Source organism: Sebastes umbrosus, chromosome 10, assembly GCF_015220745.1.
Source record: "Sebastes umbrosus isolate fSebUmb1 chromosome 10, fSebUmb1.pri, whole genome shotgun sequence".
Lineage (NCBI taxonomy): Eukaryota > Metazoa > Chordata > Actinopteri > Perciformes > Sebastidae > Sebastes > Sebastes umbrosus.
Genome location: NC_051278.1, coordinates 8786886 through 8858974, shown reverse-complemented (window position 1 = coordinate 8858974; position 72089 = coordinate 8786886). Strand labels below are relative to the sequence as shown.

At 40.3% G+C, this 72089-nt stretch overlaps 1 long non-coding RNA gene across 1 annotated transcript; it reads left to right on the top strand.

Moving 5' to 3' along the window:
• The first annotated feature begins 38312 nt into the window (after window positions 1–38312).
• On the top strand, window positions 38313–63245 carry LOC119495161. Its single transcript, XR_005208372.1, has 3 exons — window positions 38313–38324; window positions 42295–42302; window positions 61768–63245. It is a non-coding gene; the product is annotated as an uncharacterized LOC119495161 (long non-coding RNA).
• Window positions 63246–72089: the final 8844 nt, after the last annotated feature.

Here is a 72089-nt window from a genome sequence, read left to right as displayed (position 1 = left end):
GTTGAAAGGCTCGAGAGACAGATCTATTAGTTCACCTAGAAATCACTGTATTTCACTGAAATGACACTTTGTTTTTTCTGCAGATCCGGGCAGCTATAGGCTCTGACACTGAGCTATGCAAGGTAGAATTATGAGTGTCACTCTTGAAAAAAGGAAAGTCATAATGAATAAGAATATGTAATGAAAGAGAAAGCAGAGGACAGGTATGTAATAGCATTGAAGCTAAATGCTTCAAAGTAAATGTAATGGAAATGGAAAAAGAAAGCAAACATTAAACATATTTAATGAAAATGCATTGACTTCTATAAAGTGAAATTACTCCTCAATTACCACTAAATACCCATACAGTGAGACTTTATATCTATGTGTAGCCTTTTTAAGTCACGGAATACATGACAGGTTTTTGTCATTCAGTCATATTATAGGTGTCCGTTACGACTTTATTAAGACATGACAGGATGGTTTCAGACACAATAACAATGCTTGATAGAGAATTCTGCTTCTACATGTTCCATAGTGCCTAAGCGAAGACATTAAAGGTACCCTGTGCAGTGTTTGACCACTAGTAGCGCTATGGAGCAGTGCTTGTAAAAGTGGGTCCTTGTTTTGTTGGTACCAGGGACCTACATGCAATACACATTCCTGCCGATAGTTTCTCATTGTTCCACTGAGAGTAACATCCCAAGAAATGTGACAGACATACTGTAACTGTTTGTTTCCAACAAAATTCCATGGGGCAAAAAAAATGGAGAGAGGTCATCAGGAATGTGTTTCATTTGGGCAAGTTTTTGCTGTTTCCATATAGCTTTTTCTAATGTGATACTTTAAAATGCACATAACACTATGTGATGGGAAACATGGCATGTTTTATGGTTTATAGTGCTCGAGAAGGCGTTTACAGAATTGAAAGTTTTACTACACAACACATTCTCACTCAAATACCGACAATTCCCCTCATTACATGCATGCATTGTCTTTACAAAACAAACTTTCAATGTATATTCTTTAGGTTTACTTGGTTAGGTTTAGGCAACAAAAGTACTTGGTTAGGCTTAGGAAAAGACCGTGGTTTGGGATAAAATAAGTATGTAAGTTACGCAATAAAAGTAAGGTTTGTTTGACCCAACCATCCAACTCGACCTCCTCCTTAAGCGGACTTTCTCGGTCTTTATACTACGACAGTTGCTCCGACCGTCTAAGAATGACATGAATGGGATTACAATGTAATTAGTTGAAAGCCTGGTGTGTCTCATACAGATGCTAAAGGGTGCCTCGATGCGACAGTAACAGATGCCGAGGATCACAGACCAAGCGTTGCTACTTGATGATTCGTGAGTGAGAACAGGTTGGACGATGAAATGCCTAGGTTCGACCTGGTAAGATTGCAGACATGAGACCAGCATGCAAAGTTGCCATCACATTTACCTAAAATGAATGTCTGAAAGATGCTAATGCTTACCTCTTAACTGCATACAGTATCTATCTGTTTAACATTGTATATGTTTTGCATCACTTGTCTGAGTTTGCTGAATCATATAGTACATTTAATTGTGGTTGCCATGTGTGTGTTACTAGTTGACTAGGTTATGCGCTTTGCAGCATAACAGTTCTGAAGTGAAACGTCCAAAGAAGCCTGTTTTTTTTAGGAGTGCTTATCTACTTTATCTATTGTTATTGTTGCATATTATCCCAGAGCTCCTGTAGGCCCAGACTCAGCACACTGCGGGGCCTCATGGGATTTTATGCTTTTTTGTTTTTCATTTTCCACCAATTATGTCCTGGACACAAAGCTAGACGCAGACAGAAAGACATACAAGAACACACAAACACTCATTTGTCTTCGTCGGGTGTAAAAAAAAATTATTAACACCTTCTAGTTTTTCTGTTTGAATGATTTCACTGATTGCACAATTAGTCAAAGGGTTCCGAGTAGAAACTGGGAATTGTTCCAACTACCCGTGTATTAATGATTTTCTTTTTTTTTAAGTTTACAGTAAATCAACTGGCGTTCTTAAATCACCTAAAAAGTTCATCATCATTTACATTTTCATGTGTTTTAGGAGACCTTGTCATGTCAGGCTGTACAATCCATGGTTTCCCCCTGACATTAGCAGCTGATCAATACCATTGATCGGCCAAGTGGGAAGACATCAGGAGTTCATTTACTTGCATACATTTCTGGATTTGACTTGGCAACATACTGTCCATACTTGATGAGGTTTTTGGCATGACAAGGCCATATCCTAATCATTTCCTTATTCAAAATTAAATATTAAATAGTAATTAGCAACAGGCTTCAATTTCCTTTCATCATTTATATTTTCAAGAGACTTAAAATGCTTTAACCGCTAGGTTAGATTAAACAGTCACAATACATGGAAGAGCTCAATGTCCGGATTTTATTCATGTGGTTTATTTTAGTTGGAGCCCTCTGTTTAAGGTCAGCTCTTATTGTAAAAGAATGTCATGCTTGTGCACTTTTAAATCATAGTTTTCCTCCCTGATAATCAGATTTTCTGAATAGCTCGCCCATGCAGTGTGAGACAGCTGCATCACATATTGTGCTCCGGCCAAGCTGTGGCCAAGGAGGCTTTTATAATAATAATTACTTTAGTTTTATAGCACTTTTCTTAACAATGTTACAAAGTGCTTCACAAAATAAAATAAAACCAAACAAGGCTTCAGGGCCCAGGTCTGGAGGCCTCTTCAGGTAGCCAAATAGCTCAATTTAAGGTAAATAAGCCTTTAGGGATTAGGGAAAAGTTAATTGTGTCTGGTTGACAGTATAGCTACCAAGTTGTTGCTCTTGATTACAGCCAGGTCAACAGAAAAATAGTAATTTTTCACAGGACGTCCTTGCTTTTAATTTGTTCAACATACACTTATCACACATACCAGGCTGGTCTCATATATTGTCCGTAGCTATAATTATGAAAAGTAATGCACTGTAATTCATGTATATCCCACAAAATCAATTCGTAGGAAATCCACGCAATTGTCAACCAGGAAATATAAAGAGCGGCGAACGCCACATAGGGAGGAGGTCAGGTAGGATGGGTGGGTTAAAAAATACCAGACTTTCACCCAGAAGACTGGCGTTCTTGTCCCATATGAAACCAGAAGTCAACGTTGATGTATCTGTCACGTAACTTACGTACTTAAATTATGCCACTTCCGTTGTTATTTTAAGCCAAACCACAATCTAGTCCTGAATTTAACTAAGTAGTTATGTTGCCTAATCCTAACCAAGTTGATCTTTTCCTAAGCCTAATTGAGAAGTTTTCTTGCCTAAACCTAAGAAAGTTGTTTCCTATGAAGAAGTTTATTTTGAAAAGACTGTATGTATGTTATGAGCGAACACGTTTCTAGACACGTGTTGCTAGAAAAACGATCAAAAGATATCATATGAAATGTTGTATGAGAATACGATGGACATACACACCACTGACATGGTGTGTGTGATGTACCACATGTGTGCAACTTTGTATTGTGTCCTGTTTGTCTAGTTTGTTTAGTGCTGTTCTGTCACTGTGCATATGTTTTAATTATAACAGCAAGCTAAGTAAACCAGTGGACTGAGAATTGTTTAAGATTGTTTTAATTGTTATAAAAAGTTTCTGAAACAACACAACTTTTCCGTCGTTACTGTTATTGTGTCCCATTGGGAAATTAATGTTCAGGATAATCAGTACAAAAGTATGTATGATGATTTGGCAAAGCCATGAAGCTTTGGCTTTTGAAGCCCATGTTCCTGTCATAAATACAGGATTGAAGAAGAAAGAGCTAACAAGCTCCTGGGTCAGCATACCAATTAATATAACAGTGGAATAACCCCCAGCAACAGTCTTTGACTTCAACACCAATGATGTATAAACCTATTATATAATAGGTATGTCTATTCAGTATGACAACATGAAAGATGAACTCTGCAGAAGTCCACTGTGAAAGGCTAAAGGTGCTCACTCATTATACAGACATCATGTCAGGGTATCTGTTAATGCTGTTCAAGTTAATTCATCACATACATATCAAATATGCCCAAAATAATGAAAATAAGCTTTTCATCTGCTGGCAGCATGTTGTTGGTGTCAGGGATGCTGGCTGTGATCCAGGGGCACGGCAGGCTTCTCAGGTCCACAGACGGCCTCCCAGAAGAGGACCAATAAATCACCGGCTCTGACCTTTGATGGCATCAGGGACCTTAGTGCCTCCAAATGCTAGAGACGAGAGCAAGATTGAGACTTGGAGAAGAAGTGATGGACTGCAGATGGCTACACTCCACACACACACACACACACACACCACCTGGGTCACTCACCTCTGCATCTAGCTATCTGTCTCTTTCTGGGTCTTGTGTTGTGTTGGTTTGCTGAGAGATTGTTAAAGAGGACAAATTTGAGGGTTATATTATGGCCGTATAAGGGAAACTGTAGTGTAAAAAATCTGATTGTTTGATGTTTTGATGGTTAAATAGACAGACAGATTAACAGACGATAATTTGTTATTTTGATCATGACTTTTTATGATTTTGTTTTTCAAAGAGATCAATAATTCTCTGGTAGGAAAGCTGACATTTTTCAAGCATTCCTTTAACAGAGTTCAACGTCAACACCTGTTTTTTTGCTCTTCTTATCTTGGCATTTTTTTAATTATTTTGAGTTCTTTCTTAAAAATGTTTGTCATTCATAAAAATATGCCAATGCCTCAAATTAAAAGAAATATGTATTGTGCCAAGGTAGTCAATTTTTTCATTTTAAGTCTTGTCATTTGACACATTGGGTAAGAGATCTTATGGGTCGGGCCCACCTGGTACATGGGACACATGCATAGACAATGTATAGGATTGCCCCAAAGTATGCTCCTTTAGCATAACGACTAATAGAAGTTTTCTGATTGATCCGGTCCTTCATCTCCTTACTGACTCCTCAGAGTTGTTACTTCTGAAAAGGCCCATTATGGCACATTTCCGCCAAGCAGTCCAGTTCAGTTCAGTTCATTACACATTAGAACGGTTATTATTGCATGTCCATTAGCAAAAGTTGTGGATGGTACCAATAGAACTGCTCCATTCTTGGTACCAACTTGGTTGAGGTTCCAAGCCAAGCGAGCTGAGCCAACACTAGAAGGTGGAGTTAAAACACTGCACACCACTAATTGGTGACATAGAGTAGTCATTAGACATCGATAGCCATGCTATCGCCAACAGCAGATGCAATTTTTAATTCACTCAACCCAGATTTTTAACAAATGGCAGCTCACCAAACTACGTACAATACACCGGACACATTAAGGACACTATGCCGTACAGATGACGAAGTGGAGATCCTCTGTTTGGTTGCTGTTGAAGTGATTCAGCGGGTGTCACTTTGAAGATCACGCGTTGAAACCAAAAAGTGAATTGCTGAATGTTTGATAACTCCAAAAGGCTCAACTGTATACTGTACATTATTTTTCATGAACAGCTTACTACTGTTGGTTCATGGCAAGACGGTTCCCGTGACAGACGTATGTCTTACTGTAATTAACCAATTTTCTACTCTTTGATCCATCAATGAATGACATAAGCTTTTCCTGTTTTACTATTATTGTGATTAATGTACATTTCTTGTTTTGTTAATTGGCTGCTTGATTGACTTATATATAATAAAACGACTAAAAGAGAAACTATTTAAATAGGTCAGAAATCCAATAGACCACTATATTTGACAAAAAGGCTGATAAGTACTGTATTCAAATGACCTTTTTAACATGACATTACCTTTTTTCATCATATGTAAAATACATGTAAGTACGTTGACCCCTTAGATTTTCTAATCTTGTTTCATTCATGATGATCATATGATCTTTGAGCCGATGGCCATTAGCCAAACTTTAATCACAGGCCTTTTCCTTACAGTGTGCAGCCACCTCTCTTCGGTCTGCAAGGAAAGCTGTGGTGCAAAGATTCTCCTCCAACAAATTGTTTTCTAGCTGGAGGTTTCCATGTGAGTGCATTGTTTTCACACATCCTACTGTATCTATGTATTGTACATGAACAAAATGTGTTCTTTGGTCCATCCATCCTTTCACTCATCTTGCAGCTTTATGGCTCTCCGTGAGCTATGATTGGTTTCCAATGAATGCTATCTCACATACAGACATATCGTATATTTTTGGCCCATTTCTGACACTCTGAAGTATGAAATGTATTTGTTTTTACAGTATGTAAAATATCTAACCCCGCTGACGTCCTCCCCGCTCCCTCTCCGGCACTGGTGGAAGGTCTCCATATGCAAGCCGTCGTGGCCTGGCGGATGCATACTGTCAAGCGGGCGTGTCACGCCCAGCATGGAGCCTGGCTGGGCAAGATGGAAGGTGGGCCAGTGAGCCACGCCACGCGGCTGGTGGCCATATTAACCCCTCGTATGTCTGTGGGTGTGTGTGAGGAGGGAGAGTGGTTGTTGCTCTGGTGCTCCTACATACGTTAGCTGTCTAAACACTCCCTCCCTTCCTCCAGCACACACACGCATTAGACCCCCTGTGGTGCTGCAGAGTGTAGATATTCATTCTGCCAGTAAAGGAGGGGGAACAACAAAGGGGCCCAGGCAATCGGTGAAGGCTGGAGAACAGAAAGTGGACTGGCAGGAATATAGAGGCCATTTAAATACACTCTGTATTGTTTGCATGTAAAGTGCTTTCCATATATTTTCCAAAGTAAGAGCATGTAAATATGCCTCACAGTGCTGTGAGCATTTACAGTGTCATCTTTTTCCTTCCTTTTATATCTTGTGTAAGATGGAAAAAAAATATAAGAGAAGAAAAAACATACCAGGATGTTGGTGAGCTCATTATTTGGCAATGTGGAGACCCTCTAGCTTCCTTCTTGCCTGCTGTGATGTCCATACTAATGGTGAATGATACTCACAGACTGTGGTTTTAAATGCACTGATACATCAGGCATGTTAAAATAGAGACAAAACTAATACTTGGTGATTTGCAACAGGAGCTGCCTTTCTCAATTTGGAATTTTTTATCTATCTCTATCTATCTATATTCTCATAGATCCATATAACATCATCAGTCACAGCCCAACAACGCCCAAGTCTGTATTTAAGCCTGGTCTCACTCCAGGGCATCAAATACCGACGCTCGGCGTCTTGATACCGTCGCACAAGGCTCCCTTTAGCCGGGGTAAGTCTCATGTTCCCTCAGCCCTACTGTACGTTGGATGAGTTGGTTAGGTTAAGGCATGAGAAGTGAGATTGGTTAGGGTTAGGGTAAGAATATCAGGGTAAGCCAATCAAAGGCAGAGTGGGCGGGTCATGGGGTTTTGCAATAATGGGCCATCTGAATAATGGCATGGCACAGGCGGAGGTGCTGATCTGAGGGAACATAGATGTGATCTTTAGCGTCTGTATGAGACACACCAGGCTTGTAAACCCATCCGCGTCATTATTAGACGCTCAGAACAACGGACGTAGTATTAAGGGCGAGAAAGTCCCTTAATTCGGGGAGGGAGGGGTGGTGGATGGGTCAAATAAAGACTTTCGTGTCCCATTGGAAAGAAAAATTGCAATTGATTTTATGTCGTCAGTATATCACGTGACACCACGTCACTGAGTCACATGACGTTACGTCCATAGCTTAAGTTACATAACAAATATACTTATTTTAACTCAAACCATGATCTTTTTTCTAACCCTAACCAAGTAGTTTTGTTGACTAAACCTAACCACGACTGTTTTACAATGTTAGTTACGTGCAAACCTTCTGCATTAAGAATCTATGCAAAAAAAGGCTGCCCAAGCAGAAAAATATGACAAGTAGGGATGAGATCACGTTGAGTATTATTAGGCAAGAAATTAACAGTTTAAGTTTATATAGAAAATGAGGTTGGTTTATAAAATGATATCTACAGCACACTTGAAAACACGCTCTGATATTTTCAGAGATATACAGTAAGGGCCCATTAGTGGGGTTGTGGTGGCCACCTTTACCTAACCAGCCGGTCAACATCAGTCAACATCCATGATCATCCCCGATGAGAACAGTATTACCTCAGTTAAACTCTGGTAATGTATCGGTGGCATGTCATAGGTCTTGCCACACGTTAATCATATGCCTGGGAGCTAATACAGGCAATAAACTGTAAGTTTCCCAGGAAGGAAGATATAATTGTCACTCCCTGCTGTGCTGTGCTGTGCTAGTTTGTTTGCTCTATAATTCTGTTTTATTTTTATTTTTTCTTGTCTTATTTACCATGATGTTTCACTCCGTGTATAGTGTTTTTTTATACTTTCACATATTTTTATTCATAGATGCCACACTCATCATATCAGAAGTGGAAGAGCAGGATGACAAGATGACATCGCTACAACCGGTATAATTATCATAATATGAACTAAACTTAACAACACCAGATATCACTTGTTTTTTTTTTCCTTATGTCGAGTTTCAGGCTATTAAAGTGATGATTGTAATTTCCCTCTCCTATCATCATTAGCCATGTTTGCTTTGTGTGTCACACGTTTCGTTCATAATTTCAAGTTTAAGACATTGTAGGCTATAAAAAAAAGCCCATGTCGTGCTGGTAATTACCCCTAGCAGAGTGACGTGAATGGTTTCACCCAGATGACAGCTTGTATTTACAGGAAATTCGATACGACGTGAACACGGCATCACTGTTGGCAGAACTGTCTATCCACTGTTCATTAGCCGTAACCTCCATTCCTAATCAATGCATACATGTAGGCTGTGATGGTTGAATAAATAGGGTGAAACCCACCATCAGCTATTTTAGAGTCGAGTCCAAGTTTCATTAAGCATATTATAAAACCGGATTTCCTTTCACTCCATGTGTCATTTTTCAGAATTTCAAGTTACTGGAAACCAATGTGATGCTATTAACCCAACTTTTTCCCTTTAATTAATTTTATTTTCACTATATTATGCACCAGAAAAGTAAAAAAAAAACTTGTGTTAACCATAAGAGCTGACCTTTTCTTCACATCCAGCACAGGGCGAATCTGTCAAGATGGCATCTGAAAAAAAAAAAAAAAGACAGAGAGAGAGAGAGAAAGAAATCAGAAAATGATGTTAATGCCACATGGAGGATTTGGAGCAGTGACTCATGAGTGCCTCCCCAACGACGATATCAACCAGCTGTCGCCATGGTGCCGACCTTTACCGTGGCCCAGGGTGACCGGCGCTTTAGCGTCAACGTAAACTTGACCCCTGACATTTCCACGGCTCAGTGCCACTGCAGGCTCTATGGGGGGAATAAAAAGAGGGGTGGGGAGGGTGGTAGCAATCAAGAGCAATAGATGTGACATGGTGTATATGTATGTGTGTGTGTTTGTGTGGGGAGAGAGTTCGGGCGTATGACAAGACAACTATGGAAGTGATTCCTGACATGTATCAATATTAGAACCCTGATGATAATAATGATTCTGATGATGATTGTAATGATAATCATGTACATACATATTGCACATACAAACCCTATTAATGGTTGTAATATTGGCGACGATGTTTTAGATCACAATGACTGACGCTATTTTATCTAAATGGTAATGAGTGAAATTTTGATTATGTTGACACTAATTGTTATGAAGCCTGTAATGATGGCAGTTGATTAGATGATTAAAATGACATCAGAGGGCTGGTGTTGTCTATGATGACTGTGATGATGAGAATGATGTTAAGATAGAAGATGATTTCAATTATTCTGATGATGATGATGAGGATGAGGAGGGTTTAAATCATTTCATTGATAAGAATAATAACTAGAAGGACACTCGGAGCCATGCGCTATCTCGCGATGTTAACGAAAGTTAAAACTAATGTGTATCCGTCCCGTGATTTGGACCCACTCCAAAATTGCATGGATTCATCCTCGGCCCATGCTACACCCTTCCACCAAGTTTCATAACAATCGGACCAGTAGTTTTTCCATAATCCTGCTGACAAACCAAAAACATACATTAACCTTCTTGGCGGAGATAATGAAAATGAGAGTGAAGATGCTTTCAATGAAATTGATCGTGAAGAGAAGAATTAAGATACTTTCAGTGATTATTATAATGATGACGAGGAGAATTTGAATGTCTTCAATGATTCTGACGGTGACAATGATTTTAACGATGACGCTGACTTATCTTGACACTTTCAACAATTTTGATGATGGTGAGATTAGGGATGCTTTCAATGATTCTGATGATGATATGAATTTAGATGATTTCAATGATTCTCATGGTGATAATGATTGTGATGTTTATGGTGAAGGTAATATTTGAGTGATGATTATGATGGTGGTAACGCTGATGAATTATCTATAATGGTGATCATGAAGATTTTAATGACAATGATAAAAATGATGATGACTTTTTTGTACTGTTATTTTTGTCATGAATACTTTCACACAGAAAGCGAATGTTACTTGGCGAAAAAGCAACGTCATTTGTTTTCGGAACAAGGCCGATTTTCTGAGCTTTCGCACCGCTAAGGCATCAACCAATCACATTGTGCGAAACGAGTTGAGTTGTGCCTATATTTATGAAACAACAACAAGGAGGCTCCGCAGTCCGAACCAGGACGGCAAACTTTATTAGTCTTTTCAACCTTGACAAAGGCAGCGCAGACCAGATTCACAACTTCCGTTCTTACCTTTCACAATAAAAGCCCCAGACATAATATTTGCAGGCAAGTATTTCACATTTTCCTGTTGTTTATTTGTCATGCCCCCTTTGTGTCAAGGCCTTAATGCTGTTAAGATAGTGATGACAGATGTGATGATGGTGATGATGGATGTATCAAAATCCGGGTTGACGAAATATACGCCAGACGGCATTGAAATGAATGATAATAGAAAGACTTTCTCACATAGAACATGGCAATTGCTATGACAGACAGTGACAAATAGAGGGGACAAACATGTCATGAGTCCTCCTCCGATGAAGAGCTAAAGGGTAGAGGTGAGAAGCCATGGGTGGCGGAGAGATAAAGCGGCCATACAAGCAGGGAACAGTGAGGGGGCGAAGTCAGAAAGGACGGAGAGAGAAAGAACATGAGGTAAGACAGTCGGAGAGGGAGAAAATGGAAGCGATAGCGGGCCCAGGAATGGAGATAAAAGCTGTATTACAAGAAATTAATGGTGGTCTTCACAAGGAGTACATGAATCACAGTCTTCCCCTATAGTGAGAGGGAGAGAGGCAGACAGAGGAGAACAGAGCTGCCAGCTCACTAACTACAACTTCAAAGGTCTCTCCATTTAACCAAACTGCATAACACCTCTGACAAAGTGACAGAAGAAGAAGAGGGAGAGAGAAATGGAAGGTTAGAGACGTCATAGCAATGCACAGAAGAGGAGAGAAAGTAGATGATTAAATTATGTGCCGTATATATTTCATTGAAATGAAATTGTTGTGATTAGTGGATATTCTTGAGTCTGTGAAGAAAGTCAACACGCAAAATAGTGCTCAACTGTGGTATCTGCTGTATGTAAATGTGGTTGTTATCTGTTATTACCAGTTTCTGACTTTGAATTGAATACACAATATGATCTCATTCCGATTCATCATATTTTGCCGTTTTGGCAAAAGTTCCCGATGTCAAGAAACCTTTTGGGTAGTATCTTGACGCAGGACTTTCGCGCGTGGTTACCGTTAACACAAGGTTAACATTATGAAACGTTGTAAAATGACAATGGGTTGGGTTAAGATAACTACAGAAGTAATGTCATGTGACTCAGTGACGTAGTATCAACATAACGTCATCAGTAAAAATAACTTAACTTTTGCTTTCACACGGGACACGAACACAGGTCCCTTGGGTGAAAGGTCTGTGTTTGACCATCCACCACCCCTCCCTTCCACTCTCAAGTGGACTTTCTCGCTCTTTATACTATACACCCGTTGCTAAGAGTGTCTAATATTGATCCTGATGGGTTTACATTGGGGTAAGTTGAAAGCCCAGTGTTTTCATACAAACACTAAAGGTAGCCATGCACATCGGTATCAAGACACAGAGGGCCACTGTTCAATCGGTATTTGGCACCCTGGGAGTGAGACCCGGCTGAAATACACTTCACATAGTTCACATCAACATTTAAGTTATGATTATGACAGGAGAACGCTCCAATCTGTCCAACTTGGCACTAAATAACTTGCCTATAAAAGCAAAAAAAAACATGGATGGCTCTTGTTGATGAAATTAAAGGCCAATTAATATATATCTTACCAAATTAACAACGTAAGCACTGGCGATTATTAATGTAGTTTCCCATCACTACTTTCCATCCCACATGACAAGAATGCAGCATTAATTTGGCGAGCAACTCAGAGAGTGCCAAATGAAAGAAAAGAGTTTTATGGAATTCTGTTCTCTCAGAATAAAAAAACTCAGTTTGAGGTCACTCATACAGGAGTACAGGAAGTACAATAAACGCAGTGTTATGCATTATAATTGGTCCACAAACTGTAGTACAGAGGTAGGTCTACTCTGCATCTTTGCTTTTTTGCTTTGAGCCTATGTTTTAGCTATGTTGTACTTTTTTCTTGCTAACCAGGTCTAATCTGTGATTGCTCTTTGTAAGTTTGTATCATTTAAAATCTGTGCAAATACAATTTATTAAGAGAGGAAATCATATCAGAACTGTTAAGCTACTTGGGGGCTAGCCGTCAAGCCTCATTAAGGTCTGCTCATAATCAGAAGTGGGGAAGTTAGACGTGCATTTGCCAAACCAACCGGTCTTTTCTCTTGTAAAAACTAAAAATACAGCTTCAAAATACTTCTAATAAATCATAAATCCTTCCTTTATGACTCTCCATAAAGTCTGTTTTCATATGTGGAATGGACTCACCGTTGCCCCTTGTGGCTGTTGAGGGAAAAACAGCCAGTAGAACTGTCAAGTACCAGTGCCCTCTGGCCTCAGGGGGCAGTAGTGAGCCCATTATACGGCTTGGCGCACCACAATAAGTCGAAGAAGTTGCTGCACTAGAAAACTTGGTCAAGCGACACAAAGGTGAGATCTCTATAGATCGCTATGGCAACATATTTCTCAATCAACTTAACAGGAAATACTTAATCGCACTTTAGGGTTTTGACACAGTTAAGTGACTAAAACTGGTTTACATCACATACACTACACACACACACACACACACACGATGAATGCTTGCTGCTTAAGGGGAGTCCCACTTGACATTATATTTATGTGCATACAGCACAGTGGAAACATACATTGCTGCACATGCAATTCCACATAACAACAACACTTACTCTCCAAATCCCCTCACACCGCTGTGCCGGGTCTTAAAGTGTTTTTTTTTTTTCTTCTCCTCCTTTTCTTCCTTGTTCTCTCGACTGTGTTCAGGCCTGTTCTTCTGTGAATAAATCTCTGTAATTTGAAAGTGACAAGGAGGAGATTTATGAAAGTATAAGTGCCCGTTTCTGGTGGAATTTATAGTGCAGAGCAAGGGATATGCAGATGAGAGTGCAAAGGGTGTTGCAGGTACAGGCAGATGTGTTTGCATGCATGTGTGTGTGTGTGTGTGTGGTATGACAAAGAGGCCTACAAGACTTCTTAATCTTTCAAGTATTATTATACATGGCCTAGTAGCGGCCGAGCTGCAGTGTAGATGTTAGAGAAAAGGGCTTGTGGGATCTGGTTTGAAACCTTTGTGCGGTCCAAGACAATCAGGCTACAGAGACTGAATGACGAATGGTGTCTGTTTCTGCAACACCAGCGAGGCGACCTCCAGCAAGGAACTGCTATGATCATAAAGCCAACAACAAATCAAAACCCTGTTGTATTTGAAATAAAACAGACCTGTCTTCATATTACTGAAAACCCTTAGACTGGTGGAGGTACACCTCGGAAATTACAACAATTTGTATTGGCATGCATGACCACAGTCCATTCCCAGCACCAGAATGACAACGTGGGAATTTATCCTACAAAAATAAACTGTGAATTATTATTTTAAACCTATTGATTTGTCTGTCAGTTGTGTTTTTACTCAGTTGGCAAACAGATGGGCAGTGCATTTTAGGAAATGGAGAACAAGGCACGGCCTGTTGGATTGAAATCAAACAGATGATTACAGATTGAATATTTAGTTTTTTCCCATGTTGTTACCATTTAAAATAAAAAGTGACAGCAATAACCCACATGTAACAAGTCCTAAAATTAATATTTGACAACAAAATGTAATTTTTCCACCTGTGTGACATGATCAGTAATACTTGTGTCATCAATAAACATTAATACATTGATTTTGATTACTGTACATAAGCCATTATTGACACAGGCTACAGCAGAGAATAAGCCACAACATTATACATGCATTCCATGTGTCATGAGTACGCATTTTAGCCTTTTTGTGCGTCATCTGTACTGCACACAAATAAACTACGGTAATATCCGCAGTTAGGTTTAGGCAAAAAAACATTCAGTTAGGTTAAGAAACATATGGAAACAAAGTAACATAAGCACAGAAAAAAAAAATTAACTTACACCAAACAAAACACTTGTCGACAAAATCACCTTTCAGTCTCAAACATAAAACCAACCATCGCAGCAAAGTTTAAAGTAGAGCATATAGTAGACCTACAGATTTTTTAAAAGGATTCCATTCATGTAGAATAGCAGGTAGAATTTGTACAATTCAAGGCACTGTTGGGTTCGAAAGCCAAGATTAATTTAGACATTAGACAAAAGACTGAATGAAAGGAAACATGCCCCATTATCCAAATGTGTTATAGCAACATGCTGCATTACAAATGAGGGCATGGCCCATAAAAATAAAACTTTTCCCCTCAAAGAAAATGCTGCAGATTCCATTGAACTCTCAGACGACTTTATGATCCATGCCTTATCTGTCCTGGTGCTAGTAAAATTTATTTCATCACGGGGTTGACCACTGATCATACATCAACAAATCTGCTTAAAATATTTTCCCCAGAAGGCCTCCGGAAAGCATCTCTCTCTGTTTTCCAAAGTCTGTTCCGCCTTGTGACTGTCATTGATCCAAACACATGACTAATTTAATGCTGTGGCTCATAGTTCATAGATGGTTGTGCCTTAATGTCACTGATTAGGTTATAAAACTTGATATTAAGGAATTTGAGAATGAGCTCAAAATACTTTGGGACAAAAAAATACATTTTGTCATGCACCAGCCAAAGGTTAACAGGAAATTTGGAAATATTTATTCTCCCACAGCACAAAATGACCATTATATAGGCTATCCATTGGTGTTGAGAGGGTTGTTGACCAGTGCCAATGACTTAAAAATCTTGGCTTGTTACTGTGATTCCTGGCTTAAAATACTTTTGGATAAAAAACTCCAAACTAAATGCAATTTCAGGAATATTTTTTTTCTCATTTTTTAAATCTACTTTAAAGCTGCTATAATCTGTGTTTTTCTATATGCCTATAGCGTCTTTGAGCTCATTGTTTTGGTATAGAGAGCCGAAGTGAAACCGCAACATCCAGGTTGTGTTCCAGAAGTAGGAAAACCTCCTTCAAAACCATAGACTTTATATAAGAGGTGGACGTAGTCACCGTGACGTCACCCATTGGCTTGTGGACTGTCATTTTGAAGTCTCAACTTTGGCATTTTGTCCGTCGCCATCTTGGTTATTTGCCAACACAAGTGACACGCTAAGTTAAACCCACAACGTGGTAGCAACCTGTCAATCACAAGGTCGCCACGCCCTAAAGCATCCCCTGCTTTATGGTCTATTTGACTCTAAATTAGACCATAATTTACTAAATGAACTTCATGCTGTATTGAAGAAGACTTGAAACTAGCGATTGAGACCATAAACTCATGTTTACAATGTTTACTGAGGTAATAAATCAAGTGAGAAGTAGGCTCATTTTCTCATAGACTTCTATACTATCAGACGTCTTTTTGCAACCAGAGGAGTCGCCCCCTGCTGGCTGTTAGAAAGAATGCAAGTTTAAGCCACTTCAGCATTCTTCATTTTTCAGACCTCAGAGTTGCGATCTGATCAAAACCCCCTGACATTTGTAAAAAATGTGAATAACTAGAAATCTGGCCTTGGAACATGACAACACATTCCTACTTGTAACTTAATAAGCTTCATAATATGCTATCTCTGTTGGATCTTCGGGTTAGGTAGCTTCGCTAGAAGTATTACACCATACAAGTGTGGTCTCAATGGGAAATTAAAAACTAATACTATATTTTGGTTCATGTGTTGGTAACCTAAAGGCAGGAAAGTCACCTTTCAATCAAAGCAAATATAATTGCATGCTGTTGAATAGCTTAGTGACCAAACAGCCTCAAACAGCCAGCTTCCCTGCCTCTGTGGTGGAAACTGTGGCACTGATTTGTGCTCAGTAGGAGAAGATTGGGTGAGAACAAGGCCACACAAAAGTCAATGCTATTGCCTGTAAATTAAGGTAACCAAACTATTAGCACTTTTACAAGCATACAAATTAATATAATATGCACGACTAGGAAGGATAGCTTCACATTTGACGAGCTGGATCTACAAAAAAATAAAAAAAACTTGAATTAATGAGTAAATCGTGAACCCAGATGTGTTTTGTGGCCTCGAGGCATGCTGGTGTTGATGTACAGAACACCACTGCATAAGCCAGGCATTACAGTCAATCATCTGACAATCTGCACATTAAAATAAACTCAGTAGTGGTGGTGGAGTGTCACACACACACACAGTACACAGAGCGGCACTCACAGACGTCGTATCAAGGCCTATCTTTAAACATAATAACCGCGCCTTTTATTTGAGTCATTGAACACACAAACTTCCAATGTCATTTAAAACTGGCTCTAATCACATTCATCTGTTTAAACAGAGGCGTGTAGAGACAGAGTGAGAGGGGATGAAAGACACGCGGAGTGAAAGAGAGACTGTGGTGAGAGGGCTAATGAAAGAGTTGGCAGTGTTTACTCAAGCTGTGGAAAGTAGGCACGAGCACAGAGAAACAATGATGGAAGGACTGGGGAGGATGGAGAGCAGCAAATAGCTGCTACCTACATGTGTACCGTATATTCTCAAATAGAGGACCTGGGGGACGCGGTCATTTTCTTCATTTATCACCATAGGCCACAAGTTTTTTTATTTATCCAACGGTTTAACTGAAGAAAACCATAATTACTTAAGTAAAAAATTTTAAGGAAACCTTAAGAAAAAGACTAGGGTGTTTTGTGCAACTGGCTCCTGGCTTTTATTTACTTCACCTGCGCTGGCAGCCAGGACTTTATATGAAACAGGCTCATATTAGTAACCGCCTTTTCGGTTTTATATATTTACAAATATATTCATTGTGTTTTAATTTGATGTTTTCTGTAAATTCAACATGTCTTTCAGGTTTATGTAGAGTATACATGTTTTAATAAATACAGGATAATATACATTTCTGCTGTGTTAAATCCACATCTACACTTTAATATCAGTTGACTCCACATGGAGAGTGCTACTTATTCTGTGATTTATATAGCTGTCCAATATCTAAGGAAAACTGCAAAAACTAACTGTCGTCATGGGAGTTTGAGAGATGTGGGTACGGAAGGTACAAGTAACAATTGTGTTGCATAATGGGAAATGTAGTATTGAGTGTTTTGGGGACAAAACATTAGGATATCTTGGGCTCTACTATTTCAATTTTGACCATTCTTGTTTTAATCTGTCTTCTTGTGAGTATCCAAAACTTTTTGGAAGTGCACTAAAGTAACCCCCACAAATTTATTTGTTTATTTATTTTTTTATTTTATTCACTAAGTAATTCCAGCGCTTTGCTGTTTTTGCTTTGTTTTTTTTTTTACCTTTATTTACTGTATATTTTTTTCATTTTTGAGGTTTGGACCAGTGTTGAGCCACTGTCAATTAAACTCATTTTCTGCAAAGATAAAATGTTTGTTACATAAAATAAGTGTGCTTGTTACGTAACTTGTGCATGTGGCTTAAGTTAAGTACGTAACTTATGTAACAAAAGTATGGTAAAATAAGCCAAAATTGACTTGGTTTCACACGGGACACGAACAGTGGTGAAAGTCAAGTGTTTGTTTTACCCGTCCATCCATGCCGACCCTCCACTCTGCGTGATCTTTGTCGCTCTTTATACTATGAGTAGCCCCAAAACGTTCCCATCCAAACTCATCACATACTCCCCCTTGGTGCCACCCCCCTTGGTTTAGGAAAGAACTACATGGTTGGGCTGAAAAACTATTACGTTTGTACAGTGAAAATGACACTGAACGTTGTGAACACGAGACATGAACGAACAACTGATCGTAACGTGACACACGGGACACGAACAGCGGTCTCCTGGATGAAAGCCTTGTGTTTGTTTGAGGCATTTTAATACATGTCATTTCGCTCCTCCTCACAGTTTTTACTTGGCCTTTATTAGGCCTGCCTATTATTTCCCCCGTAAACTTTGTCAGTTTACATTCCAAATAACAAACTGAGTAAGTTGCCAGGTGCTGATGTAAAGCACATACAGTATTTTCTACCGCACTAAAAGTTAATTGCGTTTTGCATTGTGCAAACATTTAGGACTTACCACTAAATTAAATTAGTTTATGCTTTGCTGTGCAACCTTTCAGTGTGTTTGCATTAGTGCATCATGGTCCTTGTGCACATGCAGGATTGCAGGAGTTATTTCTTCACAAGGAAGTAAGAGAGAGAGAGAGAGAGAGCAGGTTGGGGCATATTGTAATTACTCGCTGCATTAAAATCGCTGTGTGTTATGGATCACAGGGGGAATGGTGACGTTTGAAACGGCCGACGGTCGTCTCCTTCAGTGGTCATTACTCCATGTGACAGCAAACATACAGAATACAGCTCAGGCAGAGGGCAGCGTGAAGGGGAATGGAAAGAGTTTGTATGATTATTGGACACAAATTCAATATCTCAAATACATCCAAGACCCGGCGATGAAAAGACTCTCTTGAGAACAGCAAAAGAAATAGTTTCCAACAATCTAATTTACAAAAAAAAAATTAAATTCCAAATTAAACCTAAACTTGGGTTTTAATCTAAACTAGCCCCCAATGGAACAGTGACCGATATTTATATTATCGCCAAGACATTTGGTTCTCATAATGGCACAATTAGAGGACCACACACACAAAATAATACCTTGAATTGCAGCGTTACTGGAGCCAAGGGGAATGGAGTATCAGTTAACTGGAGCTGAAAATAGAGGTGTTTGTTTGTTTGTGTCCTTTCTTTCTGTATATCTTCTTTTTTTTTCCCCTGCCAGCGCTCCTCTTTGTCTCGAGCTGGCCATTTGAGGGGAGCTTTTCCCCTGACCTTCTGCTGCGGAGAGTGATGACAAGGACGGCACACGCTGACCTTGACATTCAGCATGCTAAATGGCTTCTTCCACAGCCAGTCAGCAAACACAGAGACAGGCAGGCAGGGAGACAGTCATCACTGGAGCTGGACGGTAGCTCTGTGTGTGTGTATGTGTGTGTGTGTGTGTGTGTGTGTGTGTGGAGGATGGACAGTGACAGAGATGCTATAAAGGAGAGGAGGGATGACTCTAGCAGGAGGTTTTAATACTGCCATGGGGGGAGTTTTAATAGGATCTTTTAGTTTATTGGTATGCAGAGGTTATGCACACAGTCATTCCAGTTTTGGGACGTTTTGTGTGCGCAGTGCAGTGTCAAGTCCCCAGGACAATGCGGTGCAATGTGTCCTGCATGAGTTTTGAAGTGAAGTAATGAAGTTTTCCAAAGTGTTTCTCTCCTGTATACAGGTAGATGCTACTTTAGAGGTGCATACCTGGACTCGGTAATAAAACACACGGCATCATCTTAACTCAGGTGGTCAGTTGAATTGACTATGAGAGCAGTGCAGAGCGGCGTCCAGGAGCTAGCCAGTGGGGCACGCTCACATGCACAAACATGCACTGAAAGTTATAGAAATTCAGTGTAAGATATTATTAAATGGCAATATAAAACTAAAATAATAACAAAATATGATGAAAAACTATGTAAAAAGTGTTCATTTATACTTGTATAGTCAGGTGGGTTCTTGCGGCCATGTGCACCTTAACCATAAAGGCTGTTCTCTTACACGTAGCTATAGTTATGAAAAGTAAATGCAGTGTAATTTGTGTATATCCAACAAAATCTATTTGTATGTAATTCACGTAAATGTGAAAGCGGAAGTATAAAGAGCGATAAACGCTGCGTAGGGAGGAGGTCGGCGTGGATAGTGGGTAAAAAAACACCGGACTTTCAACCAGGAGACCGGTGTTCGTGTCCCATGTGAAACCAGAAGTCAGTGTTGATTTATTTGTCACATAACTTCCGTACTAAAGTTATGCCACTTCCGGTGTTATTTGAACTCAAATCACATTATTTTGCTTAACTTAACTAAGTCGCTTTTGTCATGTAAATTCCGTACTTGAATTATGCCACTTCCGGTGTGGCGTTACTCAACTACATTCTTTCCTAAACCTAAAATTGTTTTCTTGCCTAAACCTAATGAAGTTGTTTCCTGTGAAGAAAGAAGTTTACTTTGAAAGGACTGGAGCGGAAATTGACGTTGGACATTAGTAGGAAAATGCACAAAAATGGGTGATAACATTTCGTAAGATATCATACGAACCGTTGTATGAGAATACGTTGAACCATAAGGCTAGCGGGGCTCCCCTGAATCGTTCATGATTTGTAATAAATGCACTACAACACTAGTGGAAAACCACTGGTATGGTCCTTTAATATTCAGTTTTGTGATCACACATAAGTACAAAATATTTCAGAAGTATTTTTGTAAATTAAACCTCAGTTTAGCGCAACTCGAGTTGACTCTTCACTTAAACCAGCTTCTACCTAACTCCTCTTCTACTGCTTAACACATTTCCGGACCCTGCAGGGATCATGACAGAAGTTGCCTCTCAAAACAACAAAGTGTGGCGTTGTTGGTGCTCCTGGCTCGCCGTCCCTTGTCCCTAATGAGAGAAGACGGCGTCGGGTGAGAACAGCGCTAACCTTTCTGCTTGTTTACACTCTCCGCTGACAGGACCTGAGGATGGGCCGGAACAAGGGATGAGAGGAGGCGGGAGATGGAAACAAGGAGGTGACCTCTCCAAAGTTTACCCAGCAGCCCTACCGCCCCCCCTACTTCCCCTGGAGAGTCGGCGCCTGGGCCTTAATGAGGGACCCGGTGGAATTGTTGGGACGTCGCCTCAAAGAGCGCTGGGATGTTGAGACTGGCCAGGCGAGGCGAGGCGAGGGGGAAGAAGAGTGTGTGTGTGTGTGTGTGTGTGTGTGTAGGTTTGTGTCTGGCTTTTGTCTCCGTTACTGGAGCAGCTTTTGGAAGGTAAAGCACCCTGGGAGAGGAGCCATGGAGGATGTTTGTGAGAGTTATCTTTTCTTAGATGTTTGTAGAGGCTTGTTTTGTTTTATCTCAAGGCCGCCTCTTTCATACTTTACGTTTGCAACATTCAGTGAGAAATATCTTTTATAAGTCATACTTTCCCTCAGTACATCCCTTTAGAGCTCAGATTCTTAACTTTTAGTAACATATAATGGTGGTTCAGCACACCTACACTCAACATTACTACCTTTTAATTGCAGAATACAGTTAGCCACAAAGTTAAAATGATGACACCTCTGGCCCCCGGAGGTCAATGCAAAGGAGTTTAGTAAAGCTGCTGTCTGCCGGACTGTAAATCTCTACTTGCCTCTCTGTTCCTATCAGGGCGGTGAAGGCAGATACAAGGAGCTCCTGTCTCTTCGTCCAATGAAGTTTAATGTCTCTAACAGACAACATGCTAGAAGAATGTCTGAAAGCTTTAAAGGTCCCAGTCGGGGATTTGTCCAGCTATTTTGTAACATTCCTGACCCTTCTGAACTAAACATAAACCCATCCATGTTGCTTCACTGACTCTGGCTTTTGTAATGTCTCCGACCTTTTTTCCAGACTGATATATGTGCATGCCTCACTGACATAGATGTGTCAAGCCTTGATTTTATTATTATAAATAAAGGTTTATGAAAATTATGTTTTTGAAAATTTGCAATAATTTTTGACAAACTAATCTTAACTCAGTTACACTTTCTAGTTTTTTTTCTCCAAAAAGCTAGTAAAACTGAACAAACTATCTGCTACGGAAGACTGTGAGATTGAAAGCTCTGGAAAAAAAAATTTTTCTTACTTTGTCTGATTTTCTTTGAGGTCCACTTTTGATGAATTGTGTATTTTTTGTTTGAAATTGTAATTTTATTTTGTAATAATTATTCATTGTAAGTCTGAATTGTGGTCTATTTTTGAAGTTCCTGGATATCATTGCCTGGAAATCTGACACCTTGAAAATTACAGTGAGACTGAAATTCCTGGGACCATCACAGTATTGCTGCCAACCAGAGACGTACTGGGACTGGAATTCAGCACGGGACTTTTATGCAAGCACCTGCAATATTTTGGCAGTAATTTTAACACTTATACAGTTTTTGTGTTATAAAGAGAATCTGATGATGCTGAAGACCTTCAAGACACTTCAGGATGTCTTGCTGACTGACATGTGCTCCCTCAGTTTGTATCAGCATGTCACCACTGCACTGAAGCAAAACAAGACCAGCCAGGGAAGCCTAGGTGAGCTGGAAAAATAGTCACGGTTTGGCACGTTCAAGATGAAAATGATTGAGCAATTCAGATTTCCACAAAAACAATGATCTGTCCAAATTGGGATGGGCCCCCTCAATGTTGAACATATTAGATTGACCCAGTGTGACAGGCAGCGTTCCGCTCTGTGCTGTCTGCGGCCGAGGATCATACAGTAACTACTGACATCAGAAATTGAAAAATAAAAACTCTATGACCTACGGCCAGTCCGCCCCTGTTGCTAACCCTGTAATATTCTTATAATATTCCTGTATTTGTAACATTGCTGTCTGTGATTACCACAGACACTCACAGAGTTTCCGCACTAATTTGAAGTTAAATTAATTGTATTTAATAACCATGTATATACTTTCATTTACTCCATTAAATCCAGTGATTGTCTAGCTTGAACGTTGATCACAGTTATTCCTAAATTCTCATTTCTAATCATCATCATCATCTATAAAACAAAGCCAAAAAAATTGGTAACTTAACATTGTGTGTAATACTGTGTGTGCAGGTTTCTGTGTGTTTGTTTGCATGATTGCATTAAAAGATCTTGAACTGGGGCCACTACCTTCGTTCATTTTTCACTTGAGAAAAACTAAGTTCAAAATTCCATCACCGATCATAACAACCATGATGTAGGAATCAGCTCATAAAGATTCATGTCAGCATAAAATGATGGTAAACTGCAAATAAAAAGATGAGTATTTTCAGTGGATGTTAAAATATTTATGTCTTTATTTGTAACAATGATATCTTCCTGTTGTAAACTGTCCTGGGACGCTCCGACTGTCTGCTGAGTCAATGACTGGAGCAACTGGAAAAACGTTTAGCCCAAATGGCCTAAAGTGAAGACCATCGAGCGAATATCTCAATTTGTCCTTCTGCTCAGAGAGACGATCCTCCACAATAAGCATGTTCATACTCTCAAGGAAAGGAAGAAAAAAGAAAGAGGAAGTCTTTCAGGAGATGCCTTGGGTTTAAAGTGTCCATCCAGTTTGTTTTGCAAGGTTTTTGTAGCAATAAGTCAGAGAAATGTGAAAGTTTCCCTCTCAAGTTAGTTAACATTTTTCAAAAGAATGTGTCTCCTTGTGTATGTGATGATTGATGGCACAAAATTAAAAAGGAACCAGAGATGACAGCAGGTAGTGACAGTTATTCAGAGACAAAATTCAAACACTTTCACACACCAGATTCTGGCTTTTCAGCAAATTTGATGTGCTCTGAATAGTATTTTTTCTTTTAAAAAAAGAAAGACAAAGGCTTTTTCTAAAACTGAACTCCTCGTTTGTCCTTCAGATGGTTCAGAATGAATTACCACTGACCTCGGCAGGTTTTTGCACAGTGAAGCAGTAAGTGAGAAAAGTAAACCAAAAGAATAAAGAAATTTCTCTTGGAACAGGATTTTTACACAGTTAAAAGTGCTGCACTATTAAACGCGAGATGTAGAGGTGATCCCCTCGGTGTGTCGGGAAGGGTTAAACAATCGCTGTAATGCCAGGGTGTAAGTGTGTGTGTGTGTGTGTGTGTGTGTGTGAAGAGCCTTGAGCAGCTAAATATGACTCATGGTTTTATGAGGCTTTCTGTATGCCTCTGACGGGCATCTGAAACTGTGAACCCGTCTGAACTGTACATTTCCTTAATTGCACCAATCCTTGTAACAGGGTAATTGCAGAGTTCTCTCTTTTAACTTTAGCCTGCATGTATCTGGAGGGTCGCTCTCTCTCCACTTCAGACCTCAGTGAAGCAGGCGGAAGGACAGAGCGGAGAGAGGGAGGGGGTAAATTATTGAGAAGAGATGGAGGGAGGAGTGAAATGAGGGCAGTGTTTTATCTAAATGGATGTTGGATGATGGTCGTGGCGGGTTTGGGGTTTGAGCTTATTAAAAGTGGAGACGGGTGAGAATTTTATGGACACTTTGCAGTTTCACGGTAAAGATCTAGTTGAGTAACGTATCCTCATACAACGGTTTGTGTGGTTTGTTACGAAAAGTTATTTGTTATCTTCCGTGCGTTCTTCTATTGGATGTCCAGAAACATGAATCATCCAGCCCATTCTCGGTATGACAAGGCGTCAGTATATGACAAATTGGGATGACTTATGTACGCGGCTTTAGTTAAATACGTAAATTACGTAACAAAAGTAAGGTAGAATAAGTCAATGACTTTTGCAGCAGCATCTCCTGGGTGAAAATCCTGTTTGTGTGACACGTTCATCCAACCCCGACCTCCTCCCAACGCAGACTTTGTTGCTGTTTATAGGCTTCTATTGTAAGTCACATGACTTTCTTTGAGACAGCCAAGCACGTCATGGCTGACGATTACGTGGGTTATATACAAATTATAGTTTTAAATTACTTTTAGTAGGTGTAAATATAAGAACAGCCTGAGTTGAGAGACAAAACAAAGCATGGAATTATACACAGTGGACAACAGAAGAACTACAAAAACAGTGGTACACAAATTCCAGGATTTGGGAGGTCAGTTTTGGGATCATGGTTTGATTTGTTTTTGGAACAGTTGGCAAGACAAAAGACAAATTTTATTTTTTAGTCCGTCAAGTGTTTGGGCCATACTTGATCATTTGTATAAAGAAAGAACTTGTTTGTAATTCAGGTCAATAGGTCCTTATTAGCAAATGTATGCTCCTTGCGCATTCATTGTTGTATTCTGAGGATTACTAAACTAAATGTTGTACATCCTGTCGGAGTAGCTTCCATTAGCCTGATTAGCTTCAGTTTGCCAGAACACACTACCTGGCATCTGAGACCAGTTTATGAGTATTCGCACCATTGATGCTACAAAACTCTACATCTTATACATTTTAATTTTTCCCATTACTGAAAAAGTCTGGATATCTGGGGTCATGCCTAGAGGTCATGATGGTATCATGACCTTGAGATGAAACTGCTGCTGCATGTGCATGTATGTGTTTATGTGTGTGTGTATGCTCATGCGCGCCATCAATGGCAGCATCTGCGTCTTAGTGTGTGACTCTCCAGCGTTGAGACTGAGGCCCATCAGGCTGTGCTCACATGCAATTCAGATGAGCTCCGCAAATCCAGCATGAAATTAAATTTACGACTTGGACCACAACACACACACACACACACACACACATACACACACTCCCGTCTGATGGCTGCCCTGATAACACATGGCCCTGCTTGTACTGTGTATGTGTGTGTTTGCGTGAGCATGTGTGTGTGTGTGTGTGTGTGTGTGTGTGTTTATGCTCCAAACTCTAACACATTCATTAAGTGGCTTTGCAGGGATGCGTCAGTATTTCTGCTATGATTCATATTTGCTTTAACAGTGTGACGTGTGGCCCGATGGTGGATTCAGGATTCAGCTCAATGACAAGTCGGATATTACACAGATATGTTATGGTATGTATTGACTGTGTGTGTGTGTGTGTGTGTGTGTGTGTGTGTGCAGTTCATGTCATCCGCCTCCATATTTCTGCATGTTATGTATATTGCCCCGCCCTGCCCTTCTGAATAATAGAACATTTCCAACAATAACAATAATACTAATGGCTACCAGCATTACACCACAATCATGGCCACATCCATAACAACTGCTACACACACACACACACACACACGCACACACACAACAGACACTTCAATCAACACCAAGTCTGGCCCAATCATGTCAGCCCTAGCTCTCCCTATTTGCATAAAACAATTACCCTGGGCGGACTCAGGGTTCAATGTCGTCTAGACGACATGTTTCACCGCGGTGTCATCAAGCCTCGTGTATATCTGTGTGTGTGTGTGTGTGTGTGTGTGTGTGGGAGTGGGGGGACACACTAGGTTGGTTGTAAATTAGCTAGGGTATGGTTGCTCGGGCACTGGCCGCATCACATCACCCTGAGGCGCACGGGGCTTGGAAGGATTTATTCGCATAGATAACACACACACACACACAAACACGCATATGCAAATGAGGCCGCCTGGACACACACACACACACACACACACACACACACACACATAACGGTGACATGGAGGAGTTAGGGGAGAACCAATATTCATATGAGGGCACAGGGCAGAGACGAGGCAGGGAAATAGGATTGTGTGTGTGTGTGTGTGTGTGTTAGCGTACACACATGTTTGTAGATCTCTTTTTCTCTTTTTCTCTCCATCTCCCTCTCTCTACTAAGCTTTCACCACCCCATTATTTTCTGCTACTGAGCCTCTGCGATCAATACGCGCAACACACCAGGCATCTGATAGAGAGAGAGAGAGAGAGAGAGAGAGAGCTGGCTCCCGCTCTCCCCCCCTCCTCCCCTCTGACCGACCAGAGGCCACGCAGAAATAAAAGGAAAAGAATGAAGGAGCGATAATAAACAACAAGACAAGCTTTTGTTTATTTGCTCCTGAACTGCCTTTTGTTTATGAGGGTCACCATTCAAGAGCAATTAGGAGAAGAGAGAGCACAGAGGAAGAGTGTGTGTGTGTGTGTGCAGCACATGTGGATATGTGAATATCTATATGTGTGTGTGTCTGATGGAGACACACACACACATAGATACTCATATATCACACATGTACACAGGCTGTTCAGAAGGGTTACACTTCCACTCAGGTAGATCTTGTAATTATCACTATTTAGGAAGATTATTTCCCAAGTCTTTGTCCATAGAAATAACTCTGACATTACTGTAATATAAGGACAACCTGAGAGGAAAGTGAGAAAAAAAAAATTCTGGGGATCCATTTACTAGGTCTGATCTAAATTGTTTTGTCTTCTGTGTTTATAGGGCAGGTGAAAAAAAAAAGGTTTTGCCAGGATAATCTTTCTAAGTTCTTTCATTTGTTTTATCTGTGAATCTGGAAAAAAGTTTTGCCAGGATCATTTTTCGAAGTTTGTTTTTTTCTTTTTTTGTCAGGATCAGTGTTTGTTGTTGTAATACTCATTTCGGCCACAAGAGGCTGAAGTGCACCACTACCCCATGTTCTAAATTGGAACAAAAGCATTCATGTTTTCCCAAACAGCAGATTAGCCCTGATTAAAATACATACATTTAGCCAAAAGAAAAACATGACAGTAATGGTACATAACTTGCTAACACTAAATACAGTATATGTACCTTGTGTTTAGAGTGTATGGAGATTAAAACGCATGTGGAAGAAAAACATGAACGCTTTTAGTCCTATTTCGAACTCCAAACAAACAAAAAAAAAATTTCATCTGACAAAACTTTTTTTCCACCTGTTTTCACACACGGAATAAAAGTCATGATGATCCTGGTAAACACCTTTTTCCACTTGTTCTTAAGTCATAACCACAGGAGAGAAAACTCTTCAGATCAGACTTGGAAAATGGATATTTTTTTCTCACTTGCCTCAGGGTTTCCATAGTGTTACTGTACTTGTGTGGTAAGATAAGATACACTTCATTGATCCCATGCAGGGAAATCCAACTGTCACAACTGAAAAACAAAGTACATAAACAGATGCATAGATAAATTAAAAAAGTACTAAATATAGCCTACCAAAATAAAATCAAAAAATGAATTGGGTGATGGGTGAAGTGTCTTGTGTCTACAGATAGCAGCTGTTATTGCACTTGTAGTGGCACAAGTTTAAATGGTGCCAAGGTTACAGTTGCCATCGTCACTGACTCATAATCCAATAATAATATTAAGATAACATACTAATATATGATTATCTTAAATAGTATTGTAATTATGTTCAATGTATTTCATGTAAAACAGAGCTTTGGTACTGTTTCTCATTAAGGATCCCACAGATCAAATAGAAAGGAAGGATTTAGATATATCCATATATAGCGCTGTTCAAAACAAAAGTTACAAAGCATTAAACAAACAATTTAAAACAATTATGCAGAAAATATCCAACAAGGGAGATAGCGACCGGCACAATTACACAACAAATAGGAATGACAACAGAAACGACACAAAACAAAAGAGCAAAAACATCAGTTAAGAGTAGCGAAGGAATATAAGTGAGTCTTAAGAAATTATTTTTATATAATGATGGATGTTCTAACAGTAAACTATACAAAGGTATAAGTTTATAAAAGTTTCGGCACTCAGTTAAATGTGGTAAAAGTTATGGATATAACAGTGATTATTGAGTATACGTTTTAAATGGAGCATGTATGAGTATGGTATAAGATATTAGAATATATATATTATATTATAAGGTTCATATTTATCAGGATTTTGCCCAATAAACTGCCTCCATGTTATAAGATTTAAACTTGGACAGAATTACATTACTGATCATACTCATGTTGTGGCATCTAGACCACAACATCCACTCTTTACAGGCGCTGTATACCAGTCGACCCTGTTTGTGTTTACATGTGTGGCTCCCAGGCCGATGCCTTGTACAGCACCTGACCTGTTTCACCCCGTCCATGACCCGCCCTCTGTTCAGTCTACACACAAACACACACATAAAAGTTACTAGGGCGTCAAGTATGCCCCTCACTGGCTTTAAATTATCCACATGGCTTTTTTTCAGAGCTACAGCCATACGTTTTGTAACATTGATGATTATGTAAGACTTACTGCAACATGATTCAAATGTGAAATATATTTGTTTCATCCCTTTTCTGAAAATAAATATTGACAAAAGGAATGGGAGAGGAGAAGTGAGGGGAGGAGGAGGAGGAGGTGGCAAAAGAGGAGGAGGAAGAAGAAGAGGAGGTTGGTGAGAGGCGGGGAGGAGGGGGGGTAATTATCCCTGGCAAAAGGGGGTGCCATGCTCTGAATGGAGAGGCAGAATGACAGGGGAACGGGATGACAAGCCCTTGCCCTTCACACACACACACACACACACACATACACAATAACGGATAGAGAGAGAAAGAGAGAGCGATGGAGAGAGAGGGCAGTGGAGGGAGGGAGAGGCTGTGACATCCCAGACCCAGACTGGAGGATTAATGATGAATAAAAAAGAAAAGGAGTGCACACAAAGGAGAGCGAGGGGGTAGCGGAGAAAAGAAAGAGTGAGCGAGAGAGAGCGAAAGAAAAGAGAGACCCTTTTTTTTATCCCACAAGGATGGATGAAGTGGTATTGCAAGTCAGGCCTCCTAGGGGTACAGATCTATACACACACACACACACACACACACACACACGTTTCTAAAGAGCACACATCACTGTATATGCATGTGAATGCAAGTAGACACGGTGATGAAAATATTATTTCTTCATCTCTTCTTTCACTTTATCACTAAATATAATCCTCCCGCATACACACACACTCACACACTCATAGATAAAAATAGACTACACACACTCATGCACAAACACATGGCATTGTGAATCAGGGGATGCTTAATCAATGTCAGAATTCAATCAATAGCTCGGTCCCATGTGACGGGGCTCCCCGGCTCCTCCACCTCTTCCACTCGTCCTCTCTTCTTCTCTCCATTTCCTGTCATCTCCCTTTCCTCTGCCTCTCCTTATCGTTTCCTCTCCGCGTCCTCCTCTTCATTTAACCTTCCCTATGCCCTGAAGTCACCAAGAAGGGCACACACAGTGCTGGTCAATACTGTGTCCCCCCACCCATGACAGAAATACAGTATGTGTGGGGCTGGAAACAGCAACTCCCATATCACAGGGCAAATATCACAGGACTATCCAAGGAGAAATACTTGGTTGACTCTTGTTCAGTCTGAATCAGGCTGAAGAGGGGGGGGTTTAATGATTCTCCATAGTCATACTTTTGAGGCTTTTAAATCATTAAAGACGTACAAAGGATGATTTTTTTCACGAAGATGCAATTGTCTTCTTGACCTCAATAATCAAAGAGGTGTTCGCTATTTGAGATCCTTCAGATTCGCTGCGTTAGGGAACGGAAATAAGACATCACTGCACTAATGTTTTGTTACTTAAAGGGACAGTGTGTAGGATTTGGTGGCATCTAGCGGCGCAGTTGCAGATTGCAACCAACTGAGTACCCCTCCGCTCACTCCTCCCTTTCCAAGACTGCGAGTGCCAAACCGCTATTCGCCTCGCTCAGAGGCCATCCTTATCATAATAACACTACTTTAGGAGCAACAAAAGTCAAACAGTACCACGGTTTTGCACTCTGCGGCTCACGTTACCGCAGTTTCACAAACATGTCGGAGAACTACGGTGGCCTTCAGGTAATGTATAAACATAAAAGCCTCTCTCTCTAGAGCCAAAGTTTGGTTTGTCCGTTCTGGGCTACTGTAGAAACATGGCGGAGAAACACGTCGGACTCTGTGAAGAGCTCGATATGAAGGACTCATTCTAAGCTAACGAAAACACAACGATTCTTAGTTTCAGGTGATTATACACTAATGAAATCATAGTTATGAATACTATATTCCATTGCTGCTTATAGATCCCCGAAATGCTACACACTGTTCCTTTAACACCAGTGAAAAGTATAGTCATCTGATCTAAATAAGAAGAGACGTAAGTCATTAAAGAGTAACATAACACCAAACTGTTTGTGTGCTCTGTTGTACCTGTAACCACTCTATGATACCAGAGATTAGTGATCACATTACGACTAAACCTCTGTATAACTGATGCAAAATGAGAACTCAGACCACGACTGCATTAAGCTGACTAAAATTTGAAACACCGTTTTGGTGTTAGTGTTTCAGGTCGCCTCAATGATTCACAAAATCTGCTGTGTGTTCATCTATATTAACATTTAAATGAGGGATCACAGAGAAAGTTAAAGGCAACTAAAAGTTGTCTTCTCACACAGCCCCTGACCGTCACTGGGCTGGTTCATGTCCTCGTTTTGGAAAAGCTGTGTTTACTCCATAGGCCTACTCACTGAAACACCAAGCCAGTGCTTTAAGGTACATGCTCTGGATGTCGTTTTGGAAAAGCTCCTTTTTGGGAGGAAGAAAAAATGCCATTTTAATCTGAACGGAGGGCTGAAACGAAGAGAGAAATGTCTGAGTAGTCCAGGTCTCCATGGTGGACAGGAGGTTGTGTGGCTCAGGTCTGTTTGGCGAAACCTGAAATTGCTCAGTGTTGCCCCCGATCCGAAGTCTTCATATGTTAAAAAACTATCTATAATTTGGTCAATACTGTAATTTTACTATCTTGGTTATCTATTGCATGTTTGTCCGTCCTGGGAGAGGGATCCCTCCTCTGTCACTCTTCCTCAGGGTTTTTTAAGGGGGTTTTTCCTTATCTGAATCGAGTGTCTAAAGACAGATTTGATCATATGCTGTACATATTGTAAAGCGCCTTGAGGCAAGTTTTTGACATGTGATATTGAGCTATATAAATAAAATTGTCTTGACTTGACTGATTGGCCTCGATTCAGCTTGTTAAAGTTGATGACTGCATTAAATTAAAGTTATGGTCCATACAGTTTTCATCATATAAAACCCTATTTTTGATGCTGTTTATGGCCACAGTAATTAATGTTAACAAAAAGGGGCATTCATTTCCAAAAAGTCAACCGAAACATGCCATCACATTATTTTTTATTTGCATGTTGTGATTGCCTCTCTATATAATCCTGCTTTGTAGTTAGCAAGAGTTTTGGTGGGTTGAATACAACAACTTCATTCTATTTTTTTTTAAGGGTGACCTTAATATACAGTATGGACTATGTAAAATGTCTGTTTACAGTGAGCGTGTTTTTATGTGCTATGGTGTGAATGAATGTGCCATATTTGTGCAAAACAAGAAATGTAATGCAGTGCATCTTGGAAAAAAAATTGTGATATACTGCCATGCATTTCAGATGCAAAGTGTGTATGTGTGTGCGTGTATTCATACCACATGGTATGTAGACATGACAACACTGCCTCTCTGTCATCTCCTGGGAAAGGCAGCTTTAGTATCCTTACACTCCCTCAGCCTGTATATACACATTCACACAATCAGTGAGAGTTATATTCCTCCAGTGCAGCTCTCTGCTCTGTTGGGACATGTTAGTACTAAGTCTATGTGTGTGTGTGTGTGTGTGTGTGTTCACTATACAGTATGGACATCAATATTGAAGCACACACACAGAGTTGCTGGCAATAAAGTTGTGTTATTAAAAACCCTCATGTTGTGTGAGCCTAATGTGATTGTACCATAATCTTTGCTTATGAAGATGTAAATGGTGCTGTGTGGGACTACTTTACATAGCTGTTATTATTTCGGTGTGTTTGGATGACAGAGAAATAAGTTTGCTTGTCCGTTTGGAATAAATAGGTTCCCTTGTGTTTATAAAAACACAAGGATAGAGTTGTGTTTTGGAACTTGACCTTTCACTAATAATTAAACCACAGCTTCAATATGTCTTGTGATTATTTTGAAATACTGATATGTGAAGCCCTCTTGTTCCTTTTCAGGGTCAAACTGGAGTCTCCATTTGAACTTTTAGCTCTTTTTGCTCTCCATATGGACTGTTTACCTGCATGCAACCAAAGCCCGCTCAAACATGATTGGTCAAGACACAAACTGAAACCAGATACCAAAATATTGTCTCGTTGTCTATAGATTCTGCATTCATATGCAAATATATGTTTGAGATGAACCAATCAGAGCATTGCATGCAGGATTAACGATGGGTACATAATTTTTCTACTTAGCAGCTCTCTACCTGGCTAACTAACTACATTCACGAAAAATAGAAAAACACATCAGATGAGATCGGCGCAGCTGTGCAGTTTATTGTAAGGCGACTTACAAAACTAACATTTAAATCAACTTATTTCTTTGATTGTTGTAAAAAATACAATGCAGAAACTACTTCTAATAACCGTCACTGCTGCATGAGTGTTGACTGAAAAGGATGTTGGTTGGACAGATACATCATAACCCCCTCCCGACCAAAAAATGGTTAACATGAACATGTCTGACTGAATGAATCGAGTGAATTTAAATGGCTCTTCACTCTGATAATCAGGCTACGAAGGAATGAAGCTAAAGCTGCTTTAATGTGACTTTGCTGAACAGCAGTGAGGAATACGAGATAAAGGTAAATACATGTTATGTGCCACAAAGCGGGCCACACAGCCTTAACAAAAGAGCGAGATGCACACAACCAAGCCAATTAACAAATTATTTATGGATTTAAAGAACAGCATAAGATGAAAACGTAAACTAACAGTGGCATGTGGAATCAGTAAGCAGTGTAGTTGGGCGCATGAGTGGAAAAGTGTGTTGGTTTTTGGTTGATGTGATGGTTTATGTCGTTGCACCATGACAATATTGCACTCAATGTGTCTCATGGAGGAGAGAGAACCAGCAACTGAGCTCCAAGAGAGGTTTTTAAAAGAGCTGAAACATCTTGAATCCTGCACACCGTGTTCAGGTGTTGCCATCTCACTGACAACCCTCTGCCACGCCCACCTCCAGTACCTGCAGGGAAAGCAGCCACACAGACCAAGAAACATGGCAGATGCGGCAGAGACGCGCGTCGCATTGTGTAACAGTAAAGAGCAAGTGATGAAAAGCCATCAAATAAACAAAACAGAACCGTGTACACACAGAGTGCATTGAACTGATCAAGAGGGTGATTTTATTTCTTCTGAATTCAACTTTTCAGAAAGAGGAATGTGTCTTCCCATCAATGCCCTCGGCCCCTGACTACTCTTAAGGTCATATAAACTGACAGTAAACTGACAGTTAGCAAGCTAGCTAGATTAGTTGCTAACGAGAAAAATAAGGTCACACAGTTTTTACAAGAGACGTATTTGTAACTTCGACCCTCAAGGATTGCTGCTGTCAGGACGGTTTGCTACGGTGCAGTTTTCTGTGTTGAAGTTCAACAAAGTTGAAACCCTGTGAGCGAATCAGCAGATTGCAGGGCTTCTGTTGGAATATATTTATTTTGGTTTGCATTGTAAATGTCGGCGTGACGAGGCTTTCACACTCTTATTTTGCTGTCATGGGACTAATCATGTGATGCTCAGTGGATTATTATTGATGTGGCAATTCACTGTTTTAGTCTTTCCACATTCCATCAACTTGCCTTTTTTAATATCGACTGATGTCCTAGCACGTTTTCATTCTGAGGGCGTTAAATACTGAGGCTTTGTCACGGCTGTCGGCGTTCAGTACCGCTGCACGAGACACCCTTTAGCGCCGGTATGAAACGCACCAGGTTCATCGATGTCCCACGTTCACAACGTTCAGTGTCATCTTCATTGTACAAACGTAGCAGTTTTAAACCCAACTATGTCGTTCTTTCCTAAACCTAACTAAAGTGGTTTTGATGCTAAAAATAAAGTGACGCTAAATGACGTGACAAAGCGGCGGTATGTGATGAGTTGGGATGAGAAGGTGTTGGATGTCCTATATTACCCAGAATGCTTTTCAACAAGCCCAATAAAAGCGTAGTGAAAGCAAAAGAGTGTTTTGCACTCAACAAAATATAAACACAGAAAATAATATCTATATGTGTGTATTCAGACAATGGTGCAAAGTTTCAAGTCTGAGAAAACGACCCCGACTCCAAACATGTTGCTACACCATTCAAAACCAACTTCAAGTTCATATTTTCTAATGACACACAAACACGTATTTGCCAATAATCTGTCTCATGTTCGATAACCGCAACTTGTTTTGACAAGAGTCTCTTGTACATGAAGTGGATAAGATGGAAACGATATTTTGAAGCAGTAATGTAATGAGACATGTTTGGAAGCTGACCCTCTATACTTTATTTTTGTATTTTTTGTGCTTTCTTGCTTGCGCTGCCAGCACACAGCAGGTGCTGCAGAGTCTCTGTATATTTGAGTTCAACATAGCCACAAGGAACACTCTCCCCTCCGTCTGGCCTGAGTGACTCACAGCAAAACCAGGAGATGATCCACGCAACGAACACACAAACACACACACACACACACACACACATGCAGCGACGCACACTCACAAAACAAATGCAGGTGCAGTATTTGGTATACCACTGAGAAGAAACATGAAATTATAAATGAAGGAATGCACATATTGCAGTCATAAAAAAGTGTGTGTATGCATTAGTGTGTGGGTGTGTGTGTGTGCATGGACCATGTGCATGCATGGTGACCGTCCTTCCATTCCATCCCTCTCTGTCTCTCTGGTGTCAGAATAGATTTAGCAATATGCAGAAGGAGAGAGAGAGAGGGGTCTAGTGAATGCCTTCGTGGGCTATGTGACCTGTCAGTGGTTATAGTGTGTGTGTGCATGCATGTTTGAGCATGTGTGACCGCAATATGCATGTGTGCATACCTATATGTGTGTATGCATGTGAGTGAAAATGTGTGTGTGTGTGTGTGTGTAGGCGCATGTGACTAGGCCGCCCTGAAGCAGCAGATTTGATCTTTGCAAAGGCTAACATCTGTCGCCTGTCATTTTAGCAAGATTGATGACAGCTACCAGAATGGAGGGGTGAGGAGGAGGAGGAAGAGGAAGGGTGAGGCAATGTCTAGGACAGTAGAGGAGGAGGAGGAGACAGTAAAGACTGGTGGTGTTAGAGGGCTGGTGCTAATGGACAGGTCGTAGTGGGGTCACTAAAGAGACAACCTTCTGCTCACTGGATAGAGATGCATTGAGTTGGGTTGGGTGCTGATTTTATCTCATTTTTCCTTGAACTGAATCTGATCCCAAAGTTATTGTGTTGACTGTATATACTGTTTCTATTCAAACCTGATTTTTATTGAGTTTCTAGAGAGTTTTATTTGCTTTTATGAAGTTACCAGTAACAGGCACTCGCCTAATCCTTTGTTTGTTGATTTTACTAGAGATTTGTCTTTTTTTTTCCTGAAGTTTAAGGTTCACGTTCAAAAAGTAATTTCAACTATATAAAAAAACAAACAATTGAACCAGTTTTTAATAACTAACCAATACTGAAACCAAAAGCAAAATCACAATCCAAGATATTTTGAAAGTCATGGAATTTTAGACATATGTTCATGTATAATTGAGATGAAAAATATAAAAGAAAAAACATTTAGAAATTGAAAAATAAAGAAAACTCCAATGTTTGTGAAGGCTGAGGACTTTACTCATTTAGAGTTTGACCTGCACAGACTGTCGGATGATCTTCCCAAACTACATTTTTAGCACTTCTGCATTGTGCTCTTTAGTTCTCCCATTTTAATGATAATATGGGACTAGATCCAGAGCCTAATGGTTCCTGCTCTGTGGTATTCTGTGGTATCTGGTCCTCTGAGGCTGGTTAGGGGGATCGGAAGGCTGTAACTCAAAGCGTTTTTCCATTTCCCGTAGGCTGGTGTTTCAATTGTTACATTCTGTATGATGAAGTGTTCATGGGCCAAAGCAGGTTCAAAGGAGAGTACTTGTCCTGTCCTGTCCTGTCCTGTCCAACCCACCTGGCTGCTGGTCAATCACCTGCAGCTGACCATCCTCTCCATCACCGCCATCAGATCATCTCCTGCTAAACAACAGATTTACTTTCCTGGATTGACTTGAGGATTTCTTCTCCACATGAGGCCTTTTACTGATCGCTACCCATCTCCTCCGTAAAGTCACCAAGCAGCTCATCCATCCAAATGTACAACACCAGCAGTAGAGACTCAAATGAACCCTAGAGAAACACAGATATTGGTTGAGTTATGCCCCCCAAGCATGAACTAGCCATGAGTCCAATATTCTCTCTCCTTTTAGCTCCATTTTGGTCTCCACCAACTCTTGATGGAAATATCTGTCTCTTTAACTGATAAATGCTCCACTATTCACCAACCTGGTTGCTTACTTGCTAACTATCCAGCTATTTGCTAACTTCCAAAAACTCTCGCGACACTTGCTGCCCGATGATCTCACCTTTACCATTCGAGGTCAATGCTTGACCTCAACCATCTCGCCAGAGTTTCACAAATCAAGGGTTACCATCTTCACACAACCTTAACTGTCTGCCAGCATACAGTAGGTTTATCAGAAAGTTGTCAATAAAAACAGTTGCCTGCTGCTGAAATAAAACGGTAAGTAAAACTAGTGAGTTTAAAAAAATGCCCTGATATTTTCCTCTCAAAGCAGGATTTTTTTCCAAAAGACCCTCTGAATGATCTATTCCGCTAACTACTAAAGAGTAAATATGTGCCCATTTACTCCAGTAGTATAAATACGGTCTAAACAATATTCTGTATCCTACATTAGCTATGTCAGGTGACATTCTGGATTAGTATGCTCCCCATGATAACATACTGGAGCTGAAAAAAAAGCAGCATTTACAACTTTACATCACAATCATCTTTGCTCCATTTTCTTTTCATTTGTCTCTCGGTGTGTCCACGGGGACAAGTCCCTGACCGCTGTACACACAGCTGGTTGAAATAAAAAAAAAAAAAAAAAGTGAAAACCTAATTAACTCCAGAGTGGAGATATTATCCAAACAGACAGAAAGAGAAGCTACACTCGTTTAAAGCAGTCAGCGCGGGTCATGCTCCATGAATTATTCAAGCTGGCCGCCAGTTTGCAGAGCGAGTTTTAAGTGGACAATGACCCTGTGCACACTCATTTAGCCTGCGCCTCGGCTAACAAGGCTAAGTATTCACAGACTCTCCACTATCCTCCACTAACAAGCTAATGGAATTTCAATCAAGAGGATGCACTGAATGGCTTAACATGGGTGAGCCTCGCTCTGGCCCTCTATACACACACATATCAATATTCAATTAGATCTGTGGGTTTTTCAGCCTGGCCTTGTTAAGTAAGAAGTTGTGGAAAGGGAAAGCTTGCAAAGGCCAAAAGGCTAGCTCCAACCAGGGGTCGATAACTTAAAATAGAAGTCCGTAACGCTCTCTGTAATCAAAACCTTGGCTCACACAAAAACGTGGCATTTGGTAAAATGTAAGCCTAGTAACTCATAATGTAATGTAGAAAAATACAGTTCACACTGAGAACTAACATGGCGAACGCGCTACAGTTGAGGATTATTAAAAATAATCACCCATTTCAGGACTCATCAAGATTCATTTATTAGCATACGTCTCTTCAGGTAACAAAATTATGTGTTCATCAAATTAATGTGGTGTTATGTAAGGTGTTTTAAACACATAGTGTAGAATAGGTCAGTACAAGTTCACAGTAAAACACACTTGTGTTAGTCAGAGCTGCATTTAACACTGGTGATTACACACTGGAGCAGGTTTATCACCCACAAACACATAATGTATATCAAGGTATTAATATATAGATGCTGAGATATGTGATACGCATAAACATGGACATGTACTCAAACACAGATATACTGCTCTTCACTGGGTAATGATATAAACGGAAGGAATGTCGGCTCTGACAGTTAAGTATTGGGACTAACATTTTTAAAAAGCTGTTTGACTGTGAAGTTTAAAGGATAATCCAGTTTATTACAACATAATTGATATTTTTTTTATTTCTTTTTAAAGTCCAAATAAAGTTGTTTAATTTGCTGGCTTGTTTGTCTGTGAAGATTGTCAGTCAAAGTTAAAGGTATTAATTATAAAAGTATTTTTTTTTTACCATCACTCACTCAAGAATGAGGCCGCCTATAACGCCATTTGTCAGCCACCTACAATGTTGTTCTGACATCTCTTTACAGGCAGTTTAAAGGTGTCATTATGCTCCAATGGAAATGTACAAAAAGCATCTGAAACCACCCGTTCTCACTTCCAACTCATCAAATCTCAACGCTCGGTCAGTGCCCCTCGGCGTTTGATTCCAACCGGATCTCATGGGTAGGCGTATAAAAAGCACGACATTTTAAGGACATTCCTTGTGTCATGATAACGCATCTTAGGCTTTTTGGTGGTCATTTACACCACCGGATTAACGTCCCGAAACGACTTTTCACGTGTGATTTATCTTCTCGTCGTTACCGTGAAAAGGTTATGGTTATGTTTAGGCAACAAAACCACTTAGTTAGGTTTAGGAAAAACATTATGGTTGGGCTTGAAATAACTACGGAAACCAAGTAAAATATGTACGTAAACAGCATAACGTAAGAGGGGAAAACACGTCAGAAACATCACTAAAGTGACTTCAACACTTTGGGACATGAACACTAGTCTCCCTGTTGAAAGTCACGTGTTGTTGGATATTTTGAAAAAAAAAAAAATACATTGTTGAAAGTCGTGCTGAGCGCCACGAACAAAAAAGGGAAATTCATGTTTGTGTACACGAATCAAATAGATTACATTTTGTGAATATTTCACCAACTGTCGTGAGACTGCGTTGGGCCACTCCACCAAGACAATTCCATAGCTGTGCAGCGTTATCATAACTGATAAAAATGGCCAAAACACCTAAAATAAAATAAGACTTAAGTTAAATATCCTTTAAGCTTAACCAAACATCGATTTCAAGGCATCTCTGTTTGAATGAGGTGTGATTTTTTTTTTTTGTTGTGACCATGCACCTCACATTGATATAAAAAAAACCCCACATAATTAGCCTGGATTCATTTTCCAACTGTTGCGGCGCCTTAATTTCAGAGTTCATCGAATGTCAAATGAAAAGTCCTTGTAGCATTGCATTGTGGGAGAATGTCAATTCCATCTTATGTGCCAAACTAGTTGATGCGTTCAATTGAACATCTAAAAAAAATGGGAGAGGGACAAAAAGAGAGAGCGAGCTTTATTCCAATTGGCTATGAGAAACAAAAGCCCACTCAACCTTGTTGATAGAAATTGCACTTGAGAGCAGAGCTGGCGAGTGCTACAGTAAATACTGATTAATTTGAATTCCTAATGAATAGGTGCTGAGTCTGAGAGAAGGAAATGTATTGAAGGAATGTGGCGTGTATTCTTCGCAGAGGTACAAAAAAACAAATGGATGAATAAAGGAGGGTGAAGAGGGGAATAATTAATTAGTTTGCCAGAGTGAAGTGTGCATTCAAATTGAAGGGCACGCTGACAAGGCTTGTGCACACAAATGCTCAAGAAGGACAGGGTATGCAACAAAAGTTAAGCAGAATTCAAAGTCCAAGGTCTATGAGGTCTGTTTAAAAATGCCCCATCGGTGTCATCGCTCAAACCTTTTCCCAAATACTTTTTCAAAGATACTAGCTTGTTTAGCAGCGTAGCAGTAACACCTCCAGTGACTGGGAAAGAAGAGTAATATGTGTACAGAGAGAGGTGTGTAAAGCTGGCGGTGTCATTTGAGCTACAGTCTTGTCAGTTGTTTTCATGTCTTGGTGTTATTTAGCGGGGACATACAGCACTGACAAGCTTCTTTTGGTGGGTCTTTATCATTTGATGTAATGTCACGGGGGAAACTTGTTTTGTCTTTACGCGCCGCACTTCATCGCCTCCGTGTTTGTGTTCCGTCCCGTTCTCCATTGTTGCGACTCAGGTATACAGTTGTGTCTTTCTGCGTCGAAGAAAGACTTGACATGACATCCTTTTTTGCATTTGAACGGCCGAGACAAAGGCAAAACATGACGCGTGTGCACTGCCTGTCTCCTGGGAAAGGAAAAAAAAAAAAAAAAAAAGACGAGGGAGAAAGAGAGGGATAAGGGAGAAACGTTATGCAAATGGGTTTTATAAGTCGAGTCGGGCATGTTGTCGTGACACTGTCTATATTTAAAACAGGTCACCTTAACCCCACCCCCGCTGTCTCAATGACAGACACCGAGTGAGGCTGCGCTGACATCTGGATGTTCCACAATTGCGGCGACACACACACACACACACACACACACACGCACGCGAGGAAACACGCGCACAAAATCAAAGGCATTGCTGGATCTAATTTGCATATTCAAACACACACGATGCACATGCGACACACACACACACACACACACATACACACAGCATGACAATGGCCATGATATATGTATATATGTAAAACTGGCCAGCCCATTCTCTGCAGACCAGGACCCAATCATTCCAGCGCGCTGAGCAGAGAGACAACCAGTCAGCCACTCAGAGGTGACAGAAGAGAATACCTGACCCCGGTGCATTCACCCGTCCCTCCATCCAATCCCTCCCCCTCGCATTCCCTCACTCCTCCATATTCAACAACAGCGGCATGCATGCATGCATACAAGCCCCGATTTTATGGGGCCATCGAGTGGCCGTGAAGAATGGCTACCGCCTATTTACACCCAGCCTCCAGGCCCTCGGGCTGCCAATTTTTAATGGAGACGAGATGACCAGCGCTCCCCTCTCCATCCTTCCATCCCCTCGCCCTCAAACCTCAATAACTTCATCACTTCATTTGCCTATTTTTTTTTTTCTCCCTTTCTCCCCCCTCTCTGTCGCCTTGACCTAGATACCAATGAAGTAGAGTGACACTTCTCCCCTGGCCAGAGCGGGACCCCTCATATCTTGCAACCATTACCCCACCATATTGGCATCTTTCTCTCCCTTTATTTTCCTATCTCTCTCTCTCTCTCTCCCTCTCTCCCACTCTCCCTCTCTACTGTCCATAAAATATGCCTCGGCGTTATCTCTCCCCCCACGCAGGAGAATAATGAAAGGCAGTGGCATGACAGATTGGACATAGATGAGATTGCCGCTGTGACTATATGCACGGCTCGCCTCGGCCCCAGCTTTGCATCTGAAATGGAAAAAGGGTGGAGGGCATGTGTGTGTGTGGGTGTGGGAGGCAGGAGAGAGAGGTGGAGGGGGGTAGGAGATGTTGGGTGCAAAAGGGTGACAGTAGGCTTGAGGGGCAGTGGTGTGGGAGGAGAGGGGAGGGGTGTAGCGGGTGGTAGTGTGTGAGGAAAAAAGAAGAGGGGGGATGGATGGATCTGTGTGGCTGATGGGTTTGACGTTAAAGGGGAGGCAGATTTGTGTGTGAAATGACTTACAAACAGAGCCAAATCCAAAAGTGACCCTTTAACGATATATTAAATACTGTACTTTTCCTCACGTTATTGTGATGCGGAGTCCTCCTCGGTGTGTGTGTGTGTGTGACCGCTCTGAACTGACTGGCAGCTGCATGCAGGTCGAGATTAGGCAGATTACAGCCGGCGAGCTCGGGCGTGAGGGCTGAACATGCTGCCAAGATGGCTGCTGTGGCGCGGCGGCACGATGCCAGCAGGCAACATGTAGGCACCTGTTACTGCTACAGCCGGACATCATGCTTAGCCACGGTGCCAACAACTGCTGCTACAGCGGGGGGTTAACAGGGGCAGACGGAGGGAGAGAGAGAGGGGGATGATCTGCTCTGATGGAAATAGCCTCCTATTACACTGCTGATCTACTACTGGTGTGGAATAAATAAATATCTATACATTTATATATCATTTATTATATGTAAAAATAAAAATGTTTATATGAGTCAAAATATATTTAATTTACGGTAAAATATATTTATTTAATAAAACAGACTTTAAAGTAACCATAGCATATTCATTTTTAAAAACAAATTGAAACATTAATTTTATTATTTCATTGTATGCTAATTTGTAATGTGTCAAACTGTATTACCGTAAATTCTCAAATAGTGGTTTCTACTAACTGTAAAAGGAGTCTGGCATTTATCTTGAAACAGGCTTGTATTTGAGACAGTCCTGTTAAATTTAATGTTGCTGTTGATGCTGACTTTAAACACTTGGTAAATTCAGCATAATGTGTATTACCACAGTGTTAATTAAGTACAGTATGGTACAACAACTATATGCCATACTACTCTAGTACTACTGCTAATACTACTGAGTTTTTCTTTTTAAGAGAAATACTCTTTTCACTCAAAAAATTATTTCCAGTTGGTTCGAATTTGTCATGCGACGACATGCACAAAGGGCTTAGTCAAATTAGACTTTTAAGGTGAAGCATCGTCAGGAAGTGTTTATTGACTGAAAGAAACTACAATACAATTTTACCTGGTTAAATAAAGGTCAAATAAATAAAATAAAAATATATAGTAGGCCTTTTTTTTTGGTTTTGGTTTTATTGTCACACCATATCATGTTTTCTGAACTGTACCTGTTTTAATATGCAGTTGATGCTGTTTACTTATGAATGCAGACTTCCTCCATGTTTACCTGTTGTATTGATACATTTTAGAATAAAGTACATTTCCACAGCATTAAATCAGTACAACAACAGAATGATGTCATACTCAGCACTCAGCTGCTCTGAGTTTATCTTCTTTGACAGAAATACAGTTTTTTACTCACAAACTGTTGCATCTACTTTGCTGTTTTACATTTTTATTTTTATCTCTCACTGAAACGAAACTCCACTAATAATGTTACAACGTTTCACATTGAAAGCACTCTAGTGGCTCTATGGGCATGATTTCGACAGTCTTTGTTCACATCAACAGTCTCACGCTTGCACAGGCGTGCTACATTTCTGTGTGAGTCCAAGGTGTTTTAAATAGTGAGGTTTTAGCGCATTAGATTCATGTGTTTAGGAAGTAGTGAGCATGCAACTGGATAAATGAGACTTGGATTATACTGCACGAGTTGTGTGAGAGTTTGTAAACGGATGTTTTGATGTAGTTAACGTTATAGCCATTTACTTAAATTCATCAAGACTTTTCTCAACTTTTGAATTCGTCGTTCACCGTGGAGGCATGCGAGAAAAAGATCTTCTTCAAGAATTCAAGGTAACACGGGGCGAGCAATTGATATACTAATGATCATTTTGTGGTTAAAGTGTTCCTTTAACTCCCAACAAAAATGTAGAAGTGATTGAAATTCATTTGTGAAATAGAATAGTGTTAAAAAGAGAAACTCGGAGCGTGGTGAGAAAAGCATGACTCACTGTTATAGTGTTAATGGAATAATAAGCAATCTAAAGATGTCAAATTGTGATGGTCTGTTCTTTTTTAACTATATTATTAATGGATTAATCGAAGAATTGATAGATTAATTGAATAATCAGTAATGAAACTAATACCCTATCAAAGCCATAATTAGCATTTGCTGTGTGATTCTGCAGAAACTGTGACGGCAGATTTGGTCTAAAAAAAGTTTTTCTTTTTCCGGTTTTGAGTCAGAGAATCTTACGCCACTAAAAATACACTTGCAGGGGAGCAGAAGGACAAAATGTATCCCTTTAAAGACATGGAGCTAGAAGGAGGCGGAGGAGAGAGAGGAGGAGGAGGAGGAGGGAGGAGGTGGAGGAGAAGGAGGAGGAGGGGAGTTAAACGTGGTGTTTTTGGCACCGAGGCTTGAGCCGTGTTGCGGCTAAGCTGAAAACGAAGCTGACATGACCCAGAGTGAAGCAGGTAAACAGGCCCAACCTGCTTTGCCTGGGGTGACCATCTGGCCCTGTCTCATGGCGAACCAGCCCGCAGGACGCACGCACACACACACATCCTGTACTGTCACACACACATGCTGGTGTACCTGGTGTCCCCTCTCTTTTTTGTTTTTGTCTCTCAAAAGCTGACACGCTTTGGCTGCGAGCGACGGGAGGCATCAGGTAGGGGAACAAGCAAAACAGGTACACACACACACACACACACACAAGCATCATCCACACAGACAACATATGGTGATCGGGCACAGTGTTGTAGTCCTTAAGTGGTGCTAACTTGACCCGAGGCAAGAAAGACAGAGAGGGAACGGGGGTAGAGGGGGAGAAAGAGGCTGAGAGGAGGAGGGAGTTGGTTAAAATTGTTGCAAATTATTGATGCACCGTCACAGATACCTGCTGGCACAACACGACTCTCTATCTCTGTCTGTCACACACACACACACACACTCACACACACACTCGGTGCAGAAGCGCAAACACATTTCCGCTCCTAACTTTGGTTTATTCCTAAAAAGCCTTCACACTGTCAAGTTTTGATTTAAAACAACCTATCATCCTTACAAGTCTCCTGCTCTAATTAAAATTTATTCCGCTGCCATCAGCGACTTGTTCATTATGCAGAAACAAAGGAAGGCTCTTTGAATGAGAGCAGAAGAAAGGCTCCTCTGCTGTTATGTCTTGGCCTTTGCCAGGGACGGCGTGTATTGTGATGTTTCACACAAGATAAAATATTCATAACAATGAAGGGAGCAAAGTTCCAGGGATGGCGGGGGGTTGGGGGGGAGAAGAGAAAAAAAAGTTAATGAATATGAGTAATCAAATTCACTATCTCCTCCTTTTTTATTGAAAATCCTTTTTTTTTTTTTTTTTTTACTTAATTAGAGCCTATTACTATTCTAATTGGCTGAGTCGTACACGTCCAGTTCAGTAGCGTCATTATGGAGCTATTAAAGAAGACCCACCGAGATGGAGGAACAGAGAAAGCATAATCAACCAATCAATTAGGATCTTTGAGGAAAATGAGCTTTGCTACATTATCACGTTTGATCTTATGTCCTTGGTTTGGCTGCCGCGTGTAAATTTTCCTTTCTTTCATTTTTTTTTTTTTTTTTCTTAAGTGGATACATCAGCCAAATGTCTAAATTCTTTCATAGTCTCTGCAGTGATTAGCGGGGATGCTGTATTCCTTTATTTTGTGAATCACTGACACAGTGATTCACCGACGGTACGATTCAGTGATTGCCTTGTTTTTCTGAATATTTCGTGCCACATGAACATTTAAAAAAAAAAAAAATAGATTAAATGTCATAGAATGCCAAGAAAATCATTTACAATCATGCGTTAGAAAATTCAAATCTTTGTGGATGTACATTTGCATTCCAGACGTTAGATCACCTGCTCATTCTACAAGCCCACAAGCTCGTATACAGGCTTTATATATCAATACAATCACATCAGTTTAAACATGATTTTTTGGATATTGACGGCTGTGCAGAAGAGTTATTTAGCTCTGATTCTTAAAGTTATTTAGCTATACCCACTCATAGTTCTGTAACGTGTGCAGGGGTGCTAATTAGCAGCTTTACATATAATCCAGCCAAGAGATGGTAACAGAGGACATGACCAGAAAGAAGAGGAATGATGTAGAGGCGCCCCATTAATGCCATTGTTCAAATGTTCAAATTCACCTTTTCTTTCTCTCCTCAAACTCTACTCGCTGTCTGACAGTCTCCAGTAGTCCAACAATAAATGTTAAATCTTTCCCTCTTCCTTTGTCCACTTTAGTCGGTTATTCAAGCTGCATGTTGCATGTTTAGCTTCCAAAGTTGTCATGCAGTTTGATGCAATGCTCTTTTGTTCCTTTGTTTTGAGTTTGACACACAGCATTTCAGTCAGCAGCTCTAAAACCAGCAGCAGGAAGTGAACACATTTTTTATATTGTTAGTAGATTAATAATCAAATTGTTGGCCCTGGGGCAAAAAAAACAACAGTTGTTGATCCAATGTTTTTAACAATTTGGTTTAACAAAAATTCCGAATAATATATTAATAAACATTTGGACAAAGGGCTACTCTATAAGACAGCAGCAGAATCTGACATGTAACTAAATGTGTTTTGTGAAGTGGAGTGCTGTATTGTGCAATTCTCAATTTTTCGCTTCTTGTGCTTTCCTTTCTATTTCATGCTCCTTAGAGGAAAAATTATACTTTTTAGTCCAGCACATTTATTTGACAGCTAGTTACTTTGCAGATTAAGATTTTGTTTTTTTACAACATTTATGATCATATTTTAACATATAACACATTTGCTCCATCCTGACTAGCTGTACCATTTAAATGCTGATTACATGTTAAAACATCAGTGTTAATAAAATAATATACACTTAATAATATAACAGTGTGAGAGGAGGCATAATGAGTAGTTTTGCTTCTGTACTTTTACTAACATTTGGAGAGCAGGATTTTTAAATACTTGTAAGGCCTTTTGACAGACAGAAGAAAAACAGGAATACTGTAAGTAATAAAATGAATGATGGCTGAATTCCATTTAACTGCTTCAGTTCCAGGGTCCTGGTATTGTGCTTGCTGGCTCACTGCCACACTGTCATGTCTTACTTGAATAGAACGGAGCCATTTTTAATGTTATTAGTAATAATCTGTGCTTTTTCTACTTAGAGAAGTTTAAATACCTGCTGTGAAAAAAGGCCAAATGACAATGAATATGGGGCTTTCAAGGTCCCTGAGGGTCGGGATCTGCCCACTTTGCCCAAGCCTTGGTTTTCTCATAATTACTTCTCATGTGCAAAGCATACTTCCAAGTTCATTTGAATTGTGTGGCCTTAAACCACATCAGCTGTTACAGTTATCCTGATGTTGGATAATAGAAACAGAAAGATGATGTGGTGGATTTGAAACCACAGCATGTTCGAAAACAAGTTTTTGAGGCCTTATTGATTTAAGATTTTGAAAGAATATGATAATGATTATAAGGGCGGCAAAAGGGGAAAAAATGAGGAGGAAGATTTTTTTTTTCTTTTTTGCATTTTGAGAATAAAGACAAAGTGTTAAGAAAAAAGTTGAAATGTTATTTTGAGAATAAAAACAATTTGTTAACAATAAACTTGAAATGTTGAGAATAAAGTTGAAGTGAATAAACGTCGGACTTTTGACAATAAATCATACTGGCGTTAGCGCATATACTGAAACTTCGACATCATTCTCGAAATGCAAAATAAAAGTCTTCCTCCTCTCATTATTTTTCCTTATGCCTGGCCCTAATATTCTTCTGTAGATTATTTGATTTTCATTTTTAACCATAAAAATGGTAAGTGTAATGGTGCCACTGTTTTAAAATATCCTCATGCATATGCTTGATATTTCTGTACAGCAATGTATTTTTACTGATCTACAGACATATACACAATACCAATATATCTGCAGTAAGATACATCGACCCAGCTGGTTTATTGCTCGAGCTCTAATTGGAACACAATTATAGAGTCATATGTAATAAAAACTGACTTTTGTACTTTGCTTTATTTGAAACTCATCTCGCCTTTATATTGTCTATTATACATTCTGACAGTTCATTGAAACACTTATATAACGTTGGACTTTACAATTGTTGGATCGCAAGATGGCTCCAGGATCGGCAGGCGTGTCCACTAACTCGGTCGGAAAGTCCCCGTATCGTCTCTCATAAAGACGAAAAGGAGCCTCGACTGAGGACAGAGAGGATATTATTTGGTGAAGGTGATGAATTATTAGATGTAGGTCACCAAACTATCAGATTAGAAGGAGCCAATGTTCACTTGATATTTGCTCTCCATATAATGATAAAAACTAAGGTCAAATTTGGACTTAAGCTGCCGCGGCTCTTCATACACATTTGGAACAGATTGAAGGGGCAGATAGAATTTAAACACAGATACGGGCGAGAGAATCATAATGATTTAAGCAATAAATTCTCAGTCTGCTGAAATTACGGCAGGCCCGAGCGGCAGCGGCAGCCGCAGAATCTGTAATTATCCCTTGGATTCAATAAAAGCGAGGAAGAACAAAGAGCGAGGAAAACAGTTCGCTGGTAAGTAAAGCGGTTTTGTGAATCGCCACTACACTGGTACAGGATAACACCAAAGATAATAGCTTCTTCTTCTTCTTTTTTTTTTCTACCTGAAGAGCAACTTCACAGGGGTGCCACAGTGTTCGGAGGCAGAATCGATAACACTATCAAAGGGCAGAATCTCAACCTTAATGAAAGGAAAGAAAATACTGCAGGCTACAGGCGCTGAAAGACCACTAGAGATCTATGTGTATCAACACGCCTGAGTCTAAATATGAAATCAATTCATTACACCCTTTATTTCTTTCTCAAACGCTGTCCGGCGCTGAGATAACAAATTTACCTGCTACACCTCCTCTATTTTCCCCACTTCTTTCATTCTTCTGCTCTCTCTTTCTTCCTCGTCTCTCTCCCAATTAATGGAGAGACAAGCAGTGGACACTTTCCCGCGATGGAAGCAGCATAAATAGATTAAATTGCAGAGGAGATTATAATTTATCATTTCTTTATTAAAAAGTAATGCGGGCGAATTAACTTTGAATTAAATTCTATTTGCATGGCATTACTGGAATCATCTGTGTAAATGGCTTAAAATCCCAAATGGGACATTGTTCCCTCCAACAGTATAATTGTAGAGAAAGAACTTTTTTTTTTCTTTATCCAGGAAATGATAAGAAACCAGGAATTAATCTGAAACTATTGGAACAGTGTGAGAGGTGAGACTTTAATCACTCCACACAAAAATATCACTAATGCTGTGGAGTTCTGTCTCATAAAACCCGACTGACCACACATACACGTCTAAATCATTAGATGAGCTTTATGGCAAAATATTATAAAATCAGCAGAAAAGCGCGTTGTGGCACCGTATGACGTTATGTCAGCCAAACAATATGACGATATTAAAACAGAGAAAATAAACACTGGCACACTGGCATAGCACAGATAGTCGCCACTCATGACAACGCCCGCTGCTGTTGGTTGAAAACTTCATTTGAGTTTTAGTATTTAGTTTATGATAGAGGTGCATCCATTTTTACACAACTGATCAACCAACCTGTTCATTTCCAAACTTGTTACATACGGAAGCTTGATCAGGATCTCTTGGCGTCACTTTTTAATGCACGTACCCCTATAGCATAATTTTTCAGTATGCAAGGTAGTCTGATAGACTTCAGCACATGATTAACTTTGTGAATTCAAACAAAACTGTTACTACTTGGTTAGGTCTAGGAAAAGATAATGGTTTAGGTTAAAATAAGTATGTTTGTTACGCAACTTACGTACATCACTTAGTTAAGTACGTTATGTGAGTTAACTTACGTACATATAAGATAAAATAAGTCAACGTTCACACAAACTAGGTGAAAGTAGTTTGACACATCCATCCACCCAGCCTGTTCTCATTCCCAGGGCGTCAAACACCGAGGCTTTTTCACGGGCATTGGCGTTCGATACCCCCACATAAAGCACCCTTTAGCGTTGGTATGAAACATACCTTGCGTTCCTTTAACTACAATGTAAACCCATCTGCGGCAACAGTAAACGCTCCCAGAAAGTGCGCTGTGTGTGGTGACGTAGTTTAAAGAGCAAAACGAGACAAACCGGGTGGGCGAGAGGGGAGGTTGATGGGTCCAACAAACACAAGGCTTTCGTGTCCCGTGCGTCACGTTACAATCAGCTGTTCGTTCGTGTCCCGTGTTCACAATGTTCAGTGTCATTTTCATTCTACAAACGTAGTATTTTAAGCCCAACCATGTAGTTCTTTCCTAAACCTAACTGTAAAGGTTTTGTGTGACGTCAAGGGTAACTCGAGTGGTATTGATTCTGATAATAAAGTGATGCCAAGGGGCTGTATGTGAGGAGTTGGGATGAGAAGGTGTTGATCCATCCAGACATACCCCCTACGCAGACTTTGTTGCTCTTTATACTACGTCACCTGACTTCCCCTTGCACGTGCAAAACCGACTCTAGAGGGGTACATGGTACCAGTTTGATGCATATGCCACTGACCAAGCTGCCGTATTTGACTAGTTGAGAGTGAAAACGCATTGAATCAACACAGACACTATGCAACATACTGCGGGACACTACACACAATATTAAAAGACACCATTAAAGGACAGCTTTTCATCCTTTTTCCTTTAAGCTTTAAGGGCGGGAAGGTGATCTAAACTTTGAGATCCCCACAACAGTGTAAAATAAAGTTCTGTGGTTTTGAACAATGTTAAGAGAAACTTTAAATGAAACCAGTATTGTTAAGTTGGACATCCTCATCCCTCCTGCTACCCGTGCATATGTACACATAACGTTGTTAGCATCAAGCCAACCAGGCCTGTTTCCTGCCCAAACAAGCTGCAAGAAGAGACAGAATTGTGCAACTGTATGACCTGAAGTATTCAGATCATTTATTCAAGTAAAAACACAGTAAATATATGTAAAAAAATCCTGCATTTAAGAGTTTACTAAAGCAAACGTTTTTTCAGTAAAACACCTCAAAAGTAAAAATGCCCATTATGCAAAAAAAAAAAATTAAAAATGTCCCACCGCGAGTGTTATGATATTGGATGATGGTACTGACTACTACTTGATATACTGTAGTTTAATATATAACAATGCATATTTCTTACAAGCTCATCATATGTTTTGTATGTAAAATCATACTCTGCAAAGTAACCACAGCTGTCAAATCAATGTAGTGGTGTAAAAAGTACAATAATTCACTTTGACATGTTGTGGAATTGAAGAAAAAAGTAGCATAAAATGGAAATAATCAATTTTCAAGTGTTGTGCATGATTCTTGCCCCCAGATGTTGCATGTGCAGGCTGCAGGTTTAGAGCAGTGACACCTGACTACATACATTAAGTTCATCTAGTGGAGTTTAAATAGTTTTATACAAACAAGCGTCGTAGAATTTGGTCAAGACTCTTTAATTGAGTATAAAACAGGCGGATCACCACCACTGGACTGACCTGGCTTTCCCCCTCACATGATATTCAACGTAACAATGCTGCTCAGCTTCAATAACTGTGTTTTTTTTTTTTATGGCACAGTCTAATGAAATGGTTTAAAAGAAGGAGGGGAGCAGGAGACCAAGAAAAAAGAAAGAGACAGACATTGATGAGCATTTTGATTGGCACATGACTCATGGGACGTACCAAATGAGGGAGGACCCAGGGGACGGCAGGAGATCTGATTAGCCGGGCATGGTGAAAATGGAGTGTACCACGACTAATTCAAGACAGAGCAATGAGAGATTGAAAAATCGCCCGAGCCTCATACTGCTCATTGCAGTTTTTTATTGAAATTCAATACATCTCAGCAAATGTCTCCTTGCCTCTCTGCCTCCCTTTGTTTTTACACTGGACACTCACACACACACACACACATAAGTTAGTTCATGAAACACACATCTGCCATTTCAAATACACACACACTGAATTCACACGCTTAAACACAGGCGCACACTGAGGGCTCATTTTTCTCCGAGTGGAGTATGTTTTCAGTTCAATCATCACTCTTTGATACTGAGCCATTTTGCACATGCTCAAGGGCATGAAGATGTGGAGGAAGAGTGGGGAAACACACACACACACACACACACACACACACACACACACACATGCTCCAACATACATCCACTGATTGTGATTGGCCTGGATGGTTTGGGTGTTAAGGCGATGGTGCAATAGTCTCCAGCACAGTGTCAGAGCCGAGCCCAGCTGTGGTGACTATTGATATGGCTGGCACAGACAGGGCCACCCCGAGGCCACAGCAGGCTTCAGCTTTAGTTAAGTGCAGCCTAAACTGGCCAGAGAACAGCTAACGTATGAGGAGTGACAAGGTTCGGCACGGTCTACACGCTGGTGTGATGAGGTGCTGCAGCATTATGTGGATTTCAGTTTTGTATGTACATATTTATGTGACATTTATTCCAAAATTAAAACCATTCATTTGAAAATCTCCTACTTTCAATTGCCAGCATCATAGTGAACTGTGTTACTGTATTCTCAACTGAAGGTCCATTTACTCCCTTATTCTTGACAGTATCTCATGGCTTTCATCAGCAGATTATTTTCTCAAATTTTAGGCCACCAAGAGGTCTTTAAAATCTACATGACAACTGACCAAATTCCATCTGCTGATGAAAACAGTATGCGTTGTGATCTTATCCCAGAAGCCCTCGGCGTTATTATAGTGACGCAGCCTTTTCAGTAGTATCTTGACACAGAAGGGTCAAACATTGTAACGTGATTAGGGTTGTGAGACAAAGGCGGTTAAGTTTAGGCAACTAAACTACTTGGTTAAGTTTAGAAAAAAAGAAATTGAGAGATGGTTTGGCTTAAAATAAGTACTTCTGTTACGTAAATTACTCTACCGACATAGCGCCATGTGACAAAACATCAGTAAAAATAACTCAGCGGTGTCCTGAATAAAAGTGTTTTTTTGACACATGAACTACCCCTCCTTCTCACCCTTAGTGGACTGTTAATACTACGTCCGTTTGTCACGGTGCAGTGATTACTTGAACAGAGATTGGACCCAAATGCACAAAATTGAGGAGACGGTAGGATAACTTCAATATTTTAATCAAATGTAGCTTACAGATGACACGAGTCCAGGTAGGCAGTAGATCTGGCAGGCAGGTAACAAGCACGCACAGGCAAACAGGTAAAATAGTAACAAACTCAACACAGCAATGATGATGATCTCACAAACAACAAACAAACAAACGAACAAAGGAAGTGGACCGATATATCAACCTATTCTCATTTCCAGGACATCAAATACTGAGAATCAGGCACCTTTAGCGTCCAACAAACACAAGGCTTTCATCTGGCAGACTGCTGTTCATGTCCCATGCGTCGCGTTACAATCAGCTGTTCGTTCATGTCCTGTGTTCACAGCATTCAGTGTCATTTTCACTGTACAAAAGTCGTAGTTTTAAGCCCAACCATGTTGTTTTATTGCCTGAACTTAAGCAAGTGTTCGGTATGTGACGAGTTGGGATGAGAACGTGTTGGGTATATGTAGTGACTGACTAATGGGTAAGTGTGAACAGGTGAGCAGAGGTCTAGTGAGTGCAGGGCTAACGAGGGACAGGTGAAACTAATCAAGTAGGCGGGAAACACTCAAGGGCAGGAAGTGAAACGAAAGGAGAGGAATCTTTCAAAATAAAACAGGAAACTATGAACAGACAACAAGAAACAAAGAAAACATGTACTTAGGTCAGTGCAGATCATGACACCGTTGCTCTGAGCGTCTAATAACGATGTAAATAGGTTTACATTGGAGTTACAATGTAAAACAATGAAAGCCCGGTGCGTCTCATACAGACATATATACAGATGTATTTGACGCCCTGGAAGTGAGACTAGGCTGCAGTATGTGTCTACTAATCGTTAGCATGCTAATCAGGTTTTAGTGCCAGGAATTACTTTTATTTTCCATGTGGAGCTTGTTTCTTTATGCCGAGGATGTGTTGTCAAACTTAGTAAATGTGTTTCTTAATTTTATTTTTAATCTTAGAGTAGTTTTTCTTTTTGTTTCACACTCACTGTGATTACAGTCATCAGTTTCAGCCACACTACGTCTCATAAAAGGTGCTGACAGCACTTCAGGAACAGACTGACACTTTTATTCATTTTAAGCTTTATTTTACTACTTTATGCAGATTTTCACATTTCACAAGTAGTTCTGAAAACATTTGTAAGGAAAGCACGTGAAGTTTTTTTTTTTTTTTCATTTATTTACACCTCAAAAACTTTGTACTAAAAAGTACTGCATGTTCAGATCTGACACGTTGAAGCATCTTTTTGAAACCATCATATGTCTCACACTGAATATATCTTTTTGGACAAAAACACTCCAGTAAACATATCCTGCTGCACATGTATACTATATTTACAAACTATATTAATTTACTTACCAATGTGATTGTAAATAACAGAATAAATACATGGTATAGAGTGTTAACTGGAGGTTTCTAGGCCTAAGACGCATACCAAAAATACTGAAAATTAAACTTTCTTTTTGGTCATATCTTCTGTCACAGATCCTGTCCTGATTTCGTGAAAATCTTCCAGGACTGACAACTTCCCCGGCTGACTGGAACTTTCCACAAAGACAACTCACGTATTCATGTTGTCTGAGTCTGTGCGACAATGTAGTTCATGTGCGCTCACACAGACACAGACTCATTCACACCTCTCTCTTAATATCCCCTTAAGGCCTCCTTCACACCAAAAGCGAAATCTTTTTTTAATCTCTTTCCATATATAAAGTTGTGTTCTTTTTTTATTAACTCTATATCTGTGTAACTGTCTCCCCCTTTTTTTGCATCCCTCGCCTTTTTGCGCCCGCTCCCTCACACACTTCTTCTCTCCATCTGTTCTTGAATACTAACACTTACTGTATACGCTATATATACCCACACAAGCACACACAGGCATATGGTCGAGTGAATGCAAAATCACACTCTCTCTCTCTCTCACACACACACACACCTTCCCCTAGTGTCTTGTCCTCCCTCTCTTCTTGCCTTTCCCTTTCATTCCTTCTCTCTCTCTGCATTTGCTTGGAGAATGTTTGAACTCTTCGGTTCGCTAAGATGTTGCTGAAACAGAATATGAATTAGTCCCTCTCTCTCTCACCCCCTCCCCATCTGTCCCAACGCTGCCGCCGCTGCTGCTTATGCCTAAGACGCTCTGCCCCCCCACCACCAACAACCGCCAACCCCTCCCCATGCATAAATAATAAAACAATACAAAAGGAGGAGAGGCCCGCTGTCGAGGCACACATGAAAGAAGAGCTGAACTCCGAGCCGGAATGACAGGATTCAAAACTTCCTCAGAGAGAGCGAGCGGGGTGTGGTGGGGAGCTGGTGGGGGAGTCGGGGGGATGGAGGGGACAACGAGATGGAGAACATGTTTGTGTATGTAGAGTGTGTGTGTGTGTTTGCATCCATACACTGTGTGCTATGCTGTTTGTTCACTCCACACTGCCCCTCCATGGAAATCTCTATATCTTTGGTTTGATTGTATTTTCCTTCATCTGCATTACTTTCAAAGAGCAGTTCACCGGCAAAGTGTCTTTTTTTTTTGTCAGAAGCCTTCCTGCACTCATTATTATTATATGTTATATTATACATTAATATTCTAACGTATGTTAAATACTAGGGTTGTCAATTGTCAATATTTAATTGTAATTAATCGCAAATTCAAAATGTATCTTAAAGGGAGATTTGTCAAGTATTTAATACTCTTATCAACATGAGAGTGGGAAAATATGCTTGATTTATGCAATATATGTATATATTTACTATTGGAAATCAATTAACAACACAAAACAATGACAAATATTGTCCAGAAACCCTCACAGGTACTGCATTTAGCATAAAAAATATGCTCAAATCATAACATGGCAAACTGCAGCCCAACAGGCAACAACAGCTGTCAGTGTGTCAGTGTGCTGACTTGACTATGACTTGCCCCAAACTGCATGTGATTATCATACATGTCTGTAAAGGGGAGACTCGTGGGCACCCATAGAACCCATTTACATTCACATGTAGCATTATTTAACCTCCTTTGCGACAAGCTAGTATGACAGGGTTGGTACCAATGCATTCCTTAGGTTTTTTGTAGTTTCATATGACGTCAGTATCTTCACTCTCTAGCTTTAAATCTGAGCCGGCTTCAACCTCCGAAAGATTGATTGCCTTAATGCCTTTAAGAAATTAGTGGCGTTAAAACGAATTTGTGTTAACGCGTTAACTTTGACAGCCCTAATAATTACAAATCATTGTACTTCACAATGGTCTTAAACTCTATAAGAAATATGACACACGCAGAGCATTATGAAATATAATGTAAAGCTGCAGACAGACTGTGCTGTAATATAAAGCAATACTCACTGAGGTGTTCATAAGGGGCCTTATAACAAAAAGTTGTATTCCTACAGTTATCTGTGAGTTATTACACATACTTCAGAATGCCTGAAGAACACACACACACACACACACACACACACACATAGCCACTAATGTTACTATCAGAAGAATTGGACTTCTACATTGATTTTATGGACATAACATTCACATACATCCAATTTTGTGCTGACTTGCTCTTTATCATCTTCGCCTCTCTTTTACCCTCCTACCTTCTATCTCTCTCTCTCTCTCTCTCTCTCTCTCTCTCTCTCTTTTATGAAGTCTGCATATGTAATAAGAGGGATTTTGTTGTCCCCAGACACCAATTTACATAAAGTGCATGCCATCATCGGTTCAAGAGAGGCAAATTATTTCCCTGGCAACATCACGCTTTCTCCTTCTTTTATTATTTATTAATTTTTAACACGGTGCAAGCTGGGGCTTGTTAGGACCATTTAGCCAGATATGCTAAATATTGCTCTCCTTAAAGCGCCGTCATCAATGAACAGCGACGGGGGTGGGCTGCTAACCAGTAGAAATTATTGAATTAAGGACTCGGCCAATCGTTTAGCAATTCCCCCACAGCCCAGGCTGCAGCCGGCCCACATTCATGAGTGTGTGTCTGTCTGCTTTCAATGTGTGTGTGTGTGTATTTATAGCATCAGGAGAACATTGACTGGATATACACTATATTGTCAAAAGTATGTGGACACCTTAAAATCACAACCTCCTCATTAGAACACCATCGGCATTGATCTGCTGTTACAACAGCCTTCACTCTTCAATCACTGGTTTCAGGCTTTCCATCAGATGTTAGAACCTGGCGGCAGCATCAGTGAGGTCCAACACTGATGTTGGGTGATGAGGTCTGGCTCACAGTCGGGGTTCAAGTTCATCCCAAAGGTGTCAAGGTGTCAGTCTAGTTCTTCCAACACCAAACTGGGAAGAGCATTTCTTTGGCCTTGTGGAATTGTCATGCTGACACAAATTTGGAGAAACACTACTGTCTAAAACATCCTAGTATGCTCTAGTAGATGTCCTAATGGCTCCTCTTGGTTGTCTTAGTATCTGAGATTTGACTTGAGCCAGGTCTAAATTATACTCTGGGTAGCGACCCATTCCCACAGAGATCAGGTTTCTGTGTAATGTCTAATACCCGATTGGATCCAAATACATTTTTTATAGTCAAGTTTCCACCTAAATTTATTTAAATGTATTTAAAAAAGCATAAGAAGTAGTTTAAGAAGTGGACGTAGTCACCGTGACGTCACCTATTGTTTTTTGCCGTTGCGAAGCCTCGAGTTCAGCATTGGTGACAATGTGACACAAGAGGGTGGAGCTAAGTACAACCGAAGGCCGAATGAGACATTTTTCGGTGACAAAAATGTAACAATTTACTTTCATGAACTGAAAATCGTGTTTTCGTCATACAACTTGTAAGATGAAAACACGGACACCTCCCAGCCCGGACAACGCCGTGGTAGTGACCAATCAAGGTACGCCCTAAAGCATCCCCTGCTTTATGGTCTATTTGACTCTAAATGGGACCATCATTTACTAAATGAACATCATGCTGTATTGAAGAAGATCTGAAACTAGCGATTGAGACCATAAACTCATGTTTACAAAGTTTTACTGAGGTAATAAATCAAGTGAGAAGTAGGGGTCAATTATACACTTAACTAACAACGTGTACGCAAGTTACGTAACAGACATAATTATTTAAACCCAAACCACAATGTTTTCCTGAGCCTAACCAAGTAGTTTTGTTTCCTAAACCTAACCCAGTAAACCTAAAAACTAGTAAACCTACATTGGAATTTTCTTTTGAAAGGACACTGTATGCATGTAATGAGCAGATACTGTATGTTTCCTGGCGACACGGAAGTTTATTTTGAAATATAATGAGTTGAAACTGACACCCTGTCCGTGACACATCCAAAACTGACGCTAAAGGGATAGCCTACTTAGAGAGTCTGTAGTGCCAATGACCATGCATCGGTATTTGACGAGTTGGCAGTGAGAATGTGTTGTTTGGGTTGATTTTCCATGGATCTCTTTTGGACCTCCTCCAAAATGTTGCACCAGTAAGGATCTCAAGTTTGTAGCATTAACATTTCCCTTCATTAGAACTAAGAAGCCTCGCCCAAACCATTAAAACCCCAGACCAAAAGTACACAAACGTATGTGGAAAGGGGTCTCCACTCCACTTTTGGCCATATAGTGTATATAATGCCAGTAGTGTGGCAGATCTGGGCCTTTAAACTTCTTCCATTCTTGCACTTTAATTACAGTTTAATTAGATTTTGGTTGTAAAATCATCGAATACTGAGATATAGTACAACCGATGCAATAATCAACCTGAGAATAAGACAGGCAGATGTAATGAACCTATTCCCTAAGTGTGAAAAAAATCCCTCCCTCTTGTCAGTGAACATCTATCAGTATTCTACTGTTTCATTAAGAGCAATGATGAAGGTGCAAATGCCATTCCAGCCAAACCTCTTTTACCACCTCTATTGGACAGGCAGCTTAACGTGACGTTATTTAGAATTAATGTAATTCACTGAGAGAGATCCGAGCTCCATTGTACCTTAGATGTGTCTTCTTTTGTCTGGGGCCCTGAACAATGCTCTGTCATTTTAGCAGAAGCTAATATGATTAAAGCACTCTGACAATAGACGGTGTAATTCATTTCATCATTAGGGACCGCGGACCGGGCCAGGAGAGACGAGAGGGTAGATGATCGAGGCTGCATGCTAATTCAGCCCAGCGGAGAGAAGACGGACAGCCAATCACTTAAGAGTTGAAACTTCAGAACAAGAAACCAAATTTCTTAAAAAAGATCCACCACACCGTGTTAAGCGCGGGGTGGAAAATCATCAATCATGTGAACAGAGGGGGATTTATGAAGTGTAATAATAGCAATAATCCGCGGTGCACTCCTGGTGAGGGATGGTGAAGGTGTACGTTTCAACAGGGGGACGTCGCCAAAACACGGAGGCGAACTGCGCTCCTGGCTTTGAAATAGTCCTCCATTTACTGGCGATTGTGCTCTATTACTGTTCTTAGTCACAAGAGATTGGACACTTAGCCTCTCCTGAAGGTCTGTTTCTCATAAGTGTCTGCGCGGAGCTAGACGGTGCCATCTGACAAGTCTTTCATCTTCAGGGAGTGCCTGGCACTCTCTCTAAGCTCCCAGTCACTGGAGGAATACCACTTCACATGTTTGCCTATAAAGTTACATGCCCATTAGGCCACCGCAGAAGAAGTGTGCAATATTTACCGTCTGGACGATTAGGAATAAGCCTCAAATAATATCAAATTCTGCTACCAGCACCAGGAAACTGGGTGCTAGCATGAGAACAAAAACACCCTCCAGTATGCTGCTTGACAGTGGAGGCCAAATTATGACAGAAATGCAGCATAGGTGGAAACTTGCATCATTAGTTGCCAATTTAACTTTGAGTGCACTTTTCTTAGTTTTAAAGACTTTGAATTCCCAGGACAGCCGTCAGTGTCAGATAACATCAGTTAGAGGAATTCATGTGGAGTGTGTTTCATTTAAAGTAAAACTGTCATACTTGTAATTATACAGTATATAGTAGAAGTGGTTTGGCTGCGTTCGCTGTCTGAGAATCAAATCAATCAAACTTTATTTATATAGCACCTTTCGAACAATTCACTTCAAAGTACAAGCGTTTGACAAATAGATTGACAAATGTCATACTGATCAACAGTTACTCAAAGTAGTAAAATATTGATGAAATAAAATGAGTAAAATAGAATATAACATAGTATAAAACCACTAAAATTGTAAAACACTAAATAAAAGCCACACTAAATAGATGGGTTTTTAGTTTAACCTTAAAAATATCAATATTTTAAACCCATCTCAGATCCTCTGAAGGGATGTTCAAGCGGTTGAAAGCAGCATCGCCAATTTTTTTTGTTCTGCTTTATGGAACAACTAAAAGAGAAGAACCAGAGGGGGGTTCATAAACCAAAAGCATTTCTGAGAGGTAGTCTGGTGCATGGCCGTGTAGTGCCAGGACTTCAAGTGGAAACATATAAGTGCCAGTACTCCTCTTATTCACATGTTGGCGTGTGTATCGACTGGTATCATCAATCTCTTGCAACTTATTCCTATTTATTCATTTTCTCTTTAAGCATGTTATACTGAGTCAGTCATAATCAGCTGTGGATTTATTGCTATTATTATACTTGGGCTATGCATCTTCTATAGTAGGCCAATTACACTCCACTGGAACAATATAGGCTTACGGTGTGTTTGTATATTTACCCATTGTGTTAATAGTTAAAGTGCTTTCCTATGCATTTTGTAGGAGATATTAGGTTTGGGGGTCCTCTCTCAAGAAAATTTGAAGGTTTTTGACTTAAAACTATGCAATTTTACACCATTTTGGACCATTATTATTACTAGTTTAATGATTATTTTATTGTTTACACATATCACAGCCTTCATCTGAACATTTAATTCTTCTGGAAATGTTTACCCTAAAAGAGCAGATTCAGAAAACTTTTAATATAATGTTTCATTAATTATATTTGTTCACAAATAAATAAAGTTATGACGAACAGTTCACTAATTCTTTTACAAAAAGGGCATGGACATTGTATTAAAATAAATTAAAGCACCCTTGTTCTCACCCCCTACCCTGCGTTGGCTCGTACAGATGCTCCCTACATAGTTTTTATGTTCATAAGGCTTATGAGGCGCGCATTTTGAATCGCATATATGAATCTCCCAGAGAACCTGACATGTAGAGGGCAGAGAAGAGTACTGGCAGCTTGTGAGAAGTGCTGGTGTGCAAAGAAAAGTCACGGTACGCCAAAGAGTGAAACATAGAAGTGTCGGTGAGTAGCGGCCCACTTTGAGAACTGTGTAGTGCCTTATAAACTATTACAAGAATTTTAAAATCAATACAAAAACTAACAGGTAGCCAGTGTAAAGACTTAAAAATGGACGTAACGTATGCTCTCCTTTTGGTGTTGGTCAGCACTTGAGCAGCAACATTTTGGATAAATTGTAGTTGATTTATTGTATTCCTCGGTAGACCAGAAAGAAGAGCGTTACAATAATCTAGCCTGCTAGTTATAAAAGTGTGAGTCAGTCTCTCTGTGTTGCTCAGAGAGAGAAATGGCCTCACTTTGGTGCGGCTGGTTCAAAACGAAGATTAGTAAAGGTCATTTCTTTTTGTTTGTTTTCGTCTCTGTAAAACAAGCCAGAAATCATCAATGTCAGATGTGAGCAGAAGCATCCTTTTCACTCTCGCTGTTACGATGGAATATTCAACAGCAGATACACACTCGGTGAGCTTGCCAAACACCCGAGCTATAGAAAGGACAAAAGTTTTTCCTCTGTGTTGGTGTCTGAAAAAAAAAACTTCCAGCCAAATCCCTGCTCCTCACACAACAGAACCTCTGAGCCTGCACACCTCTCTGGAGAGCACGCACGGTATACAGTGACACAAAACATGCACGACTTCACATGCAAAAAGGATGGTGATGGTGAGGGTTGTAGTGGCAGCGGCGGCGGTGGCGGCGGCGGTGGTGGTGGGGGAGGAGGGACAAAAAGCTCCAAAAAAAGTTTCCCCGAGATGGCGAGCGAGCCAAAAGACAAAAATGGATGTTCTGCAAGGCGGGGTCATTAATAACACAGTGACTAGTGAATGTCGCAGGGAACAATGGCATTGTGTAGAGAAGAGATGACGAATCCTCCTCTCTTTTCTCTCTCAGACGGCTCTATCTATTAATTAGTTTTATGTCTTCATTCATTATTTCATACCGTTCCAACGCCCAGAGTGATTTTTAATCGCCCGTGGCAATACGGTTCACCACGCCAGGTTCAATACAGTGTTTCAATGCAATAAGTTTGTCTCGTATGGTCACTGGTTTGTATGTGGACACCAGTAGTTGAAAAGACTTTGATACATTTATTCAAATAGTGTACTTGTGTTCAGTATGGAGGTGCTTTGGCGGAGTGTTTCCTATACGTTTCAGAGTAAAATGCTGTACTTTTCACTCCACTTTATCCATCTGATAGCTACTACTTATTTTTCAGATTATATAACGTAAAAAATTTGATCAGTTTATTAAATGTGACACAGTTCCCCCCTTTACACCTTACATTAAAACATGTTTCCCATCCAGATTGTATCTAGATATGATTAATGTGTCTCCAGTGTTCACATTCAGATCTGATTGAGGTCCGATCGCTCAAACAAACGAACGCCACTTCCTCCTCTCGTTTGCATCGCAGTCAGGACCAGTTGTAGCCGTACTCCTAAGCCATTGCTTCATAAATGGCTTGTTTGTTTTTGTGATATGAATTGCCAAGATTTCGCTTGTATTCACTTTCTTCGGACCAAATTGAAACCAGACATTCAACTCCATTGACGAGTGTCTTGAATATAATACAACAACAACAAAAACATTATCGGTATCTGTCACTACAGTCGCTTGGGTTAATTCTGACATTGACACCAACATGACATCAAGCAGAACAAGAGACTTGTGGACTGACTTTAATTAATCTGATGACTTATTAGAATGACATTTGACTTATTTACTTCACTTAGAAGATTTGTATGTGTCCCTGGATGTGAAGATTGTTGATAAATCCATCTGTCTAATATTATAAATTGTTGTAATAGTATTTACGTAATTTGCGCTCTAAAAATTACAAATCACGTCTTCACATGAATCATTTTTGTACTTATTGTACTGTATGTGTAACATGCACAACATCACTGGAGGTGAATAAAATTGAAAAATGACACTTGAAAAACTCAGAACCCAGAAGTGTCCCTTATTCTGGATAATAAACAGACCTCACTCCAAACAGGGACTATTTCTTTAGCGGTGGCCTAGTGGTTAAGACGCAGATACCACCAGGGTCAAGTGACAAAACATGTTTTTGCAATAGAGATGAAATGACCTTTTAACCACTTGAGGGGACACACTGAACAAGACTTTTCTCACTGAAGGCCGGTACGCATTGATCGGTCAGTATCTATTTTTTTCCAAGCTGTATTTAAAACACCGACTCTATTTTTACTGCATATTTCTTTTATGTATTTCTGTTCCACCTTTTAAATTCTGTGATGTGGTTTCCAACGAGCGTGAAAGGAAAGCACCCTTAAGAGAGCGTTTTTGTGATTAACAGATGAAGGTGCTTGCCCGTCTGGCCCAGTGCATCAGCCTGTCTGGGCGAACTGGACATAGTGGACTTGTGAGCCTCGTGTGTGTGCAGCCAGGAGAGTCTGCATTACATCCAGTCTGCAGCAGAAAAGACACCTCAGCAGAATGTATGAACCGGAGACGAAGGCCTGGCCTGGCATCCAGGCTCTGTGGTCGACTCTCCTCCTCCTCCTCCTCCCCTCTCTCCTCTCTCCATCCTTAACCCTCCACCCACTCCTTCCATCCCTCCCCCCTCTCTCCCCTGCCCTCCCCTCCCCTCCATCCCCCCAACCCCAATTGGCTGTGGAAGATGGCTTCAGTGAGTCATCTTGGGACCAAGATCAAAGGCAAATTACAGCCGACGTCTATGCAAAATGTAATATGGAAACCCCCCAGCTATGTCCTCACTATTGATTTTTCTCTCTCTTCTTCCATCGCCTCTCTCTCACTCTGTCCCTTTCTCCTCATTTCTCCGCTTCATTTTTATCCAAGCACAATACTACGCAGTGTGAAATTTGAAGAAAAAAAAAAGGCCCCCGAACTCTCTTCCAGATGAATCGAAAAAAAAAAGAAAGGGGGGTATGATTTGGCTGTCCCTAGTTATGCCTGTTTGCATTTAGAGTCAATTTTGTGATGTAAGTAGTCCTGTTACTTGTGTGGAGCGCCACTTTAGGCGAGGGTTTGATGTCAAAGAGGGAGGGGTTGTAATATGTTACGCCCAGGCCTTTCTCAAATTAAATAAAGTCGACAGGCAGCGTTCCTCACACGCAATAGAGCCATGTTTGTGAAATATCGGGTTTGGGGTTAAGATGTAAGTGCAAGGCTAAATGGAGTTCTTCGTCAGATTACTCGCTCTCTGAAGTCACTCGGGCCCTGCAGGAAATTGAAATGAATTGTGAAGCCATTCTCTATATAAAAGGAGACTGTGACTTTTTTTTTGAATATGTGGAATAGTGCTGGAGTCATGTATTTTCAACACGTCAGCTCATTCACTGACAAAGCAGCTATTACACAGACACACACTCACGGGGTAATTGAACTTAAATTCAGCTTTGTGGATTTGAAAACAAAGACGAGAGGATTTTCGTCACATTGTATACATTGCATCAGAAGTGGCGAGTTCTGTAAGTCTGTACAATGAAGTCGGGGTTCTTTAACTAAAAAAGAAAAAAAAAAAAACATAAAACAATGTCAAGGCTTCATGCAGTGATATACATTTATATCAGCTGAATAATATATGATATAATATATAGCAAAGTGTATTTCTGTATTATCAATGCACTAGCTCCACTTCAAATTACTTTTATTTTCAGTACTGGAGACCTGACCTGATACTCAGTGTTGCATTTACATCTTTACTAAGTGCTTATTAACTGCCACGTTGTTAAGAGAATGTTATAATGGCTTATTACACGGCTTTGTTGAATATACTCAAGTCTGATAGGTCAATCATTGAGTTCTACGGTCTCTTATTCCTTTATAGCAGACCGTTGCTATGTATAACAGACCGTTGCTATGGGCGCAGTTCAGATGTCAGATTCCGGCGGACCATTTTTTGTGTCAAATTATTGATTTCTTAAGTAAGTTGCCGTGTAATAAGCGGGATAATGTACAACTAGCAGGTCATTGTTGTGAGATAAAACCCTTCAGGACAATGCTTCGCATCGATGTGCCGCATTGCCTTGTCGGGTTTTATTATCCCTTACTTAATTCAACAGTAACTACGTTTAATGCACAAAATATTCAGTTTTTTACCCTTATTCCAACAATATACATGCCAAGCTGTCCGTAAACCATTGACTAGTTGCTTTTTTTGTACAATGATGCACAGAGTTGGACGTAAACAAGCCAGAGTCCGTAGAAACCTCAATTGAGACGCATATTCCGAACATGCTGTATACACGTCCAAAGAGTGCTTCTAAAACCTGAATAATTTTGGCATATCCCACATGTCTTAATTGGAAAATGCTCCATTCAGAACAAGGCCTAATTCAGAATATCCAAACAGAATATGATGTTTACAAATTCAGAATATTGCCATATAATAATAATAGTGGAATACGAGTGTGCATGTAAACGTAGTCAGTGTCCCGGAGTGGCCGAGTCCAGATCTCAATCCATCCAACAGGATGTGGCTGAACTTGAAAAAGGCTGCTCACTCACGATCACCGTATAACCTGACAGAGTTGAGATTTAATCTGACAATAACTACAAATTTTGACTTAAAGGCACAATGAGTATGATGTGTCGGTTTCAGTTTGTGAAAACAACATTCAAAGTCGGCCCCTCCTCCCCGGCTCAGGGGAGGAGGGGAGTGCTTGCTACAGTGCTTGCCAAAAAAAGACAACCCCAGATTCATTCTCGTTTTGGAACGTGTTTTGTCCGCTTGGTGTTACGCCTCGCTATATTTACGTTTTTTTCGACGCTGTGTCCGCCATCTTTGTAGCTTCCTCTTGGATGCGTGCTTACGATCTGGCACCTGGTTGCAATGTTTTTATAGAGATCAACACCCAGAAATGTCCAGAACACAGCAAAATGAAAAGAAAAGACATAATACAGGCAGAAGACAGGGTCTCTTTATACAGATACACACTTCTAGTGATGATTAAGAGGGATTATTGTATTGTTTTTTGGGAAAATCCTACTCATTATGCCTTTAAGGAATGATGCTGCACTAACTAAATGCATCTAGTGCAGTGGCCTCCGCCTCACCATCATCTACCAGCAGTGAAGACCTGACCACCTTTCGTGACCACACACTTCTGTGAAGCTGGTTTCTCAAGTTGTGAGTTTAATTTCAGTGTTTCTTTTTGTAATATTAATATTTGGTATTAAATAGGTTTCAAATAAACTCTCTGTCTCTCTCTGCTTCTGAAGCTGTCCATGGTTCTGATACTTTCACCACGTGTTGCCTCCAAAACACTGCGCCGAACACAGAACGAGATCATTTATGAACTTGAAATTTCAGCTTTATGTTAGTTGTGGGTGCTTTTTGTTATTTATTTGTGTTTCAATGCATCTAGGGAAAAAAAAAAAAGAGTCTTGAATCCAGAGTACCACGTAATACCTCCCACCTCGCTGGCACAAACACCAGCTGAAAGCAACAGTGTGATTCAAACACTGGAGTTAGATCAGCCTGTAGCCTGAGAGGTGAAACCCAGAGCTAAAGGTCACACAAAGCAGTCCACTAAAGCAGTCCACTAAAGCCCGTTGTAGTGTGTGCATGGTTACAAATGAAGGAGGACTCGATGAAGATATCAATATTTTTGTCAACTCAGAGATTCTCTTTTGGCAGGTGAACAAAAGACATACAGAGATTTTGGTAAAAGAATAAAACTGGAACTGAGAGTGGAGGCAAAATTTAAAAATAAGGGGGACATGTCCCCCCCCCATCCCCAACAGAAATTACGCTGTTGTTATTATGAGTAAAACATATTGGGTAAACAAACAACTAATGACAGCATCTGCACTAATTCCACAATATGTTTGAATGAATTTCTCCCGGCAAAATAGTTGTTGAGTAATAAAGGTGTTTGTAATTTGATAAACAATGTGCACATAGCTCAAAGCAGTTGATCTGTTTCATCCACACGGCACGAGAAGCACAAAGAGACACACACACACACACACACACAAACACACTTTGTTCCCCTCGCAGTGCTTGTAGGACGCAGCACCGGAGCCTATTGAACTGTGGGTAAATATTGTGTCGAATGAGAATAAAATGCTGCGGGGATGAAATCCAAGCAACACACCTGGAGTCCAGAGAGAGACAAATGGAGATACGGGGAGTGAGGAAGACAGACGGAGAGATTGAGAAGTGTGTGAGCTGCGAACGAGTGGTTTTGAGAGTGTGTGTGTGTGTGTGTGTGTGTCTGCATATGTTTGTGCGCTCCATCATTCCCATGCTTGCCATCGACGCCCCTCCTCGCTTCGGAGTGTCGTTTTTGCTTAAGTGGATGCACGCTTTCAAAGAGTGTTTGTGAACCTGGGTGTGTTTGTGTGTTAGTTGCAGTGGTGGAGGTGGTGGTGGTTGGGTGGGGGTGGGGGGTTTGCAAAGACATTAAAAAAGGAAAGAAAACCTTTTTTTTTCCATTTGTGTGCGAGTGCGGCGGTGCCAGCTTCAGTGCCCTCAGCCATGGGCACAAAGACGACAGTGACAACCCATTCATTTCCCTGACGAGCTGTCGCCTGCGGGAGGATAGGTGACTTCTCCCAAGGTTATTTATGGCATTGTTGATCTCTCATTCTCAGGGTTGGTCCTTGTCGTTTTCCCAACACTCCCCAACCCCCCCCACCTCCCATCCCTCGCCATCTTGCACCCGGCAGCAACCCACTCTTTTTCTCGCCATTTATCCGTCTCCATGTTTTCACCTCGTGTTTTCATTAGCCACATTTGATCAGTCCATGTTTGTAATGGAAATACGCATATTTGTGCCTCAGTGTGTACACACACACACACACACAAGGCCAGTTCAGCCTTTGTCTACAAAATCTTTGCAAACATCTCAGAATCATTCACACTGTTAAGATAGTAGTAGCTGAAAGAGAGCTAAGTAGTATTAGAAAGGCGTATTAGGAAATGGAAAAGTTTAAAGGAAGGGATGGAAGGAGTACCACTTTTTATTTGTGACCATACAGGCAAATGATCCCAGATAACTTTAATACCCAGGTATGCAAAAATATGATCACAGAACTACTAAACAGCTTAAATCCCTTAATTATATTGACCAATAATATATATAATCGTCATTAGTTTTGTTTCCATAAATGTATTTCTATGCGTATTTTTAAGTATCGCATTAGAAAAGCTGTGTGGAAACGGCAAAAAATACAATAAAACTTTCGCAATTGCGCAAAAAAAAAAGCTTTTACGTTCGCTTGAGGTGTTTTTTGCCTCGGCTGAAAAAGAGTTGACGGGCTAAATCGGTTATGGAAATGAGTAAATTCTGATGTAGCAGACATTTAACTCACATGACTTATGGCGTCTTCCCAGATATTTGTGATGTGTTTGTCTCCGGACACGTTGAAACACGGACAATATCAAAGACATTAAAGAACAATTAAAACTTGCCCAATTGAAACAAATTCCTGAAGACCTCTTTCCATTTTTATCTCATAGATCAGACTTGTTTTCCTCTGTTTACTGGCAGATTACAGCCATGTGTAAATCGCAGCCTATATAGCACCAACTTCTAACAAAACTACACATTACAGTTCATTTGCTCCAAACCACTTGATGGAAACACGCCTAATTCACATTCATTTTTATGGCGACATTTCAAAAGCTTTACCTCTTGAAGTTGTTGATATTTTTTTTTAAATTGAATTAATAGGTCCTTGATTTCAGGCAAAGGTAGACAAAAGCAAGTTTTCTCATTTCTCTTGAGCGAGTGTTGATTTTGCTGGCTGAGATTGGCTCCATCAGTTGGTTGAAAACACACTCTCCGCCTGACTTAACGTTTCCAGATGACTCGTTTTAAAAAAATGGGAGCCTTGTAAAAGGGTCTGAAATATGCACTTGATGGCTTTATATGTAATATTGTGCTAAAGGATAGAGGTTAAATCTGTCTCAAGCAAAAAAATACCGCATCCTCGCCAGCTGATGATCAATGTAGAACACATGGAACAGCATTGTTCACGGCAGTGTAAGACTAGTTAGTCTTAGTATTATAAGTGTATGATGAGGAAAAATGGAAGATCAGACCATTCTAACATAACCCTGTTTTCTGCTTACCTTACATACTTTAATGTTACAACAGAAAAGACTGTTAGGATAAGGACTAACCAATGAGTTTGCTAAACGTAAAGCTATCGGGTAACACTGGGCCTGCTGGATTGTAAGCTTCTCCAATAAAGAGCAGGACAGAGCGGCTGACGTTAACTTAAACTCAGATAACTTCCAGGAGTTGTGGTGCTGTAAGAATCTCTGCTTGACCACCGTCAAGCTCTCCCAAATATCAGCAGATATACGAGTAATGTCCAATGTTACTTTAGTTGATACAATGCTTTTACCCGATAAAAGTAGGGCTAAATATGTGTCACTTAGAATTTTTTGGCTAGACCGGATGAGATGCTTGATAAATATGAACCTCAATCATAGTGACAGAAGCAAGCTGATGTACAGTTTTGGGCTAACACCTTCACACACTCTCTCCGTCCTGCACTTTCCTCTCTGCAGACACACACACACACACACATAAAAGCGTGGTCACACACTCTTTCGCGCTCGCACATACATGCACAATGCATGAGTAATGTGATTTAACCGGCTTTGGCGAGCTCTGACGGGTACTCGACATGATTAAGAGCCAATATGCCGTCGCATACAGCCCAAGCTAAAGATGTCTCTTTCTCCGAGCCGCTCCTATTTGCTTGCTCCTTAAGCCCCTCTTTGCATCTCCCTCTACATGTCTTTTAAGCACTTCTGAGGCATCTCGGAGGGAGAACTTTACACACGCATCATCCAGGATCCCTCACTCAGACGTGGAAGCATATCAAATGTCAGTGAAATGGGGGGAGCTCTGTGGTAATAAGGTGTTTTTAAGGTCCTTTCTGGGAGGCAGAACGCTGGAAAGTTTAGACCGGGTTCATCTTTTGGAGCTTTTTTTTTCAAAGTAAAGCACCCCCCTTCATTCCCATAAGACCGATCATTATGTGCTTGTAATCAGCACTCTGCAGATGCTGAAGAAGTTTGGAAGCGTCCAGACATACAGTAAGAGGGATTGCGAGGAGAAGTGGCGGAGGTAAGAAGGCGCAGTTTAGATTCAAGCTTCTTGACCTCTCGGTTTACATCCGAGTGTGTAGTATCAGCAGAAATGATTCTAATGTGTGTTCAGACATCTAAAGAGCTGCTGAGCTGTTCATCTATACATAACTTTCCATCTCTGCAGACTTCCTTCTCCCCGGCTTCAAATCCCATCCCTCCTTAATTTCTCTTTTCCAACTTCCCCTCTTTCATTCCCGTGTTGTCCTGCCGTTCGCTCGTGGCGAGGCGGGCGTCATCTCGTATACATGGCGTGGCGCGCGATGTGGGACCGCGGTAATGCAAGCATCTGCTCAGGGCTTTTGTGCTCAAAAGATTCAATTAAAAAATAATTACCAAAAGATTAGTGGTAGTCCGGTACGACTGTACTGTTTGAATAGATGTTTCCTTTTCATCTGCTGTAATAATAGAATGCTTTTTTAATTAAAGAAAAAAAGAGGAAGCAGATGAAGAAAAAGAAGAGGAAGAAGAAGAAAAAGGCGGGCCCGCCTCAGTACACCCTGTCTGAAGACCAAGTTTGTTTGATGTGCAGCAAAATTAAATATTTTTTGATCTAACAAATTAATTTTCACACCCACTCCCCAGCACTCCCCATCCTCCCTCTTCATTTTTTTTTTTCTGGAGGAGATAAAGACAATTTAATTTAGATACCAACATGAGGAGGAGCAGCGCACACACATGCACACACACATTCCCTTGGTCAAGCCTGATGAGGATCCACTGCTACAACCAGTAAAACCAGTTAAAGGTGGGATGGGGAATGTGGCGAGGCAAATGAAAGACTGCATTATAACATGGTGTTGAAGGGATGGAGGGACATTAAAACTGTGCTCTGTGTGTCTCTGCATGGAGACAATGTCTAAGGCTCATGTGACCTATAGTAGGATGTCCAGTTAGTCATTTAAATGATTACAAATTACATTTGTTGTCTTTTTTACTTTGTGTTTCGACTGTATCTTCATCATCTGATACTCCAGCGAGCATTTCAGAGAGAGTCAGTGGACGCTTTGCCAAAGATCATCCAGAAAATTAATTGAAAGCAGAACACATACATTTAAAATTGGAATAATACAGGTAATGATAGCACCAATAAAGTATATAATACAAATACACATACTGAAGAGAGGTGGCTTGAGTCCCATTTTCTTTCTTTTTTTTGATGATTATGTTTCCCCTTTAATGATTTTGCATGTTTCTCTATGCACCCTGTGTTATTTTATAGGACTTCGGCTAATCTGAGCTCTTAATATAAAAAAAATATATGATTTGGATTTTGGAGGTTTGTCTTATCCAGAGAACATTATGTCATTATGTCTAATGCCTTATTCAGCATTCGATTGTACCATAGTGTCACTTCTGGTTGCGAAATACCAAATGACGACGGCCAAAATGCCGAACTCGAGACTT